This window comes from Bubalus bubalis, chromosome 8 (assembly GCF_019923935.1).
Source record: "Bubalus bubalis isolate 160015118507 breed Murrah chromosome 8, NDDB_SH_1, whole genome shotgun sequence".
Lineage (NCBI taxonomy): Eukaryota > Metazoa > Chordata > Mammalia > Artiodactyla > Bovidae > Bubalus > Bubalus bubalis.
Genome location: NC_059164.1, coordinates 61,430,382 through 61,491,329, shown reverse-complemented (window position 1 = coordinate 61,491,329; position 60,948 = coordinate 61,430,382). Strand labels below are relative to the sequence as shown.

The window sequence follows — 60,948 nt, the reverse complement described above, 5'->3', positions numbered from 1 at the left end:
TGAGCTATGTTTGAAAGCAAACTACCTGTGAATACTATAGCATAATGTGCAGGAAGTTAGAAACAAGCTTACAGTGTCTGCCATGGGACTTTGAGATGTTCAGTTAATGCAGCTTCATAAATAAACCTTGGGATACAGTGGAGAAAGGCAGTTGCAAGATCCAACAATAGCATCAGTTAGACAGGCTGTGCCAATTATACCTTGTTTCATAGGCTGGAAATGCCCAGGAAAGGCATTTGATATAGAAAAGCCTAACATTAAAACAACCAAAGAAAACCCCACTTGAGTGTGATATGATAAATATATTAATTTTACTTTGAAATACACCTCTACTCTCAGCAGCAAGATTTCCCATCTCTTTGAACAGATTCAATACTTTCATAGTTAGAACAAAGTAGAATGGATATTACATTAAAAAAAAGAGTATTGGGGAGCTTTGTGAAGAAGACAGGTTAAATCTTGTATCTAGAGTGCATTATATCTACAGCTGAAGGACCACAAACTTCATTAAACCTTTGTTATTAGGGAAATGAACTGTTGCAAAATGCCAAATATACTGCCCTGATTGTAAATGCCTACATATATATAGCTCAAAAATAATACAAGCATAACTATGATATAGTTAAACTATTATAAATATCAAAATAAGCCTTAAGAAGATAGCAAGAGTTGAAAATAAAGTGGATAAATTCTTTAGATTTACTTATAAGCACTTTTAACGTTTCAGTCAGGGAATCATTGTGTTAAGATGCAATTTCATATTATGGACCTAGAAGAATGATTGAGTCACTGAATGTAACACAGTGAGAAAAAAGAACCAATCAGATATATGAACATATAACTATTCATGACTGTAGGTTAAGTGGTTAAGTAGTGGCTATATGGGCATTGAGAATGGTCATTCATAAGCCTTGTCAGTCAGTGGCAGTGGCTGATCAAACAACAAAGCAGATTTATTGAAAATAAGAATTTGATCTGGTGCATTTTAACATCCATAAGGTTTTCCAAGGGGCTTCCCTGGTGGCTCAGGGAAAAGAATCTGCCTGCAATGCAGGAGATGCGGGTTTGATCCCTGGGTTGGGAAGATGCCCTGGAGAAGGAAATGACAACCCACTCCAGTATTCTTGCCTGCAAAATCCCATGGACAGAGGAGCCTGGTAGGGTACAGCCTATGGGGGTCACAAAAGAGTCAGATACAACTTAGTGATTAAACAACAACAAACGAAGTTCTCTCAAAGCTGAAGTAAAAATGAAAGGGACTTTGGTACTCACGGCAGAAAAATTCCTTTCAGAATAGGGCAACCATCTTTTTATTATAGCTGTTAAGTGAAAAAAAGTCTCACATGTCAAGGTGTAGAGACTTTGAGTGTCCCTCAGTAAATAAGTAAGCAGTGTATTTACAATGCAGCCTAGAAAAAGAAAACCTCAGTTTTACAATGTAACAAACAGAGCCTCTTATTTCACAATTGAATATGGAAAATTTTTCCTACATAAATGGCAAATAATTGCAAGAAACAGAATTAGGAAGAAAGAAGACAAGACTGTGAAAAAGAACTTGTCAGGTACTGGCCCTTCAATATTACAGAAAGAACTTTGTGAAGTCATTACCACCTACTCATCCACAAAATAGGATGCATTAGCATTATCTCAGCTCCTTCCCCAGCAAACTAACACAAAGGAAAACTAAACATGCTTGAGCTACAGCACTATAAATATTTCTCTATTGGCTCTCGTTTCCACAGACAGAATTGACTTAAGTTAGTCATTATGCATTATGGTCAGTACGTTATACAGTATTGCCCCTTTGAAGATTCTTTTAACCTGTGGAAACTGGAAAGAAAACCTATACATGTTGACTTTATACATTACTGCATTGACACAGCATTTTTAACCACTAGGAATAATGCACCTTAAGATTCATCTGCTTTGTATTATTAAACTTTCTGGGTAAATTGATATCCTTTCAGTTCCAGGACTTAGGCAAGCTAAGAACTTTACACTGATTCTCTCTCAAACTCAAAAGCTGTCCCCCAGCTACAGATGAAGCCTGGTCCATGGTGCTTTCCCTCAGTGGTAGGTTTTATTGTTGAGTCCAGCTCTCCTCTTTCATAGGTCCCATGTCTCCTGGAGAGCCCCTGCTCCAACACCCCACATCCCACCCACCAACCCTGTCCTATATTTCCATACCCATCTGCACATTCTGGATCTGGACTCTCCTTTTAGAAGAGTCATACAAATGGCGTCATCACAGCAGAGGAATGGCGCAGTCCTTGGATAGCAGCATAGGGACCCTGCTGAAAGTAGTGATGATACCGCGGCATGTGGAATGAGGGGAATGTCGGGCCACTCCCCTGCATGGAGCTGGCAATGGCTGATGGGGTCAGAGGCATCCCAAGTCGGCTATATGGTGGCAGCGAGCCCTGTATGGGGTGAGGAATGGGTGTTGCTATGGATGCCGTGCTGGTGCCGAGAGCAGTCAGGGACTGTGGGTGCTGAAATGCAGGAAAACTGGATGAAGACGATACCCAGGAGCTAAGAGACAAATTATCAGATGTTGTAAAGGCTGATCCTGAAAGGGAAAAAAAAAAAAATCTCATTAGACAAAAACTGTACTTTAACATGCAAATCAAGAATTACATTATCTGTAAGCATCAATTAAAAAAATATATAGATAGATATAGATCTACACTTTTAAAAGTGAGACAGTTCAATCAGGAGGCATCTCTACCTTTCCACACAAGAGGATATCATTTATACCATATATGGAAGAGAGAACTTGATGAATAGAAAAAGACTTACTCATTAGATTGCCTGCATGCTCTGAGAGTGGCTACAGTGCTAGCACCCTGCCTTAAGATAATGACCCGATTCCCTTTAAAGAAGGTCAGATGGCTCATCACTGTCTTAACCGCCAGCATCCCCAAAAGTAAGGCTGGATGGACAAGCTTCAACAAAGCTACCTGGCTGCCAAAGCCATTGTGAAAACCCACAAGAGTGCTTTTCTTTTCTTCTTCTTTTTTTTTAGCTTCTATAACCCTTTTATTTTTGAAATAATGAGAACATTTACTATGTTGATTATATTCAAGACAGATACACAAAAATCAAACATATTTTAATGTGCTAGCTATACCCAGAAGTTGAAATATGGGAGTAATAAACACCAAAAATAAACAAAAAATACTTAGAAATTACTCTAAAAAAATGCATACTTACTAGAAGTTTTTCACACAACTATTGAAAGATGGAAGTAAAGGTTTTAATAATTCGAGACACATACCATATTCTGGGATGAAAAATAAAATGCCTTTTTAAAATTCATTTATTCCCAAATTAATGTATTGGTTTAGTATAAAGCCAATGAATGGCTTCCCTGGTGGCTCAGATGGTCAAGAATCTGTCTGCAATGCAGGTGACCTGAGTTCAATCCCTGGGTTGGGAAGATCCCCTGGAGAAGGAAATGGCAACCCATTCCAGTATTCTTGCCTGGAGAATTCCATGGACAGAGGAGCCTGGTAGGTTACATACAGTCCATAGGGTCACAAAGAGTCAAATACAACTGTGTGACTAACACCTTAACTTTAAAAACCAATAAGTTGCCAAACTTTTTTCCACATTCAATTTGCAAAATTATCAGGACAAATAATGTTTAGAATATTAAAATATTTTTAATTATAACAAGCATAGATTTTCCCTACCAGATATAAAAACATGTTATCATGTTTTAAAAACAAAATACTGTGTTTATGAAAACAGCACAGTACTGACCAAGATTAGAAGCCACATCAATAGAAAATAACAAATTATCACAATATAAAATATACGTGCATATTGTATTATCATATACTTAGTATGTAGTAGGGGGGCTTCCAGGTGATGCAGTGATAAAGAATCTGTCTGCCAGTGTAGGAGATACAAGAAATGTGGGTTTGATCCCTGGGTAGGGAAGATGCCCTGGAGCAGGAAATGGCAACCCACTCCAGTATTCTTGCCTGGAAAATCCCATGGACAGAGGAGCCTGATGGGCTATATGTAATCCATGGGGTCACAAAGAGTTGGACATGACTGAGGGACTAACAAACATTCAAAGCCTGAGCACACATGCACATCATTACAGACTATGAGGAATAACAGCTTAGTTTCCATAATTTTTTATTAGCTAATTAACAAGTTGCAAGAGTAGGTTTTTCTTATATCACAATATCCAGAAGTTTAAACAAAGGTTGACAGTGAATTTTCCAACTTCATAATTACTAGTAGTTCATTTGGATTTATTTACAAGAGATGTCATATGTTTTGTCTGTTTATGCTATTACTTATCATGAACATAAAAATATGTCCATATAAGACTCTCCCTATACAAACATCCCTGTGCCCAGGCACCCTGTAGTCTCTTTTGTCTGAACTCCCAGATGCAAAGAGCTCCTCGCTTAACATCTGCAACAGAGGAACTTTTTTAATACTCCCGGACTCTCACCACCCAGGACACCACCTCTACACAATATGCTCCACTAGGAGAATCTTCATTTTTCAAATATTTTCCATTCTAATTATTGTTCCTAATAAGATATTCCTGATATAAGTAAAACAGATATATTCCCTGATTTTCAGATTGTAAAACAGATTCAGAAAGACTAAGGAACTACCCCTCATATCCACTAGTTCTTTGGTAGTAGATAACAGAGAAATAACTCCTAAGCCCTGACTCAGAGGCTCAGTGTCCTTTTACTGGAAAACAAGCCACAGGAAAGCTTCAGGCAGCATAATCACTTAAGAGGTAAAGACAAAACAATGATCAGCCTCAGGCTGTCCCTTCCTGAAGAGGCTCCTGAAATACTTTGGGGCCATCTCTCCTCTGAGGACTAGAAGTCTCATCACCTCCCTGTCTTTGTTCTCCATTGGGCACTCTTGCTCCTAGCAGTTGTATAGCCTGGAAGCAGTCTTACCTCGATTTTGTGTTGTCTGAACCTCATCCCCCAGCACATCCTCTTCTCCTCCATAGGTACGGATGGGTGAGCGGGCATAGGAATGCTTTTGAATCAGGCTTTCCACACTTTCCCTAGGTTAGAGAATGACACATGGTGAGTAAACCAAAAAGTTAAGTAATCAGAGGAGAGGAGTCTTAAAAATGATTTTGGTGTGATCACTGACCTAGAGCCAGACATCCTGGAATGTGAAGTCAAGTGGGCCTTAGAAAGCATCACTATGAACAAAGCTAGTGGAGGTGATGAAATTCCAGTTGAGCTATTCCAAAGCCTGAAAGATGATGCTGTGAAAGTGCTGCACTCAATATGCCAGCAAATCTGGAAAACTCAGCAGTGGCCACAGGACTGGAAAAGGTCAGTTTTCATTCCAATCCCAAAGAAAGGCAATGCCAAAGAATGCTCAAACTACCGCACAATTGCACTCATCTCACACACTAGTAAAGTAACGCTCAAAATTCTCCAAGCCAGGCTTCAGCAATATGTGAACCATGAACTGCCTGATGTTCAAGCTGGTTTTAGAAAATGCAGAGGAACCAGAGATCAAATTGCCAACATCCGCTGGATCATGGAAAAAGCAAGAGAGTTCCAGAAAAGCATCTATTTCTGCTTTATTGACTATGCCAAGCCTTTGACTGTGTAGATCACAATAAACTGTGGAAAATTCTGAAAGAGATGGGAATACCAGACCACCTGATCTGCCTCTTGAGAAATTTGTATGCAGGTCAGGAAGCAACAGTTAGAATTGGACATGGAACAACAGACTGGTTCCAAATAGGAAAAGAAGTTCGTCAAGGCTGTATATTGTCACCCTGCTTATTTAACTTATATGCAGAGTACATCATGAGAAATGCTGGACTGGAAGAAACACAAGCTGGAATCAAGATGCCCGGAGAAATATCAATAACCTCAGATATGCAGATGACACCACCCTTATGGCAAAAAGTGAAGAGGAACTCAAAAGCCTCTTGATGAAAGTGAAAGTGGAGAGTGAGAAAGTTGGCTTAAAGCTCAACATTCAGAAAACGAAGATCATGGCATCCGGTCCCATCACTTCATGGGAAACAGATGGGGAAACAGTGGAAACAGTGTCAGACTTTATTTTTCTGGGCCCCCAAATCACTGCAGATGGTGACTGCAGCCATGAAATTAAAAGACACTTATTCCTTGGAAGGAAAGTTATGGCCAACCTAGATAACATATTCAAAAGCAGAGACATTACTTTGCCAACAAAGGTTCCTCTAGTCAAGGCTATGGTTTTTCCTGTGGTCATGTATGGATGTGAGAGTTGGACTGTGAAGAAGGCTGAGCGCCAAAGAATTGATGCTTTTGAACTGTGGTGTTGGAGAAGACTCTTGAGAGTCCCTTGGACTGCAAGGAGATCCAACCAGTCCATTCTGAAGGAGATCAGCCCTGGGATTTCTTTGGAAGGAATGATGCTAAAGCTGAAACTCCAGTACTTTGGCCACCTCATGTGAAGAGTTGACTCATTGGAAAAGACTCTGATGCTGGGAGGGATTGGGGGCAGGAGGAGAAGGGGATGACAGAGGATGAGATGGCTGGATGGCATCACTGACTCGATGGACGTGAGTCTGAGTGAACTCCGGGAGTTGGTGACGGACAGGGAGGCCTGGCATGCTGCGATTCATGGGGTCGCAAAGAGTCAGACACGACTGAGCGACTGATCTGATCTGATCTGAAAACCATTTTCTCAGTCAAAAAACCACCACTTCAGAGGCAGACAACATTCAAAGCATGCACATTTCATTGTAGATGGCTCAGAAACATGACCTCAAGCATACAAATATAAGAAACTTTGTATTTGTTTCTTATAAATACAAGGAAACAAATAGGACAGGATAGGGACAGTTCCCCAAAATTCTACAAAATTAGGGGCAAATGTGAATAAGGAGCTATAAAACATAACCATAGGAATATAGAGATTAAGGGCGTTAAAAAAAAAAAGAATGAATTTATCACAAGGAGCTGCAGTCATGTGACTTTATCAGCTAATGAACACAAAACACTCACCTGATATGAACGGCACTAACTGAACATCTGATGAAATACTGGCCCATAGTTCAAAATATCATTAGCCATACAAAGACTCTGTGTTTACTAATAAAACCAGTAAGTGCATAGAGTATATGACAATTGCTGAGTCATTTATTCAAGGTCTTAATTCACTATAATATTAGAGCATGACTGTCTTTCTGGGTAACTTGGGTCATTAAGAAAAAAGTCAATTAAGATGTGCAAACTTTAATAAAATGACAACTATAATATTCAAGCTGATTAATCTAATCTGATTAATTCAAGCTTTTAATCTAAGCCATGTGTCATACTGTTACTATTTAAAATGAACTTAGGAAAGAATTATTTTCACATGAGAAAAGAACTTGCTTCAGATACCCTGGAAGACATCTTCTCTCTGTAAAGTCATAAAGGCTTGACCATCAGTGGGCTGAAATCATGGATGATGTATTTCTAAGGTGTATTCCACTGCCCATCCTAGGCATTTAGACTGCTCTCTCTCAGCATTTAAGTTAAAAAACAGAGTGTAGTATCTGCCTCTCTAAAAATGCCCTAATATAAAATTATTTAAACCTTTTTCACATACATCCAAGAAAAATTGTTTAAATAACACAATAAATCATGGCTTTGTGAAATATTTTGCTTCTCTATAAGAAGTATATCATATTCATTTTTTCCTTGGAAAATCACTGGTATCATTACTTTTTCTCATCTCTAAGAGGGAGAAAAAAAAGGATTTTATTGAAGTGATTTATTTGTGTCAGGCCTGGAAGTGAACTGAAAGCAATGGCAGTTCTTATATAAAGGATGGCATAATTAAATTATTGCCTTTTAAGTGATTGAAAACAGTGGTGCAAATCAGGGCCATCTCTTCGAAGATGTTACAAAGAATAGACAGCCCATGTTGTTTACTTTATGTCTAATCCCTGTTTCCAGTAGGATGAAAAGTGCAAAGAATTTGTTTAGCCTGGAAGACTATTGTGAGCATTTCTAGACTACTGTGCTCTGAAAAATAAGGGATGACTCATTTAATGAGTTAAGTGATTTAGGTATTACAAGCTAGGACAGTGCCTTGTAATGCTCAGTTCTGTTATATCCCAAAGCAAGAGACAGTAGTTAGTTTGGATTTTAATAGATAAATAAAATGGGTAACATTATTGAAGGTTGAATTTTCAATATCTAACACTAACTGATTTTTCCAGGAAAAAAGAATACATCATTATCTTAGGTATCTTTAAGAGATCTCTTCTGACTAATATGTAAGCATCAATTCCAAGAATAATATACATGTGAGAGACACAATCATAGCCAGAAGGTAGGCAAGATAATAGGATGGCTTCAGTTATTATGTTGATTCTGCAAAAATGCTCCAGAAATACTGGAAGTCATCTGAACTATTTGTTCAAACTCCAGATAAGCAAAACCAACATACTGTCATCAGTATTGAGTTGACTGCCCTTCCTCTGTCTCTGAAACTTCAGTACAAATTTCTTAATGCTCAAAAAGCAAAATCTTCCTTTTCCTTCACACTCTTCTTTGCACCACTGCTATACCTAATATATTCCTCTTTAAATGCATTTACTAGATGGATGGCAATTATGTGTTTGCATGATCATCTCCACCACTACACTGTTGGCCTCTGATTGAGGGAGAGAACAATGCTTTATCTAGGCCGCTGCTGCTAAGTCGCTTCAGTCGTGTCCGACTCTGTGCGGCCGCAGAGACGGCAGCCCACCAGGCTCCCCTGTCCCTGGGATTCTCCAGGCAAGAACACTGGAGTGGGTTGCCATTTCCTTCTCCAATGCATGAAAGTGAAAAGTGAAAGTGAAGTCGCTCAGTCGTGTCGGACCCTCAGTGACCCCATGGACTGCAACCCACCAGGCTCCTCCGTCCATGGGAGTTTCCAGGCAAGAGTACTGGAGCAGGGTGCCATTGCCTTCTCAGTAGTGGTTCTCAAACTTTAGTGTCTTATGAACTGTTTATGTCCCCCAAATTCTTGTTGAAATCTTAATCCCCATGGTGATGATTTTAGGATGTGCATTCTTTAGTAGACAATTATGTCTTAAGGGTGAAGCCCTCATGATGGGATTAGTACCCTTATAAGAAGAGAAAGAAGAGTTTGCTTTAGCTTTCTTTTCCTCAGCCATGTGAGGACACAGTGAGAAGATAGCTGTCTATGAACCAGAAAGCAGGTCCTCATGAAAAAGTGAAATCTGCCAGCTCATTGATCTTAGACTCCCCAGCTTCCAGAACTGTGAGAAATAAATGTCTGTTGTTTAAATCTCTCACAGTCTATGGCATTTTTGTTATAGTAGCCCAACCAGACTAAGACAGTGTTCATCAAAATTACCCAGAGGGCTGGCCAAAACACAGATTTATGGACCCCACCCTCGAGTTTTTGATTTAGTAAGTCCAAAGTATGGCCTGAGAATATGACTTCCAGTGTGTTTTCAGGTAACACTGATGCTGCTGACATGGAGGTCACACTTGGAGAACCACCACCCTAGTGTAGTGGGTACTGGAACCTGCTTAGCTCAGATCCCAGTCCTGCCACTTGTTTTGTGTGCCTTTGGGCAAATCACTTCACTTCTCTGTGCCTCAGTTTTCTCATCTGCAGCATGAGGATATTAGGTTTTACTAATTATTATTATTAATAATTATTATTAATTCTAATGGGAGGGAGGTCTAGGAGGGAGGGGACATGGGTGTGCCTATGGCTGATTCTTATTGATGTATGACAGAAAACCACAAAATTCTGTAAAGCAATTATCCTTCAATTAAAAAATATTTTAAATCTCACTAGGATTATGTGATACAGGCTTTAGACATTAGTCATCCTTGTTACTCATTTCACTTTTGTTAAGTAGTGCAGGTAATTCATTTTCTATTCACTGGAAACTTCTTGCCAATTATCTTTTACATGTGTTGGTTGTAGCAGAGATGTGAAGGACTTGGTATATATAATTAAGTCAATACTAGACTGAACTCAAAGAATAAACAAAATAATATAACTTAAAAAAAAGATTGAATGAATTAAACACACAGAGTTTATATTGGCATTTGGCATATAATAAGTGCTCACTAAATGTTTATAAGTAACAAAATTAAGTTACTATTAAGTATCAAAATCATATTTATAAAGCTGGCTACATAATCATAATCATTTTAAATTAAATTGAGACTTCTAGTCGCTATAACATGCTATGCTTCATTTAAACCGTCCTATAATATATATGTCACAGAGAAAATTAAGTAAAAATTAAATGTTATTTCAATTTACATTCTAACTTTCTCTTTTTCTAAATATAAACTGGAAAAAAGCTGCATTCAGGGATAAAATGTCAGATTCATTAAAATCAAATCTAATTTATAGGAAACAAAATATTTAAAGTTATCCTTGATCATCAGTTTTCTCATGTTTATATCATGTCTTACTGAGCCTTTATAAATAACTGCTTGTCACAATATTTTTCTGAAGATTTATGCAGATAATGTTATAAATTACCATTAGATAATATATCAATATTTGTTGCTTCCACAAAGTACTTAATAAATGAAAACTTTAGATAATATAATTGAAGATGTATTATAAATCATTAATTTTAATTTGAGAACAGAAATACACAATATATTTTGGAAAAACAAAGTAATTTTAATCTTTTTAAAAGCTCTTTCAGATTTTAGTTTATTTTTATTTATTTGACTTAATCTTACTAATTTTTCTTTTCAATAGTAATCTGCATTTCTGGTTTTATATCATTATTAGCAACTTAAGTAAACTGTACCACTGTGGGGGAAAAAATAGTTTCCTAAGTCTAACCTTTGTGACTAGAACAAAGGTCCCAAGCAAAGTACAGATTATGCAGCCTCTAAAAATAAACTTTAGTAAATTGTGAGGCAGGGAACAAATATCCTTGTACAGATAGAAAGATACAAGCAAAAGAAAAGGAGGATAAATTATGACCATGAATCAACTGTGAATAACTTTGGTACTCTATCACATTCACTGGTTTGTTTGACACTGTTTTGTAATATAAATGTTTCCTCTTAGAAGCTGTGAATAAATGAGTAACATTTTAAATGCAGGAACATAGCTTTCTAGTTAAAAGAGTTTTGTTGTAACTTCTTATCATTCCGTTAAAAGTCATCCCTTCCTTTCTGTGGTTATTGTCATCAGACTATTTCAATTTACTACATTAATAGATTTTATTTAAAAGCAGGCTTTAACCTGGTTACCAAACAAAATAACTTTCATTTTATACATACAGTCTCTTACACTAACTCTGTCTTCATTGGAGATGATGAAAAAGAAGTTTCTTTAATAAGAAGCCGTGTAATCAGACTCCTTATCTGCATCTGGTCTCTGCCTTCTCCCATTAAATGAAGGCATAGCAGGGAAATGGTGGGCTGGATAGATGATCTCTAAGATCTATTATGGCTCTAACAATTTATGAACCTACAAATATATAAATAGAAGTAAAAATTTTAAAGGGTCATTTTGAAAAAGTCCAGTACTAGTTGCAAAGAACCCTGAGTTCTAACCCCAAATCTTGTACTGACAAATTCTGTGATCTGGCAGATCACTCTCTAGGTCCCACTTTAAAAATAGTTAAAAATCTTTTTGTGGTTCTTTTTGTCTTTAGTGTAGATGCTACTAGAGTGTTTTTGTTTTGGTAGTCATACCACCAACCTAATGATACACATTTAAGTTCATGTTTTATTGTATTTTTTATTTTGGGGATTTAAAAAAGCATAATTTTATTATATGGTTATTTAAGAAATGATTTACATCTAGAGCACATGGCATATTCAAAGGCAAAAAAAAAAAAAAAAAAGAAAAAAAAAAACCCAAATACACTCTAGTAGAATCTACACTAAGGACAAAAATAGCCATAAAAAGATTTTTAACTATTTTTAGTTGTCACATTGTTGGAGATATCTAGACATATATGTTCGGAGATTGCTATACTTCTATATGCTATGGGATAAAGCAAAGGAGCAATGACAGAATATTCTGTCATAATTCCTGGTGTCACTGAGAACTAGAGGCTCAGCATGAATGAAAAGAGATATAGGTGTAAGGTCAGAGAGGTTCAGTAAAAACCTTATCATTCTGAATAGAAGTGGAAAGGATTAGTATGAACTCAAGTAGGATTTTACCTTTAAGGTACATGTAGGTATACACACACACGTACCCTTCAAATGAGAACAGAGTCTGTCTGGGGAGAGGAGGATTCTGAGAGGTGGAGACTCACATTTGACTTATTTAACGTTTGAGCACTGGATTTTTACACATTTAAAATATCATTATTTTTCTATTTTATAATGCAAGTTTGGGAAACATTGGGAAAAGTATTTTCTACTTCCTTAATAATAAACTCGATTGTGTCTTGGAAGCTTTTCTAACATTTACTTTCCCAAATGCCTTTTATACTGTTTTCTAAAGGCCCTGCAACTTTCTAGTACTCTGAAAGAGAAAAAAAAATTACAACCTATGTTTCAATTATTCATAATTTCTGAGGCACAAGACAGAAGATATATAAAAGCGGCACAGATATTAAAATGTATAGACACTTTTAAAGTATGCGTCTCCAGGTTGTCACTTTGTCATCCTGCTCTGCTGTCTGTCTTCTGGCTTGAACCACAGGTGCTAAAATGACCCCAAGAACATGTCTCAAAAACTGCCACTGTAAAGACAGGAAGGAGAAAGTACTGGCAGAGATCACCTCTCACCAGCTGTGTCAACTAGCATCACCACGTGGGCCTCGAAATGAAATTCTGAGTCTCTTCATTTTAAATATCATCCTAAGAAGGTAAAATTTCTGGGTAGGAGTTTTCCTTGCTGCCATCATTTCCATAGGCCCTTACAGCTCTAAGCCTGGGATCAGCAAATTTTCTCTGTAAAGGCCAGATGGGAAATATGTTAAGCTCTGTAGGCCTTATGATCTCTGTCATATATACACAGCTCTGTCATTGTAGCCCGAAAGCAACCACATATACATAAATTAAAATACATAAATTGAAAAACGTGATTGTCCTTTAATAAAAATTTATAGACAATGAATTTTAATTTTATATTATTACATGTCACAGAATGTTATTTTTATAACTTTTTCAACCATTTAAAATGTAAAGACCATTCTTATCTTGAGGGCTATACCAAACAGGTGGTAGACAATAGGGTTTTCCAACCCCTGCTCTAAGCCATTTACCATATTAGAGATGGGCCCCACTTACCCCACACAGCTCTTATGAAAACTTTACTGCCTCAGAAACTCCACAAGCCAGCTTAGAGCTATGTTAGAACCAACACTACTTTCTTTCTGGTACCAGAAGTCCTTATTTCCTGTGAACCTCTTTAGCAGATCTGCCAAAAAATAATTGATGCTCCATTGCCTGATATAGATAAAACTATAAATTTTCAGAATATCAAATTTGCAACCTTGTTTCCAGAAGTTTTCTTCTTTGGCTAAACTAACAGAGAGTATTTGAGCTCTGAGCAAAAGGACCTGATTCCCATTGGGCTTGTGTCCAAATTTCATGTGTTTGCAAGTTTTGTTCAATGCCAGGGAGTTTTAAACATATTTTATAGAGACTCTCAATATGAATCCTGAACCACTAAGGTGAGATAAGCCCATGTATTTAATTCTCTGCCCCCCTGACATGACTGAGAAACCACGGTGGCGTGCCAGCTGCAAACTGACATGTCAGTCACGGGAAAGGACGTGAAGAGAGCATCAAACAGCCTGGGTTCGTTGCTCTATACGGAGGAAGGGTACCTGGGGGCAGTGAGGGTGCGTGCAGTGGGGAAGAGATGAAAAGCCCTCTGTCACAGCTTAACCTAAACCCCACCTTGGAGCAGCAGAGATCAATGATAGAGGCAGGTCTTTGAGCAGCTGATGAGAAGCAGATTCTCACACTGCTGGAGGCTTTGAGGAAGGAATCCCACAACAGCACGTTCTCAGCTGCACACCGTGGCTTTGGCACACTGAAAGGTGTGGGGCCAGTGACCACCACGGGCTCTGGAAAAGGGCCATGAGGTTGCTTTGTTGGGCATGGAGAGGGAGCTGCTGATTTCTAGCTACTGAGGCAGACAGGGTAATTTGATCAAAGTTAATGTAAAGTTAAAACTCCCTTTTCCAAGGCTATCTCCTATCTGCAACAACTTCCTAACCCGAACAGAATAATTATATTTCCACATGGGCATACTCACAATAAATTTATAAATTATTACCCCTTTTTCAGTCTGCACCTGAAAGATTTCATAGATTCACATGGTTTTATTCACAGTTAATCTCAGCTCCTAACACTAAACAGACACTCCATTCTATACATGAGCTAGAGAAAGATAAGTGGACATTACAAAAATACTCTGCAATCCAAAAGAAGAAAACTAATTTTAAAAAACGTAACAAGCAATCTCTTTTGAAACTGCCTTGTTCCAAGAAACAGGGAGAAGTATTTTAAGTCTCTAACTGTACTTTCAAGTTTTTAGTGAGATTTAAGAACACCCTGTATTGATAAAGCAGGACTAGCAGACATGAAAAGGAAACAGTTCGGAAATGTAAAAGTATACTTGAAAAATGACAATATAGTAACTACCACATTTTAGAAGAACTCAATAAGGAGAGCAAACAAAATACCTGATGCCATGGAAAACAGACTCAACATATTAGAAGATTCATATAAGAAATCCTTCCAGTATCAGAGTAAACAGTTAAAAAGATAAAAATTATTAAACAATAGATAAGAGAAGTAGGGGATTGATGTAACATATATACAATAGGAATTTTAGTATGTCTGAATAGAGCAGACAGATTAGAAGCCAGAAGAGGAGAAAAAAAATTTTCTTGAGATGAGAAACAACTTGATTTTTCAAATTGAAGGGCTCAATTATATTGTAAATACTAATGAAAAAAATTTACAGTTAAATACTGGTACAATTTCTGAATTTCAAAGAAAACTTTCTAAAAGCATATTTTATCAGACAGAAAAAAAAGGCAACTTTCCCACAATGGAAAGTTTCCCGCAGTGGGTTTAGCATCAGCTTTTACCCTATCTACAGTATTTAAAAACTAGACAACAAAGAAAGGTTGAAAGAGTTCTGAGGAGAAAAGCTGTGACCCTAGTCAGGTTTATGATAATGGCAACAGATCCTCTCAGATATATAGGAACTAATAAAGAGAATAACCCATATCTCCTTCCTCAACCAATTACTCAACATTTATCAACAGCTGAGAATAGCCTGAACACAATTTCAGTAATGAGTACAACAGAAGTGAACATTAAACAGTGAAATGAATAGGACTAGAAGTAAATTGAAATGATTGCAGTTGATGGATTTCTGATCCTTACATTAAGAAAAAGAATTTAAAGAGAAGATGAAGAAGATACATGAATAAGAAGCTGGACTTTAAGTCCCAGATTATTTAAAACAAAACTATAGGTTGAGGGAGGGGCACTGCAAGGAAATAATCACATAATAAATATCTCCAGTATTCTGGCCTGGAGAATTCCATGGGTTGTACAGTCCATGGGGTCACCAAGAGTCGGACATGACTTTCACTTTCACTTCAGTTTCAAATATCTCCTATTTTACAAGAAAAGAAAATATATAGTTTCATTCCTAACAATAACATAGAAATATCAATTTTACAATTAAGTCTTTCAGAATTTAAAAGCATATTTAAAAGAAATATAATGAATAAGAGAAAGGACTTTGGTTTCAGACAAACCAACCTGGGTGTGAGGCTCAGCTGTCACAAATTACACTATGTGAATTTGCATAAAGTATTAATCTCTTTAAGCTCCAGCTGAATAGGAATGATAATCATTCTTTATTATAGAATTATTTTGAAGTATAACTGAAATAAAATGTGTCAACTATATAGCCCACTGCCTGTAACATGTGGTGGCTATGGAATGTTAACCATAATAAAGAGGAGGAAGACTGGATAAATTCAACAAAAGACAGGAAGAGAAAATAAAAGGTAAAGCGAATAGCTGAACTTAACAAACAGCAGAAACAGAAAGAAACAAAACAAAACATATCAGCAGGAATACATGTAATACTTGTAATACTTGGAGACAGACAAAATTTTTCTATTAAAACACAAAGACCTTCAGACAAGTTTTTAAAAATACACATACTCTATATGACATTTTACAAAAATACATATCATTATTTACTCAACAAATATTTGAGTGTTTACTATGTACCAGGCACTATTCCAGGTTCTGGGGATATACTAGGAAACAAAAGGCAAAGCACTGGACCAATCAGCTATAGGGGCTGCATATGTGAGTATAAAGGCCCTAACTGGGGCTGAGATGGACCTGGCTATGTAAAAAAAAACAAAAACAAAAAACAAGCAAGACAAAGGTAGATGAGTTCAGAATGATAACTGGGAGGGTCCGGATCAGACTCCATGGAACCTTCCAGGCCTTGTCTGGACTTTGGGTTTTACAGTGAACGGGAAGATGAGCCACTGGAGAGTTCTGAGCAAGACTGATGTGATCTGACTTTTTTTCTTAAAAGATCATTCTGATTGGTGAACTGAAAGCTGACTTAAGAGCAGTAAGAATGGACATAGAAAAATCAACAGAAAAACAGATGGTAGAGTCCTAGATAAGAGTGGTAGCAGCAGGAATGGTAAGAAGTAGTTGGACTTCTCTGGATATAGTTTGAAAAATTAGTCAACTGTAATTAAAAGACACTTACTCCTTGGAAGGAAAGTTATGTCCAACCTAGACAACATATTCAAAAGCAGAGACATTACTTTGCCAACAAAGGTCCATCTAGTCAAGGCTATGGTTTTTCCTGTGGTCATGTATGGATGTGAGAGTTGGACTGTGAAGAAGGCTGAGTGCCGAAGAACTGATGCTTTTGAACTGTGGTGTTGGAGAAGACTCTTGAGAGTCCCTTGGACTGCAAGGAGACCCAACCAGTCCATTCTGAAGAAGATCAGCCCTGGGATTTCTTTGGGAGGAATGATACTAAAGCTGAAACTCCAGTACTTTGGCCACCTCATGTGAAGAGTTGACTCACTGGAAAAGACTCTGATGCTGGGAGGGATTGGGGGCAGAAGAAGGGGACGACAGAGGATGAGATGGCTGGATGGCATCACTGACTCAATGGACGTGAGTCTGAGTGAACTCCAGGAGTTGGTGATGGACAGGGAGGCCTGGCGTGCTGTGATTCATGGGGTCACAGAGTCGGACACGACTGAGCGACTGAACTGAACTGAACTGATGTAGAAGTGAAAGTCGCTCAGTCGTGTCTGACTCTTTGCGACCCCATGGATTATATAATCCATGGAATTCTCCAGACCAGAATACTGCAGTGGGTAACCTTTCCTTTCTCCAGGGGGTCTTCCCAACCCAGGTATAAAACCCAGGCCTCCCACATTGCAGGCAGATTCTTTACCAGCTGAGCCACAAGGGAAAGTGAGAGATCAAGACAAGCCAGGAAGGGTGACTCCCAGTCTTTTGGCTGAGCAATGGGAAGGATGCAGCTGAGAAGGGAACTGTAAGAGAAGCACAGATGTAGAAGAGTGTGATTGGGCATCCTGTCATAGCTGTGTGAGATTTAAGGTACCCTTAAGGGAGAGGGAAAAAGAAGAGAGACAGCCAGAGCTTTGACTCTAGAGAAACCAGAACCAGAGGTGTAAATTTGACAGAAGTCAGCATATAAAGGCATTTAAAGGCAGGAAACTAACTGCTCATATCACTCAGGAAGGGGATGTGGACTGAGAAGAGAAGAAGTCCAAGGATTAAGGCCTGGACCATATTACTATCTTACAGATAGAGGACAAGGGGAAGAACCAAGAAGTGGATGGAGAAAGAATGGCCAGTGGAGTAGAATAAAAACCACAAATTATGAGAGGTCTTGGAAGCAAAGAGGAAAAAGGGAGAGAATAAATGACAATGTCAAACGCCAGTAATAGGTGAAATAGGACTGAGAAGTGACCATTGAGCTTAGCAGTGGGGAGTTTACTGGTGACCTGGACATGGGTGGACTGGTGGAGTAGTAAATGAAACTCTAAAAGACAGGGTAGAAGAGACAAAGGGAAGAGAAGAACTGAGAAGAAAATGCACAGAACTCTTTTTAAGGAGCTTCACTATAAGAAGGAGGAGAAAACTGGGAGAATCAGTAACTCAAGAGACACATGGCATCAAGAGGAGGCTGTTTTTCACTTGACAAAAGAAATGTCAAGATATTTGTTTAATGATGCAAGAGAAGAGGGGTCTCTTGCTGTTAGAACAAAGATTTTTAAAAATTAAAAGGCAAATAAAACCAACAAATGTTAAGGTATAGCAATATAAGGTTAGACAAAGCAGAACTCAAGACAGGCATTAAATGGGATAGAAGTAAATGCATATCTGACTGATAAACTATGGAACAAACCAAAAAAGTAGTTAAAGGTAGTTAATTCACCCCAAGAATTCCCCAGATGAGTTTATGCACAAGATTGTAAAGGATCACTTCTTTGGATTTAAACTGATCAAGCAATAAAAAGCAGGAAGATATTTCAGTTCATTCAGACTAGCAGAAACCTGATACTAAAAGCTGACAAAGAAGGAAGAAGAAACAAAATGTATCTCTATTTATGAAGACTGATACTAAAAGTCTTAAGTGTTAATAAAATATGGGTAAATTAAATTCAGCAATGCATTACAAGAAAAACAGAATCCAGATAGGATGTATTCCAGAAATACAAGGATGGAAGGATAGCTCACCATAGACAATATGACTAGAATTAATCCTATTGTTATGTACAGTAGAAAAATAATTCAAATTGTCTCCATGCATGTTAAAAGAGCATTTAAATTCAGTAACATTCAGAATAGCAAAAAGTTCTTTAGGCATGGAAAGGTATTACTTCAGTATGATAAAGAGTATCAATCCAAAACCAAAAGCCAATGAAAACCATATATAGTGATAAAATACTAGAGGCATTACTAAATAAGTCAAGAACAAGAGAAAAATGCTAACTATCACAATTACATTTTAATAGTGTTCTGGAAATTTTAATCAATGTAATATAACAAAAAGACATTGTAAAAAGCATGAATATTAGAAGGAAAAAGATAAAATTGTCATTTTTGCAGTTGATAGGGAGATCTAAGTGGAAAACTCAAGAGACTAAAAAGAAAAATTATTAAAACTAATGTTTTCTAAGTTCAGTAAAATGGCAGGATGCCAATGACATATAGGAATCAATAACTTTTTATAAACTAGAAAATTCTATTTTCAAAAATAAGCCACCCCTAAAATAACCTTCTAGTACATGCAAGACAAAAGAAAGCTATCATGAGCCATATATGTAATTTTAAAGAGTCTAGCTGTCAAAGTTTTAAAAAGCAGATGAGATTAATTTTAGTAATTTATTTAACCCAATATATCTGCAAAATATTATTTCAGCATGTTATCAGTATCCTAAAACTACTGTTGAGATATTTTCCATCTTTTTCACACTAAATCCTGAAAATCAGTGTCTGTTTTTTGTTTTTGTTTTTTGTTTTTTTTGGTACTTATAGTACTTCTCAATATGGAATAGCCACATTTCTCCACTAACCATCTGTGGCCATTGGCTATTAAACTGGACAATGTAATTCTAATAAACCTAGCTATGTGCTTGAAAAACATGTGTAGGACTTACAGACTTGAAAATACCCTAACTTCTAAAGAACATAAGTTTCGTAAAAAGACAAACATATGATGTATTCCTAGAAGTCTCAGTACTGTAAAGACATCATTTTTCTCCCCCAAATCATTATACAAGTTCAACACAAGCCCAATCAAAATTCCAACGACTTTTTTTTTTTTTTTTAGAAGACTGGACAAAATAATTCCAAACACTGGAAGTATAAATGTCAAACAGTATCAAGAAAATTTGAAAATGACAAGTAAAAAGATTTGGAGTTTGTCGTATCAGATACCTGACTCCTCTTTTCTCCTGTTGCCTGGTAATGTCTATTCTACCTTCTCTGTCAGTATTCAGCACTATATGTTTTCTAACATACTCCTTTCCCACTTACTCTATTTGTACAAAACAAAAACAAAAAACCTAACAGAAGAAACTTAATTTTGAACATACAAATATCTTCATAGTCATCTCTCCTTTCTCAGAAGTAATACCATGCGTTCACTTACTATCTTTCTTTCACTTAGAAAGTGTCCCTTCACTCCCCCAAAAAGAAAAAGAAAACACCAACTGACAGACTGTCTGTAAGCTATATTTACTATATGGCACTAGCAGATAATTCTCTCCCTGAACTAAATAGCTATAAATCAGATTATACTGAGAAACCCTTTTGGACTTTTGATTTACTTCTTAGCTGTCCATTGTAGGTATATGTACAAAACATCTAATGAAAATACCTTCTACTTTTGTTAATGACACTAGTTTTCTTTCACAAATAAGGGTGATGTTGTCCCTGGGAGTAAGGCTACATGTGAAGAATGTGACACATTCAGGTATCTCAACAGAACTTCATAAAATGGGAGTGAGAAAACCAGAATGGCTTTTAGAGTATCTACAAAGCTTGTGCAGATGTAGAAGGAATATTACTGTGAGTTTAGAGGTATAAGGCATACAGATCCAGTCCTAAAGGCATTTTTGTTTGGGTATCTCATACAGTAGCTGTAAATCTGGGAAAGGAAACTTGAAATCATTAAGGTCACATATTTATAACACCATATTCAATTAGGTTAGAAAAGTGCAATTTCTGTCATCATGTCATAAAAAGATGTGTTTTTCTCTCAGATCTCTTATTTTACAAAAGCTCTCTATATTGTTACAAATAGGGCTGTTTTCAATCAGTTACAAGGGGCAATTCAATTACTAGATGGTTTAGTGCAGTAACTGACTCCAGACTAATTTAATTTCTTTAGGTCTCCAAAGATCAATTGATCTGATTTGTTCCATCCCCAAAGGCTGTTTAGGAAAAATTCAGACTTAAATACCTGGAAATGAAATCCAAAACCTTGGCCAATTTCACACTACTTAGGTCATCTTGCAAACTTGCAGCTAGTCTCATAAGATGCTCTTTTACCCCTCAGACCACTGAAAGCTTCTAAGTTTCATGTACATGTGAGTTCCCGACATCAGGATGTTTATTCAGTTAAGTGGAAAATGTGGCTGCATGCATTATCAAGTCCGTCACCCTAAATGGCAGTCAGTCTGGGTACTTGTCTCTCATAAACATAAGTAAAACTTAAGGGGCTATTTTTATTCTAGAAGTATTTTATTAAGATCATTGAAAGTAACTTAGATGGAGTAAAACTATGCTCATCTCAGTTCAGTTCAGTTCAGTCGCTCAGTTGTGTCCGATTCTTTGTAACGTCATGGACTGCAGTATGCCAGGCTTACCTGTACATCACCAACTCCCGGAATTTACTCAAACTCATGTCCATTGAGTTGGTGATGCCATCCAACCATCTCACCCTCTGCCATCCCCTTCTCCTCCCAAATTCATCATTCCAGGCATCAGGGTCTTTTCAAATGAGTCAATTCTTCACATCAGGTGGCCAAAGTTTTAAGAGTTTCAGCTTCAGCATCAGTCCTTCCAATGAATATTCAGGACTGATTTCCTTTAGGATGGACTGGTTGGATCTCCTTGCAGTCCAAGGGACTCTCAAGAGTCTTCTCCAACACCACAGTTCAAAAGCATCAATTCTTCAGGGCTCAGCTTTCTTTATAGTCCAACTCTCACATCCATACATGACTACTGGAAAAGCCATAGCTTTGACTAGATGGACCTTTGTTGGCAAAGTAATGTCTCTACTTTTTAATATGCTTTCTAGGTTGGTCATAACTTTTCTTCCAAGGAGCAAGCGTCTTTTAATTTCCTGGCTGCAGTCACCATCTGCAGTGATTTTGAAGCCCCCCAGAAAATAAAGTCTTGTCACTGTTTCCATTGTTTCCCCATCTATTTGCCATGAAGGGATGGAACCAGATGCCATGATCTTTGTTTTCTGAATGTTGAGTTTTAAGCCAGCTTTTTCACTCTCCTCTTTCACTTTCATCAAGAGGCTCTTTAGTTCTTTTTTGCTTTCTGCCATAAGGGTGGTGTCATCTGCACATCTGAGGTTATTGATATTTCCCCCGGCAATCTTGATTCCAGTTTATGCTTCATCCAGTCCAGCATTTCTCATGATGTACACTGCATACAAGTTAAATAAGCAGAGTGACAATATACAGCCTTGATGTACTTCTTTCCCAATTTGTAATCAGTCTGTTGTCGCATGTCCAGTTCTAACAGTTGCTTCTTAACCTACATACAGATTTTTCAGGAGGCAGGTCAAGTGGTCTGGTATTCCAGTCTCTTTCTGAATTTTCCACAGTTTGTTGCGATCCACACAGTCAAACGCTTTGGCATAGTTAATAAAGCAGAAGTATATGTTTTTCTGGAACTCGCTTGCTTTTTTGATGATCCAACAGATGTTGGCCATTTAAGCTCTGGTTCCTCTGCCTTCTCTAAATCCAGCTTGAACATCTGGAATTTTATGGTTCACATACTGTTGAAGCCTGGCTTGGAGAATTTTAAGCATTACTTTCCTAGCATGTAAGATGAGTGCAATGGTGTGGTAGTTTGAGCATTCTTTGGCATTGCCTTTCTTTGGGATTGGAATGAAAACTGACCTTTTCCAGTGCTGTGGCCACTGCTGAGTTTTCCAAATTTGCTGGCATATTGAGTGCAGCACTTTTACAGCATTATCTTTTAGGATCTGAAATAGCTCAACTGGAATCCCATCACCTCCACTAGCTTTACTCATGGTGATGCTTCCTAAGGCCCACTTGACTTTGCATTCCAGGATGTCGGCCTGTAGGTGAGTAATCATACCATTGATTATCTGGGTCATGAAGATCTTTTTTGTGTAGTCTTCTGTGTATTCTTGCCACCTCTTCTTATATCTTCTGCTTCTGTTAGGTTCATACCATTTCTGTCCTTTATTGTGCCCATTTTGCATGAAATATTCCATTGGTGTCTCTAATTTTCTTGAAGAGATTTCTAGTCTTTCCCATTCTATTGTTTTCCTCTATTTCTTTGCACTGATGACTGAGGAAGGCTTTCTTATCTCTCCTTGCTATTCTTTGGAACTCTGCATTCAAATGGGTATATCTTTCCTTTTCTTCTTTGCGCTTTGCTTCTCTTCTTTTCACAGGTATTTGTAAGGCCTCCTCAGACAATCATTTTGTCTTTTTGCATTTCTTTTTCTTGGGGATGGTCTTGATCACTGCTTCCTGTACAGTGTCACAAACCTCTGTCCATAATTCTTCAGGCACTCTATAAGAGCCAATCTATTTCTCACTTCCACTGTATAATCATAAGGGATTTGATTTAGGTCATACCTGAATGGCCTAGTGGTTTTCCCTACTTTCTTCAATTTAAGTCTGAATTTGGCAATAAGGTGTTCATGATCTGAGTCAAAGTCAGCTCCCAGTCTTGTTTTTGCTGACTGTATAGAGCTTCTCCATCTTTGCCTGCAAAGAATATAATCAGTCTGATTTTGGTATTGATGATCTGGTCATTTCCATGTGTAGAGTCATCTCTTGTGTTGTTGGAGAGGGTTTTGCTATGACCAGTGCGTTCTCTTGGCAAAATTCTATTAGCCTTTGCCCTGCTTCATTCTGTACTTCAAGGCCAAATTTGCCTGTTGTTCCAGGTATTTCTTGGCTCCCTACTTTTGCATTCCAGTCCCCTACAGTGAAAAGGACACCTTTTTTTGGGTGTTAGTTCTTGAAGGTCTTGTAGGTCTCCATAGACCCATTCAACTTCTTCAGCATTACTAGTCGGGGTATAGACTTGGATTCCTCTGATATTGAATGATTTGCCTTTGAAATGAACAGAGACCATCCTGTTGTTTTTGAGATTGCATCTAAGTACTGCATTTTGGACTCTTTTGTTGTCTATTATGGCTACTCCATTTCTTCTAAGGGATTCTTGCCCACAGTAGTAGATATAATGGTCATCTGAGTTAAATTCACCCATTCCAGTCCATTTTAGTTTGCTGATTCCTAAAATGTCAATGTTCACTCTTGCCATCTCCTGTTTGACCACTTCCAATTTGCCTTGATTCATGGACCTAACATTCCAGGTTCCTATGCAATATTGCTCTTTATAGCATTGGACTTTACTTCCATCAGCAGTCACATCCACAACTGGGTGTTGTTTTTGCTTTGGCTCCATCTCTTCATTCTTTCTAGAGTATTTCTCTACTGATCTCCAGTAGTGTATTGGGCACCTACTGACCTGGGGAGTTTATCTTTCAGTGTCCTATCGTTTTGCCTTTTCATACTGTTCGTGGGGTTCTCAAGGCAAGAATACTGAACTGGTTTGCCTTTCCCTTCTCCCGTGGACCACATTTTGTCAGACTCTTCACCATGACCCGTCCACCTTGGGTGACGCTACATGGCATGGCTCATAGTTTTGTTGAGTTAGACAAGGCTGTGGTCCATGTGATCAGATTGGTTAGTTTTCTGTGACTGTGGTTTTCAGTCTGTCTGCCCTCTGATGGAGAAGGATTAGAGGTTTATGGAAGCTTCCTGATGGGAGAGAGGGACTGAGGGGGAAACTGGGTCTTGTTCTGATAGGCAGGGCCAGGCACAGTAAACCTTTAATCCGATTTTCTCTTGATGGGCGGGGCTGTGTTCCCTCCCTGTTATTTGACCTGAGGCCAAACTATGGTGGAGGTAATGAAGATAATGGTGACCTCCTTTAAAAGTTCCCATGCACACACTGCTACAGGCAGTGCCCCCAACCCTGCAGCAGGCCACTGCCGACCCACGCCTCCGCCAGATGCTCATCTAGTAAAATATAATTATTTTACGTGTTCAGATTTTGAAAGTGCTTTCATAAATGTCATCTTACATGGTCCTCATAATAAAGTGAGCAGTGTTATGTTCTCCATTTTCTACATGAGGAAACAGACTCAGGGTAACTTCTGAGGATCACTTAGAAGTGATCTTCCTTAACTTACTTACTTAAGATCTTACTTAAGTGATCTACTTAACTTAGGTAACTTCTCTAGGATCACTCAGCCAGGGAAAGGCAGAGCAGGGACTCTAACCCATGGCTTTGTCTTCATATACCATGCTCAACCCCTGACCTGAAACAGAAGACATGAGGCACACTATAAAAACACATCACTACTGCCCCACTGAGCCACTGTCTTCATTTTTGCCTGATACCTGATTAGAAAGCAGAAAAAATTCACCTATTATAATCCCACCTGCATAAATCCAGTGTGAATCAGTGCCTTTGGCACACTAGAAACAGGAGATGAGAAAGATCACACCTAAATGGAAGTAGCCTTTTTAAAACACCTCCTGGTGGCTCAGATGGTAAAGTATCTGCCTACAATGTGGGAGACCCAGGTTTGATCCCTGGGTTGGGAAGATTCCCCTGGAGAAGGAAATGGCAACCCACTCCAGTATTCTTGTCTGGATAATCCCATGGACGGAGGAGCCTGATAGGCTACAGTCCGTGGGGTCACAAAAAGTCTTTGTAAATGTGGATTCTTTTGTCACCCATACTGCTGATACCACTTTCTCACTGATTTGGATCTTATGGCCTATTTGCATGCCTATGTTCTACTTAATCGAAGAGTTACCTCCTTGCCATCCATTTTGCAAGGGATTTTCAACCACAAGCTCAAGTTCCTTTCCCTGATCTCACCCTCAATCACTTGTCAGGCTCTTCAACTAACTAATCTTTTCTACTCAAATGCCTGCCCAGTTTTCAGTCTCTCCTGGTGGATTCTATGCCTCCTCACTGAGCTTCTATATCTTTCCCCCCAAAATCAAAACCACACCTTTATGCTCTGGCATTGGGAAGGATGATGGAAGGATCAGACAAATGTTGCTAAAACTTATAATAATCCTTTAATTTGAGTTGCCAGGACAGGAAAGAGAAGTGCTGAGGTCAGGACATATAACCATGTGGTAGGTAACAAAGAGTGTGACAGAACCATGTAGCAGTTGGTGGGGGAAATCACCTAAAGATCTGGAGATAAAATAAATCAGAGGGCTGGTAGTTAAGGTACTCCACCTGTCTGTAAAGATTCCAGGACATATAAGAGATTAAATACAGAGGATGAATAAATCTTATGATTTAATTATAAAATGGTGACTGTTTTATAATTTAAATTTGCAAAGACAGTAGAATTTAAATGTGTTCACAAAAACAAAACAAAACAGAGTAAGTACAGAAAGTTGCATAGTACACTTACGGGTACAAATAATCAGTTAGGTTGAAAAACATCTTTTCTTTGAAAAAAACTTGTTTTTACATTCACATTGGGCAAATATGCATCTCAATATAGTCATTACTCATCACATAAACAGTCTCACACTGTGTGAACCATTTCAGTTAAAAATTAGGGTAAATTACAGGCACATGATTGTCACTTGCCTTAAAGGTCCTGATATCCAATAGCCTTCCTATTAAATACAAGCATTCTACACTGTAGATAAAATATGCACCTTGATTTAAACTGCCTCTTTTTGCTTCAGAATTCCAAGCTACCTTTATAGTCTTTATGTTAGCAAATATATCCACTTTAGAAGGCAAAGGCTATTAAGATTCTATTTTCTCTGTGGATTGCCACTTAAGACACGAAGCTTAATATCATCAAGAGGACTGAGTCTTTGATAACAAGCAAGCCCTGTTTTTTGCCGTTGAATTAATGTCCTGTTCAAAGAAACCACTTCACTCAGAAATGGAGCATAGAATAGATCCAACTGCAGCAACTGTCAGAACTTCAGCAGTTGCATATCTGTAGGGTTTATAACTGGAAGTGAAGGTGGGGCAGAGAACAGGAGACTGTACAGAGTACTGGAGACTATATACAGTAAAGTTATGTCTCTTTGGTGTTGCAAGGAGTGTGCTCTTACAAACTAGTACTTTTATCTTATCTGAGCAAAAAAGTAAACAGAAAATTCTCATTACCTCTCAATGTCCGTGAGCCTGGAGGAGTCCCGGAATCCTTTGGCAAAAGGGTTACTATCTATTTTCAGCTTGGTTATCTGGAAAGGGAAGATGAGTAACAAAACAGTGTCATGTCTGTAGTCAAGGAAACAAAATCAGAAATAAAAAATTTGTTTGTTTTCCATCATAGCACCCCAAGAATGTCTAAGAATATCTTAATGTCACTTAGTATTGTGATAAAGATTGAAACTGCTAAAGAAATTCACAAATTTGGTGAATTGGTCAGAGAAGGCATAAAGGAAAAGGAAGTATTTGAGGACAGAGTATCTGTTCCTAAAACAGGCTGGAAGTCAATAAATAGAGACAGTTAGAAATGGGGGCCTTTTACGAACAGTGTGCCTGATGTGAGAAATATTTAAGAGTAGTGAAAGGCTAGAGCTGGACTAGGGAATGAGGAAACTGTCCAGAACTGGACAATACCCACCAGTATTGGTGGGTAATGGGGAATAAAAACAAGAATGTTGCCTCATGCCAACTTGACAGCCTCATTTGCTAATACCATGGGCACCTATATATACCACAATAGATACCCCAATAATAGCTTCATGTTCAAAACTGCACTGAAAAATATGACATAAATACATGATATAAAGTTTTCAGCATATAAATTTACCCCATTCCCCTTTCCATCTGACCAAATTAGAATCAAATTAATGGGTCTCCTGTTACCCTCCCATAAAATGTTACTTACAGATCTACGCTTATATGGAAAAAATTATTTCAAAAAATATTCTTATTTCCTAATAAGAATCATAGTCTGAAGTATTAAGTGTCTATGCTGTGCTAGCCATAATTCCCACAGAACACAATATTAATGTAGAAAGATCCATTAAAACATATGCACTTCATGTTTCAGAAAAAATATATTAGGTACAAAGAAAATAAGTAAATAAAGGAAACACTAATTAAAAGATACTTGACTTGCAAAATTCCTGAGTATTAGAGCTAAAAGGCATGGAGGAGAATGTAGGACACAAGTAGTTAGTATCTGAGGTAGAACCACAGACACCTTTAAAGAGAGTCATAGCTCATTTGTGTCCAAATGAGAGCCCGCATTCATCTTTGGAGAGAGAGAGAAACACACACTCAATAGTCTTAACCTGAAAAAAAGTTAGAGGTTGAGGGAGGCATGCCTTCCTCTTTCAAAGTAAATAGTAAACACAATTAAAAACAGAACAACAATCAACAACAGTTTGAAATACTGTTTTGCCAATACTTTTCCTTTGATCAGAATGTATCTACTGTTCACTTTAAACCATTAACACCTGAAGAATTGCTGTATTCATTACAAAAGAAAATCATTGTTTTTCTTTCTCAAGTTTTCTCAGTATGTGCTAATCAATGTGCAAACTACAAAAAGCTATATACCTCACTCAGAATAGAACCTCCCACACTGCCCTGGCCAGAGAGATGCTACTTCTCTATCATTAATATTGGCAAGTTGTAAGATTGATTCTTTGATATTAGTCTTTTTTCTTATACAAGTTATTTATTTCGATTTTCTAACATATTTTATTTATTTATTTAAATTTTATTTTTAAGGACACTTGGCAGTACCTCAGAAATTCTTATTTTTAGCCTATGACATTTACTCTAGAGCAGCCAAAAATAAAATTGCCAATTTCCTTTTTAGCTTAGTTAATGGAAAATGGTAAACAGTGAAGAAAATAACCTAGATAAGTAAGAAACCTGTTCTTACTGGACTGCAACAGGACTTTAAGTGTGCATAGAAAGAAATATACAGGAACTTCTGAGGCTGTCCCTAATGTATGGCCATCAATAGTTTGTAGAGAACCTCTCTCACACTCAGCCACCTCTTTAATTAAGGGCATGGATTTCTAAAGGGTGACTATTTAACTATTTTAACTATTCTTTTCAGACTAGGATTTAGTACTGAAGGTCAATTTTCAGGGCAAAGGCAAAAAATTTTGTTTGAAATAAATTATAAACATCTTATAAAGCCCAAGCAATTAATATATTCTAGGATTATAAATTATCAACAAGATTTTTGAATTCTCAAAGACAGGATTTTTTTCATCTCTTTCTACTGAATAATTATAAATGAAAATGTTTCAGATTTCTAAATTGCTTTATAGTTCATGAAAACACTTTCACAATAATTCATCAACAAAACTGAGAACATGCAGTTCCTAAAATTCCACGGAGCAGGCCAAGGGATACACAGCCGACCAGAACTGGAAGTCATTTAAGTGTTACTAAAGAGGGTGGCACCACATCCACCGCAGGTAGTGACGTTAGGGGCGAACCAAACCCAGAAATTTTCAAACTGAAACTGTGAGGTACATGAATAAAGTTAAGGCTCCTTTCAAGTTTAGTTCCTACAAGCTCATTTATAAGATTAAGAAGTGAATGGATTTGCCAGTGGATAAAATTTTCTGAAGACAAAAGCAAATAATATCTGATGGAGAAACAATTTTGAACAAAGTCCTTTTGCAACCATCCCTCTAAAATGTGAACCAGCTCAGGAATTCCCTGGCAGTCCAGTGGGTAGGATTCAGTGCTTTCACTGCCAGGTCCTGGGTTCAATCCGTGGTCAGGGAACTAAGATCCTGCAAGCCATGCAGCGCAGCAATAAATAAATGAAATACAATTTTAAAAAATGTGAACCACATCAAGCTTTCTTGAACCCAGGTCTCCCGCATTGTAGACAGACGCTTTACCGTCTGAACCACCAGGGAAGTCCTTCCTAAACTAAAAGAATATAAAGTATTATCTATATAATAACTAAAGACCTTCTATCCACTTTGTCCCTGAAAAGGATTTTGAGAATTGTATTTGTTGTTATTTGTATTTCCAAAAGGTAAAGACTATTAGCTTAGAATGTGATGATTGTGGAGTTACTGTAGAGAGGAAATATTTTCAGTGTGTGTTGTCAGCTAATGTGTCACCGTATCTAGTATTACCACCATAACTTTGAATGAGAACTAAATCCAATTCAGCACAGGTTTTCAGATTTTTTTGGAATTTTCTTTCATTTATTAGAATTTTTCTCTTTCTAGTATCTTTATAGTCTTTCTATCATCATCCCCAAGAGCATCAATGGTAACTTTTTTACTTTATAGTTTGATATAATTTCAAACTGTAGCTTCAAGAATAGTATATACAGCTAGATTTACCAATTGGTTCAGCAGTGATTTAAACTTTAGTGTGCTAGTTAGAGAAGCATCTCAGGACATTAACCCAATATTTACTTTCTCTATGGGCCATGTTACCTAATTCCTGTTATCTAATAATTACTTTTGAAAGTTAGAGGATAAAAGCTGAATAGATCTCTTACTACCATTGTTTGGGGGCCCTGAACTAACCACTACAGTCTTGAACAGGCTTTATGAAGTACTGATTAACAACAGAAGAACTGTGGGTTAAACTTTTTAATCAGCTCACTGTGGTATCACTAGACTCAATCTATCAGGGTGCCAACAATAAGTTCCCCAGAAATGTTTGTTGAACTTTGCTTCAAAAACAAGCAGTCAGAAATATGATTTCATGTTTACCAGTTATAGACTAAGTGAAATTCTTTTTAAGTTTATATAAAAAGCATTTCATTTTGTTTTGTATTTTCAGAAAAAGAAAATTTTAAATAGCAAAGTTTTAACATTCTAGTTAATCATACATTTTTAAAAGTTTAGGCACAGATTTTATCCCATAGATACTTAAATAAAAACCAGTAGTTAACAGAAATTCATTTTTGCAGATATAGTTTTACATCCCTTTATGAAATTTGGGAGAACTGAAAAAGTTATACATTTGAGAACTGACGAAAGAAAGGATCTGAGTTATATATAGTGATTTCAGTTGGACATCATTTTTGTAATATAAAATGCCTGCAGCTTGTAATGCCATTAAACAACATCACCCATGTCAAAGGTAAAACTAAAAGAAGGATCCCAAAATTGTCAATTACTGAACATAATATGTATAGAACCCACGTGAAACTACCGAAATGTCTTTATGATTCAACAACAAATTTTAAAAATGCAGTGTTTTTCATTTTGTGAGGAAAAACAATTAGCATGTAAGAACAGTAGTATGTGCTTAAGAAATCCTGCGGTTTCAAGTGTAGCTGCTGCTGCTAAGTCACTTCAGTCGTGTCCGACTCTGTGTGACCCCACAGACAGCAGCCCACCAGGCTCCCCCGTCCCTGGGGTTCTCCAGGCAAAAACACTGGGGTGGGTTGCCATTTCCTTCTCCGATGCAGGAAAGTGAAAAGTGTAGCTACATACATGCAAATCACGGACTGAAAGTGAAAAATGAAAGTGTCAGTCACTCAGTGTATCTGACTCTTTGTGACCCCATGGACTGTAACCCCCTAGGCTCCTCTGTCCATAGAGTTTTCCAGGCAAGAATACTGGAGTGTAAAACAAATAAACAAAAAAAGAATACTGGAGTGGGTTGCCATTCCCTTCTCCAGGGGATCTTCCAGACCCAGGGATCGAACCTGGGCCTCCTGCATTTCAGGCAGATACTTGACCACTTGAGCCACCAATGAAGCCCATTCCAGCAAAAATACACCCGTTTTGTTTTTTTTTTTTTCTTTCATGTATTATCTTGAAAATATGGATCATAATGCATTTCCTAACCACAAAATTCACTTTTTCAACATCTCCTTTATCTATAGATAAGTGTATGCATAAATAGAGGGCAGATTTTTACACTGCCAGCTGCACCAAAGAGAAAGGGACTTTTTCCAATAGTTATTATTCCATGTGATATCACTGGACTCTGAGTAGAGCTGGGGTTCCCAACCACAAGGTGAAATTGGCCCTCAGAGACCATTTCTCCAATTGTCAGGAAAAGATCTGTCCAAAGGCATTTAAAAATGAAACCTGACCTATACTTCAACTCTACAGCAATGGCTTGCCTGCTCAAAAACAATGTATGACCTTTAAATCTTAAATTATAAAATAGTTTGTTGAGAGTGTAATGTATTTAGCTTTAAACTAATAATGTAAAGAAATTCAATCATTTCCTCACAAAAACCAGAGGAAAAAAATAGCAAAAAATAGGGGAAAAAGTACCTTTTTCACTTCTTACAAATAAAACTACAAGACACCATAAATGAGAAGCTTTTTCACAAATTCTATTGGAAACTTTGATTTGGCTTTTAATATATATGAAAGTAATGTCTATCCAAAGTTTAAAAGATATAAATATGATCTTAAGTGTGAAATTTTAAATCTTTTCTTTATTTTCTGTTATTTAGCCATGAAAAAAATTATTTTATACTGTACTTAGAAGGCAATGGCACCCCACTCCAGTCCTCTTGCCTGGGAAATCCCATGGGTGGAGGAGCCTGGTAGGCTGCTGTCCATGGGGTCGCGAAGAGTCGGACATGAGTGAGCGACTTCACTTTCACTTTTCACTTTCATGCATTGGAGAAGGAAATGGCAACCCACTCCAGTGTTCTTGCCTGGAGAATCCCAGGGACGGGGAGCCTGGTGGGCTGCCGTCTTTGGGGTCACACACAGTCGGACACGACTGAAGCGACTTAGCAGCAGCAGCAGCACATATTTAATTTAATTCCTATATATTTATTTTATGTTTATTATAGGTAAATCAGTAGACAAGCATGATATAGCAATGTTTATTTCTATGCTTCTACCTTTAAAGCCATAACCCCTAGCACAATGCCAGTGTGTGTGGGCGGGGTGGGGTGGGGGCGGCAGGATGTACATATACATACACACACACACACACACACACACACATGTGCACGCATGCGGCATTGTGCTAGGTAGGGATTATGGCTTTAAAGGTAGAAGCATAGAAATAAACTCAGACCTGGCAGGATCTATTGAGAAAATCACTTCTGATTTTAGTCATTTTTATTGTGGGTTATTTAGCAATGAAATGATATACTAATCATATCACTCACTACACTTAATGATGCAGTGAAAGCTAGATAGGCACTGGTAAGTGGATTTTTGAGCCCACTTATAATCTTAACTAGAAATAAACATTTCTCAAGAGGAGTAACTGGTTTTGGGATATGTGGTTATTAGAATCTTAACCTATTTTAACTAAGTATTTTCAAATTCAGTTTCCCAGCCCTTACACTGTCAGTGGTCACTTTCTTAATCCTGCATTCTAGCATGATGCTTTCAAAAAGTAGGAATTAACACCCAAAAGGAATTATCCCACTTACCAGATTTGGGCTAGTGTATTAGCCCATTAGCCCATTAGCCCATTCTGAACCTCAGTTTCTTCATCCACAAAATGGATCTCATAGGGCCTTATTCAGGGGATTAGTATCCGAATTAAGTGATACATTACTAAAAATATAGAGAGGTTTTTTTTTTCTAAGTTAAAAGTAACATCCAAACCATGAACCTTTGGTGGATACTAGTTTAGGGGAAGGGGGTAGGAGTTATAAAGACATTTGTTGGTCTAACCTGAAATTTTTAATACGAACTCAGTTTTAAATGTGTTAAAAATATTGTGGTTACAGAATAATCTTATTGTCAGTCTGGACTTGTAGGAGTACTTACAAGTAAAGTATCATGATGCATACAACTTAGTTTCAAATGATTGAGAGAAGGGGGAAAGTAGATACCTAAACAGAGGTTGAGAAATGGAGCAGGGAAGGTAAAGCACACTGGAAAAATGTTAATTGTTGAATCTGAGTAGAGAGCACATGTGCTTCATTTTACTATTTGTTTAACTTTTGGATTTTGAAAATCTTCCAAATAAATGTTGATCGGGAGCAAAAGAATTCAATGAGATAATGTCACTAAAGCATACAGCTCCTATTAGAAACAGCTAATGCCAGCGGATATTCTGTCAATTTAGAATGATGACCATCTTGTTACCCTGACTGCTGTCAGTGTGAGGGGCTCCCTGCACATAGCAGGTAAGCAGTGAGCACATGCTGAAAAGAAAAGAAATTAACAGAAAGAACTAAAAACCTTTAAAAAGAATGTCTTGAATCCATCAGGGTCACAAGCTGAGAGGAGGTGAGGTTCTGCTTTCTTGGGGACACCAAGTACCTAAGCTTAGAGGTTAAGAACACTGACATTTAACACCTAACCACCTGGATTTAAATCTATGATGGAAGCAGCAAGGTCTCATTGGATAAGTTATTTAACTCCATGCCTCAATTCTTTTGGCTATGAAATGTAACATAAAAATACTGTTGTTACTATCTCAAGATATCATTGTGAGGATTAAATAAGACAATGTATGTTAAATGGTGCTTTGCACATGGTAAGTACCCAAATATTAGCTATTATTATAATCATGTAGATAATAGCCTCCTGTTCCATTTTCTGTGATATGAGAGGTCCTGCCAATATTTATTCAGGATTGCACTTTTGCCAGTTAGACCAAATCTCAGATGTTATACTTAAAATTCCCTTAATTTTGTTTTGTCCATAATTTTCACAGATAATTTTCATAAAAGCAAGGAAGTTTTCACATGACAAATTTTTGTTTCATTCTCAAACATCAACAGGATCTCTTGTATTTCCCTAATAGCTCAGATGGTAAAGCATCCACCAGCAATGCAAGAATCCTGCGTTTGATCCTTGGGTTGGGAAGATACCTTGGAGAAGGAAATGGCAACCCACTCCAGTATTCTTGCCTGGAGAATTCCATGGACAGAGGAGCCTGGTGGGCTACAGTCCATGCAGTTGCAAAGAGCTGGACACAACTGAGCAACTAACACACACACACACACACACACACACACACAATGTTATATGAGTCTTTCCCTGGCAGCTCAGCAGGTAAAGAATGTGCCTTCAGTGCAGGAGATGTGGGCTCAATCCCTGCATTGGGAAGCTCCTGTGGAGAAGGAAACGGCAAACCACTCCAGTATCCTTGCCTGGAAAATCCTTTGGACAGAGGAGCCTGGTGGGTTGCAGTCCATGGGGTTGCAAAGAGTTGGACACAACTGAGTGACTAATACTTTATTTTTTCAATGTTTATAGTATAAAAAGCTACTAATTCAGTTAGTGTAAGTTGAATGAATGTTTCAGGAATCTTTTCTGAACCTGTGATATCTATATTACATGGGTTCTCAAATAAATTGAAAATGGGATTGTTGATGTCAGTGTTCTAGATTCTAAGAAAAGTAGCATTAGTGTTTTAGGCCTCTGTGGGCTTCAGTCTATACCCAAATTTTTAGCTTGGGCATTCTCTGGAAGTTGCCACTCTTGGGTTATTTTAGGGATAATAAAAATGTTATAGTACTTTGCTTTCATTTAAAGATAAACAGTATGATAACATTCATACATTGATTTCATTATTTATACATTATTTCATTTTTTTAAATGCCATTAACTTTTAAAAATCCATATGGTGACAAATCCTCTTTGGACATTCCAGAGACAGTCTAATAGTCACAACATGCCTTTTTTTGATAGAGTGCCTTAGAGTTTCCAAAGGCATATTTATGCACAGCATCCCATTTGACCTTTACAGGAATTCCCTAAGATGGTCCAGTTCTTAGTCTCAGTTTACAGGCAAAGAAAATGGCAGCCACAGTGATGAACTGAAGTCAACTCAAAGTCATATAGAAAGCCTTCAAATTTATGCTGACTATGAAAGAAAAATAAATAGGGAAGAATCTTAATAGCATCCAATCCTTAGCAACATTTTGATAATTATTTACCAACTTAGTCTAAGCCTTAGAAATGCATAAATTTTAAATATGATTTACAACAGAGTAGAAAATACAAAACTCAATATTATAAATTAGATATCTTGATGTTTACATAATATAGTTTATTATCTAAAGAGGTATTTAAAATCATTCTACTATAATTATCTTAGCCTAATTTCAGCTGAATAAGTCTCACAAAATATCTAACAAATCAATAGTTTGGGTAGTTGGCTAGACTGTGTGTGCTAATTTAGCAGAAAAACTGAACTTTAAAATTTTATGAAGTCGTGGGTATATGGTTATGTACATCATGAGGCCCTACCAAGAGGAGGTAAAGGAAACTGGTAAGAAGTCAGTTGGGGATAGGTTTTGGCAGGAGAATGGGCAGTAAACAGCTTGACTGGGAAAGTAAAGGTTCTAGGAAACACAGACCTTTAAAACACTGAGCTGCAGTCACTCAACATACTTGGAGGTCCCGGGGCTGATTCTCCATAGCTTTCTTCAAAGTAAACTTCTGTTTTGAGTACTGGGATGGCCCTTCTCTCCAAGCAGATAAAAGCATCTCCTAAAACCTCATCTTTTTTGGCAAAAAAAATTGTGAAGGGTACACTCACCAGTTGATTCTGGTAGGCAGTGACCGCTGTAAAAACTGTTTCTGGAAAGATGAATGTTCTGAATTCTTCAGACTTCAGATTGAGTAATGAGGCTGTGTGGTCTTTCTTCTTAATGATGTGCACCCGTGGCTGGTACTTATGCATTGAGTTCAAAATTATCTACAACAAAGAATGGAAAGTACAGTACTGAATTTTAGGTTTTTATATTGCTCAACAGGCCCAATTACAATGAGGCAAAGAAAGAATCATAAAATCTACAGTTTCAAATGTAGTTTTAAGATTAAAATCTACCCTCTCCATTCTCCAGGCAAGTAATTTGTACAGAATACTGCAGAGTCATCATTGTGAATCACATTTTACCAAAACAACTGCAAATAACACAGGTTGTTTCAAGTGTTCTTTCTAAAATTATAGAGGACAAAGTCATCTGGAGGATAGGTTTGTTTTGAAAAAAATAGTTTTTGTTTTTCAGTCTGGTTAGATCAAAAGCAGTATGTCTCTAAATTTTCTAAAGTAAGAAATTACATATTCAAGGAAGCCAGATTGTTACTTGGGACAGGGCGTTTGGGGGTTGGGGTGGGTGGCGGATGGTAGGGAAATAAAACTTAAAAGGCAGTGAGGTGTGAGATAGACTTTGGTTGGAAAACTGACTCGATACTTTCTCGCTCTTTTAATCTTGGGCCAAGTGATCTTACCTTTCTCACCCCATTTTCTTAAATCCAAAAGCATTTAAGTTTTAAACTCACAGGAGTTGTGGTGAGAATCAGATGATGTAACTCTTGTAAATCACATAGCAAATAGGAAGTGCTCAGTAAATATAACTGTATCATCATCATCATCATCATGTCTGATAGCTTCACTGATTCCAACTTCCAGTTACAAACTAAATAGAAATGATAATGACACTGTCTTCCATTCTATAGCTAATAAAAGTTGCCCGATACTTAGAAACATACCCTTGTTTACAAAGGAACTATTTTTCATGTATCATTGAAATAAAATACAATTGCCATTATGAAATTTGAGCAACAAATTTACTTTCAGATATTAAAGATTTTCTACATCTCCCCCAACGCCACACCTAGACAGCTACCTAAGTATACAAAATTGAGTATGTTTTTCTTGGGATAACAGGGCTTACATTGTACGCCCTTCACCCCAGGAGCCTAGCAGAGAGCATGGCTCTCAGAGGAGGTGTTTGATACATGCTGTGGCAGGACCAGGGCCAACAGCATGCAGTATTGTCGCTCTCTTGTTTCCTTGGCTAACTTGGGTGTGTGGGTGAATGTTAATGCTGGTTGACTTTAGGGGAGTTAAATACTAGTCACTGTGAGATAACTGATACAGAATCAATCTGTTTCTGTCCTGAGATATACACCATCAAAGTTACAGGGCATTGACTGGCATTAAATTCTGAACATGCCATCTTTTTATGATCCCAAATTTGAATAGGAATTACTAAAGCAAACAAGAGCTTAAAATGAATCAAAATAAACTTTAAAAACTTATCTGGATTCCAGGGGCTGGCAAACCAATCAAAACAGCATCAGTGAGTTTAGTGGGCCCCTTGTTTCTGCTCTCTCTCAATATTGAGGCTGATAGGGTTGGGACAGAGAAGAGGCCCCTTCAGGATCCCCACCACTCTCCACTGCACCCCAGGTTCCAGAATTCACGTACATCCCCCTATGGGACCCCTCCTGGTAGACACAGGTCCGCTTCACTGATGGATGATTAAATATTGGTTATTGACTAGTTTTCTGATTTGAGTTCTAACTGAACAAAGTTATAAAATTTCATAAACCAGCAAAAAAAAAAAAAAAAAAAAAACTTATCTCTTTGTATAATGCATTTATTCCAAGGAATTGAAGATATCTGTGCTCAGTCCTAAAATTGGAATAAACTTGAAGTGACAAAGCCAAACATTTGCCTCCTGAAACTGGTATAAGAAAAACCTGAGCATTCAGTACATGTTCTACTAAGAAGACAAGAGTTTTCAAATCACATACGCACACACATATATACACACTGGAAAAAGCCCTAAGCTTTAAATAAGGTCCCCTCTTCCTTATTTATGCCAGCCCTAGGTTAATTTCCTTTAGGAAAGGGTATTGACTCTGACAGACTCAGGTATCTGACAGACTCAGACCCGAGACTGAGTCTCAGACCCCAGGGCTTCTTGAACCTCTGCTCAGGCTTTCGTGGATTTAAGAAACATTGATAGAAATGTAGACTTTATTTCATTGGAGAAATAAATTCCTGGAAATAAGAAATTTTCATATTATAAAACCAAAAATGTATCTGTAAAGGGGGGTTTCTTCAGGGCTGATTCAGAGAACTTGTCTAAACAACACAAGATCTAAAAAATTTCCTTGTAGTTTTCAGAACATACTGTTTCTGCTGAAAAAGAGTTATATTAAATAATAAAATTTTAAAGCTAAAATGGATATTAGCAATCATCTAAGATCTAGGCAAACAATTTGTCACGGTCTGATCTTGGCATAATCAGACCAGAACCCAGAGCTCCTGAAGTATGGCTTAGTGCTATTCCTCTCCATGAAACTGATGCTGAAAGGAAAACACACCAATTCTGGACAACTGAGTTGTAGGTTAACCTAGTTACTCTGACTTGGTCAGGATAAACAAGGTCTCCTGTGGGCATATGGATGGTGGCAGTGCCTGAAGTGATTTACTTGGTTTTACGTTCAATCCAATTTTTTGAAACCATGTCTAGAGCTCTCTAATTTATTATCTATGTATATGTAACCATTTTTTTTGAAAAGTTTTGAGACTCTTCTTCTAAATTGCATGGATCCAATAAAAATTAAAACCTTAAGTAACAAGAGCCTTAATAAAAGGGATAAGAGAGAGAATAATTATATCAGAATATCTAAGCCAAGGAGAGAAATTATGAAAATACCAACTTGCTTTCTGGCAAACAGGGCAAAGAAAAAAAAAGAAACAGTATTCTCTTCATCAAAAAGAAGCATGCATGTCTGTCTGAAGTTTCCTTAGCATAAAATCTAAAACACTTTTTAAAATGTGAATCTTTACTTAAGTGCATGAAATAACATCACAGATAGTTCCTTAAAAAGCATTCTTAGCAATTGTGTAAAAGTCTGTGTCAATGGCTGTTCTATTAAATGTTGATAGGCGCTCAGAATTCCAGTTTCTCTTTTCTCCACATTTGATGAATTCCTTATTGATACATAAAATCAAATTGTTTTGTTTTTAACTGCAAGACTTATCTGTGTTCTAATACTCATAAGATTCACTACAGAAGAGATATGTAATAAGTGAACAGCACTTTTCCAAATTTATTTGTACGTAAAACCCTTTGGTCCCATTGTATCTCACAAGAATGTATTCTGCAGAACACACTTTGGGAAACGGCCATAGGAGGTCTCAGCCGCATTCCCTTTATGCTGTGTTATCTATCACTGATAGAAATTAAATATTTAATCCAAGAATGGGCTGTAGTAACCTCCAAAATGCACATTCCCTTTGTTTAGTTGGCACAGGTGGTAAAGCATTTGCAGAAGTGGGATTCTACAGTGCCAAAGGTCCCTGACCCTCTTACATAGAAATGGCATACAGCATCTCTGTATGTATCAGGGTTCCCCAAAGAACACAAGAATGTTCTCACAGAATGACTCAGAGCTGGAAGGTTGGAGGGGAAAAGGGAGAAAAGGAAGAGACTTCAACAGAGAAATTTTCACGTGGCTTCTCCATGCTACCCCAGGGAATCCGCGTAGTCCCAGCACTACTTACATGGCCATGTTGATCCAGTTCATTGTTTGTGAGTTTCACCTTTTCAAAAGACACCATCTGTTTGAGTAGCTGCTCGCCAGTAAAAGGAGAGTCTGGATGTACATACAACCTAAGAAAATTATGACAGAATTTTATTGAGACGTTTTAAAAAAATCTCACTGTGGGTTTTAAAATATCCTGATTCTAAAGGAACACAAAAATCTCATATAAATGGTGAATTTTTATTTGCCTCATTTAATCTCTAATAATACAGCAATGCCAAAATGATGCTAAAACATACAAATGTGTTTCTTTGTGTACCAATGATTTTAAAGGGGTAATACTTAATACATTTTCTATTATTGATTTTCAAGGGATAATACTTAATACATTTTGTATTATTTACTGAGCAAGTTGTTTTTTTAAAGGTGGGTTTTTTTTCCATCTAATTAATCAACTACTGGTCTGCTTCTGTCAAATATAAAATTCAATTGTAGATATTTTCAAAGGAAAGTCTAGGTTATAGTAATTGCATAATGAGCTCCTAGTATAAACATTGCTAAAAAGCAGTGAAGACAAATAATTTAAAAGAGGAAACAATTCTAGAGAATCTATCCATTTAAACTCGAAGGTGGCTCAGTTTAAAGTTTGTTTTCTTTATAAGCATGACAGTGCTTAATGCAGTGACCCGGGGAACTTTTAATAGATCACATAGTCTATTTGCTTCTCCTGGTACCTTAATATTACTTCTTTCATCATTACCTAGTTAAGTGCTCGCTAATGAGAGTGAAAACAAGCTGGGTAAGCTTCAAATTATTTAGTGTATTTATCTGTAAATAGCCTAAGCACTCCCCCCTCCCCCCCAAAAAGCTTTGATGGGGGAAAAATGTACTTATCAGGTATTTGTCATTTATTGATCAGCTGCTATGTTTTTGGCTAGCTTTTACCTACTGACAGTTAAATGCAAGTCATTTGCTTTACCTGCAAAGCTTTAAACTAAGTACGACTCTTTGTAAATCACAATCCTAATATCCACTTAACATAAGCTTTTCTGAAGTCATGGGAGATTATAGAACTAATAACAGGGGAAGGAAATGTCCTTGATTTAATGGGATAAATTCCTTTATCCATGCCACAGGTTATTTATATTTATATTTTGTATAGAATCTTTGTAACTACCATTAAACATACATATTACGGAGGGAACAAAGGAAAGGAAAAAAGTTAAAAAAAAAAAAAAAACCCTTTCCTAACAATATTCGTGTAAAGAATAAGAAGTCTATGCCATGGTTTGTCACACAGAGGACTAACAATAGAAGAATTGGAATCACAGGCTTCATCACAAAGCCCACCAGAATCTAAGCACAAAACAGGCCAACAGTACTAAAGATTCTTACCAAACCCATACAAGAACTTTAAAGGTTTTAGGTATTTGTCTGCCTGAATAATTTTTTAAAGGAGTGCTCAGAATTGCCTTTCAGTTGAAGTATTCTTCAATGACACAACCATAATATTAAATAGCTTTTCAAATATCACCCTTCCAAGGCTATTACTCTATATATACAGAAGGCAGGAGGAGAAGGAGACGACAGAGGACGAGATGGTTGGATGGCATCACCGACTCAATGGACATGAGTTTGAGCAAGCTCTAGAAGATGATGAAGGACAGGGAAGCCTGGTGTGCTGCAGTCCATAGGGTCACAAAGAGCCAGACAGGACTGAGGGCCTGAGCAACAACAACCACATCCTACCCACTCCTCCAAAAAGGACTAAAAGTATTTAGTCCTAAAAGTTGGTGAGATGGTCCCTTTTTATGTATCAATTTAACACATATAAGATTAATAAATATTAATTTATTTAAATATCAACTTTTTTAAAAAAGGAAATGCCCTATGAAATTTATTTCATAAATTTATTTATGAAAATAAAACATTTAGGTTATATACAATGTCTTGCCCATTACTATGATCAAATGATACTGTCAAGCATCATTTCTTCTGATTAGAAACAACTGACTGATGAATTTTAGGCTAAAATAAAGTCTTTCAAAGAGCTAGAATTGCAAGGAATTTCTACCATAAGTACAAAAATGATCACCTCCCAAATTCTTTACCTTTCCCATATGTAGCTAGAAATCATAGCACTGTCTTTTAATAGCAATAAAAAATAGTTGCTTGTATAATCTAGAATATTTCTATCCTATAAGGCACAAACATTTTAATCTAATATCAATATAAATAAACTGAACTAGGATGAACGAAAAAGCATACAGGAAGCCCCGCTTCTCTCAAGTCTCATGGGACTTAAAATTCCAGCAATAGCTTAAACATGCTTCAGTTAAGATAGTGTATTGGTACATGCTTTCTTTTTCCAGCCAGAACAGATTAGTAACATAAACAAGGCATGTCATATTCCCAACTGGCCTAAACCAGTTCCCCATACCTTTAGATAGGAGGAAAATGTATGCTAAATAAGAGTGATTAACTTCTTAGAGGAAAGACTTAGAGAAAAAAAAGAAAAGGGGTGGGAGAGGCTGCTTGTAAAAATGGTTAGGAATCTGCTAAATTACTCAGCTCTCTGTCTCCTTTCTTCCTCTCTCTCTTTCCCCTTTAAAAAAAAAATTGTAAATATTGGAAAGAAGCTCTAGATTAGTGTGAACTGGCTAGTTAATAGGAAATAGTAGAGAACACTAGTTATATTTATTTAAATATCTATTGTAAATTTGTCATTTACAGTCACTCAAAATGAGTGTCATTAAAAATTTTTTTAGTCCCGATTGTTATTTAATATATCGATTTGGAAAGGCTGGGATCCTTCCTAGTCTCTTGTGGGAATGGAAAACTCAGAGAGGCTCCTTTTAATCTCATCTCTAGTGTATTTAACAGACTGTAAGCTTAATAATGTGATCGACTACTAAGTAAGCTTAATATTCCATTTGAACTGTATGTGTAAATTATCTGTGTTGATTCTGTGCCTTGACTGAAGACTCCAAACTATATACTTAGAAAGAACCATACTTTGAACCATAACATCAAAGTCCCTAAACCCGTACATTTAAATAAATTCTTAGCCTTGATATGAACTGCCTATCAATTATAAAAATTACATAGTCATAAAACAACTTTAAAGCTGTAAGTTTTGGTTTTAGAGCCCTAAATGTATAATCAGCTATGTAAATGTGAAGTGTAAAATGTAAAGATTCATTGTTTGTATTAAAGAGTGCCTGTTAGATTTCTGTTCTTCAGCTAGTCATAGTCACATAAAGTAAAAGTACCATTTTCTTCCCTTCAGAATGCTCATTTGGGCAAAGCAGCAGCAATAAAGGTTTGCATGTGATTTGTTAAACAGGGTTCTGCTGGAAAAATATCACCAATGACTAGCACAAAAATGGACATGTTTTGTTTGGGTCATTACCTAACATATTAATTGAATAATTTTTCAGTAAAAGTATATTAACCTGATGTTGAATTACATTTATCCACTAATTATGGAGAGGGGGGAAAAAGAGTTTGTTTTTCATACTTAAACATCTCTGAGCCTTTTACTAGTCAAAAAAACCCCACATTTACCAAAATGATGTTTACTATGTGAAGTTATAACCACACTATAACAAATACCTACTAAAAGCTACGAATGTACTAAAATGCACACTTTTAAAAAGAAGTTTAGGGCAGTCACTTCATCAGTAGGTTTATTCTGTTGGGTGTTAGCCAAATAGAAATGAGGGGTGTTATATGAAATGGGTCTAGATTTCTAACAAATATTCCAATTGAAATTTAAGAAAAACTTTGAAATGAATTATGAAGAAAGATAAAAATTAAAAGCAGTGTTCTGAGTACAAACTCTGCCTTTCTCAGAGACTAATCCATATTTTGTATAGTTAATCCTGGAGTGCCTGGGCTTGGAACGCTTTCTTACCAGAACTCACGGCTTTAAAAACAGACCTGCTGAAAATTCAAACAGCAGGGGCAGGAGACATTTTGCTTGGCTGAAAATCTGGAGACACAAACCTGGCTGGCAGTGGAGGGTCCGCTTTGCCAGCCACCAGCCAGGAGGACCGGTGGTAGGCATAGCGGTACCTCTTGTTGTCCACAGGGACGATGTCCATCAGGACTATGTACTTGGCCTCAGAATCCACACCGGAAAAGGACACACGGATGGTAGGAAACATCCTCCTGACACAGTGAGACAAAGAGAATCACCAGAATTAGAGAGGAAGAGAGGTCCCTTCCCTCTCTACCCAGCCCCCAAACTCTTTGTTTCCTGCAAAGCCACAGAGATGCGAATACAGAGACTGACCTTCTCCCAAGCCTAGATAATCTTAAGTGTCATCTCTACAGGAGTCCTCATTAATACCTAAAGGTCTGCAATTAGGGAAAATCCTGTGCTATATCATCAAGCCCATTAGGCTCTGAAGCGAAGTCTCCAGACCAGAGAGAGTCCTGTAACCTCCTTATGTTGCAGGGAGAAAACTCACCCCTGTCTTAGTAGAAAGCCAGGGCGGAGTTCTCAGGTTGGTTTTCTTTTTGGGAGACTCTGAGAGGGTGCATCCCAGAGACCTGAGAGCTGGAGCAGTTGGGCGCCAAGGGGCCACCGATCCCTAACCCTTAGCCCCTGTCCCAGGAACTGCCTTCCTGCCTTCCCTGAATCAGCCCCGACTTCGACTTCGGCGTCTAGGGGCCCCGCACCAGAGCTCCTTCCTACCAGGAGTGTGGTCATTTCAAATTTCATTCCATCTCCCTGATTTTAATATTAGTTTTTAATGGGAGCTTCTGCAAATAAAAGGAAGATAAAAAGGTGACAAAAAGGAAGCCACCTGCCTCCCTCACAACATGGAGCAGCCCACCTTGCACCGCAGCAGGCACAAGTCGAGAGTTCCTGCTTCCCTCCAGATGCAAACTCAGTACCCAAAAGACACAACAGGCTGCAGGGAGGAAGAGAGCCCAGTCTCTTGCCCTTAGGGTGGGGGTAGGGCTTCCTATAGCCAGATCCCAAGAAAGCAAATGCCTGGACATCTGTCTCAGTAGGTCTTACCAAAAGCAAGTCAATGGAAGGAAACCCTCTTTGAGCAAAGCTTCCTCTTCAAGCTCAGTACTGGCAGTTTCACCCAGCTCCTGGAGACTCCCTATGCCATACAGGGCACCGTTCCCTCCTCCCCACTCCTCCAACCACAAGGCCCTCCTGCTACCTGCCAGACTTGGTGATGATCATCTCCGTGCCTAACTCATGGAATTTGTCCCAGAGCTCCTTGGTCTCCAGACTGCAGGCAATTTTGGCCATTTCCTCGCTGGGGATGATGGGGGTGGTGGGGATCAGTGGCTCAGTGCACAGAGAGGAGGAGGAGGGGCTGCTGCTGCCCGCACCGCTGCCACCGAACTCCCCGTGAGCATCTAGGCTGGTCAGCTCTCCCAGGGGCTGAGCGCAGGAAGACTTCTCAACAAATTGTTCTGCAGGCAAAAAGAATTGAGAATGACAGCTAATCCTGTCAATCAGAGATATAAGAAGGACAGCAGCACAACTAAAATAGGTACCTAGATTTGACTTTGGAAAGTTATGCTCAGGATCTCCAGGAGGGCAGTGAAGACCATTCACTATACAAACCAAGCCTGAGAGTCCTGTGGAGTGGCATGGCTCCTGCTTGCTTGCTTGCTGAACCAAATGAATGAGTTCTAGGACCAGTTCTTGTTACCATTATTTGAAACCCACTTTGGAGAAGAAAAAATGTGAGGAGTGGATAATGGGGACGACAATGATCATAAAGAATTAAAAACAAATATTCCTGTTGTTATCCCTCCACATTCTTCTCAGTTTGTGGGTCCTGGTACCAGTTCTTCCTCTCTGACAAAGAGGAGACACTTTTTCCACGGAGATCAAAGCAGCAAAAATATCAGCTCCTTCCTCACTTTGAGAGGAACCTCCCTTCCCTCCTGAAGCCCTTTCCCCATAAGAGAAAATGAAAAGGGGGTGTGGTTTGCTGTGGTGTTGGGAATGTGTTTTTTAAAAAAAATTAAGTCACTTCACTTCTTTGCCCAGTTCCCAGTTTCCCAGACTTTCAAATGTTAGATTGGAACATTTTTATAATTTCCCTCCCAGTCTGAGAGATCTTATGAAAGACTAATATATTGCTTGTTAAATCACGGGAGTACGCTCTCCGATTTTTTGGACTTGGCTTGAAACAATTACTTGAGGGACAATGTGTGTATTTTCTCTCTCTCAAAAAATGTTCTGTGAGGAAAAGAACCCCAAACCCAGACTAGCGGAGTGTTAAAGTAGGAAGAACAGTTTTCCATCAACCATCAGGCTGGAATACCACTGCCTATGAACCAAACATTCTCCTCCACAGCTGATAAGGGCCTAGGACTACACCAGTCACTTTGATGGAATACAGGAGGAGTTTTGTAATTGGCCCAATTATCTTGCGTCCCTTAAAAAAGAAACTACTTGAATCGACAATGTGAAACTGAACTCCAAAACAACTCTGTTCTAAGTGCCTTCAAGGAATTGAAACAAGTTCTAAGTACACACACACACACACACACACATATAATGTTTTATTTCTCTTTGACTTGGGGCAGGCAAGCAAGAGGTAGAGAATTTTAACCTTCTCTTACAATAATAATCCAACTCACGGAAAAAATTTTAAATAGGAATAATCAAATTAATGATCATATCCTTGTTTTCAAATTCAAAGAGAACCATGCGATCACAAAATTATATTTTCTACTAATATTTTCAGAAACACATTCACATAACATCTTTATAGAGAATTAATAAGTAGCCTTAAAATTTTTCTGACAATTGAAAAAGGCAAATTCCCTAAGCTCCAAACTAACCAGTGTGTCAGGGTTGGGAAATGGAAGAAAAAAAAAATACAGAAATGTTCTAACACAATATTTTATGTCAGTTATATCTCAATTTTAAAAAATTTAATGACTTAGTTGTCTGAGGCGGTTCTTTTGAATAGACCTAATGTGTTTGAATGAGCAGTCATGAGACACCTCTGACTCTCACCCTACAGTTTCTTTAGCATCTGGCTGGTGTTGCATTCTCTCTTAACAGGTATTTCACGTGCTGGAGTCCTTGGATTATAGTCAGTTAATAGTGCTCTGTTGAACTGGCCCTTGAAAGGGACTAAGATGCCTTCAGGTTCTTTCAGAACCTGTCTCAAAAGCCCCAGGGCAGGAAGGATGCTCATTTTACAGACTGGAATGAAGTGGGGGTGCTTTGAACTGTGAATGGTTTTATAGTTTAGAATTCAGAGGAAGGTGTTTTTTTTTTTCCCCTCAGGAAAGTAGAGAAGGAAGCAATGTTGAAATGACAGGAGAGCTGAGGCTAACATGTTTCCCAGTCTACTGTACATCTGTCAGGAATTTTAACCTGAAATTCTCTTTTCCTGCTAGCTACCAAACAGTAATGGGGGCATTTATTTATAAAGAATTTGGAGGCCTCCTAAATAGGAGTGGATAATGTTGGGAAGGGCCACAAAGTTAACTTTGAAATTGGTGGTGAATTTTTTTCTACACAGTTGGAATTTATCTGATTGGTTATTTCCATTTCTTTGGCAGGTTTACATTTACACAGGAGGTTAGATGGGAAGAACCAGCGAAAGGGAGTGAAAACCATGGAGGAGAGACTTTGACATGTTTTCTGCAGATCTTCCCATTTCCTTTGCCTTGGTTCTAAGTTTCTGCAGGGATTGTAGCTCTCTCTTCTCTCTGCTGAGGCCCCTTATTTTTCTTCTCTAACATTTCATCTTCCATATTACTGCTGTGTTTCAAGGTGTGAGATGTTAAAATGTTGAGAAAGGACAGGGAGAAGAAAAAAAATTGAATTTAAAAAGTTAAAAAAAATTAGCCTAAGTTTACTTGATGCTTTTCACTGTTTTAGGGCAACCAGATGATCAGGATGTGAACTAATTATTACCCAGGGACCCAGAAGGTGATGATGAGAACACTTCTTTCTCCCAGTTGTGAAGGGACTTGAAACACATCTCCAGCAGTTTCTTTCTCACACTATTCACTCGTGCTAAAGGGAGTATAGTCACTTTTCTCCCTTTTCTCTGAGCATAGTGTCTTCTATAAATGGTAAAGGTTGTTAAATAAACAGTATAGCTAAAAGTTGAAGAATCTGGGAAATGGCTACTGGCTAATGTTTTTGCCAACCTCCACTGAAAGTGACAGCAGCTATGAAATGTCTTACTGATCTATCTGGAGCTTCTCTGAAGAAAAGGCTTCGTTCCGGTAGAAGTGGCTTATTCTACAGCACCTGACAGGGGTCTTAAGGAGCTGACTTTGTGTAATCTATTCAAGTCAGGGGAAAACAAACGTGTTTCTTGTGAAGTGACAGTCTCCTTGGTTGCAAATGCACAAGCAGGTGTTAGATGCATCATAAATTCTGTCGAGTCTTAAAAAGGGGCTTTTATCATTATTCATCTCTAAATCTTTTATCTCAAAAATGTTACAGACACACACCCCGGATGTTCGACTTGACAAAAGGATTCTAGACAAATCGTAAGGAAAGCGACATATGAGGTATGAAACTGGTTGCATATAACAACACTGTGAAGCCCCCAAAGAATCTGTGTCTTAAAAGGAAAAAAAAAAATTTCCCACCCGCAACGTACAGTCTATGGTCAGAGCTGCCGCGCGAGCCGGAAAAGGTGGCCACCCTCAAGAGCGTCATGCAGCTAGGGGACAGAAGGACAAACAAATGTGCAGCTCCCCCCGCCATGCCTGCCCATCCCCGACAGTCTAGCAGCCCGACTTACCCAGTGGTTTGATGGTGTTCTCCGTAGCTTCCTTCTCTTTGGAGCCGCCGCTAGACATCAGCGCGGCGATGGAGAAGGCGTTGGCCCTGGAAGAAAGCTGGGGCTTGGGCGATGCCGTGAACTCCATGGCCCCCAGTGTGCGGTCCTGGCCAGGGACCGGGCCTGCCGAACTGCTGTCCAGCTTCCCCCAAAGAGACAAAGACCGAAACACAGCGCAAAGTTTCCAAGTGCAGCCAGAGGGGAGCCAGGGACTCTAGATGAGTCAGCCCCAACCTCCCAAGAGCTCCACACCGGTGTCTCCTTTCCCCCACCGCAAGAGTCTTTAGCCGCTGAGACTTCCAACTAGCCAGAGAGTACCAACTGCGGGCTCAACCGGGTGTGCAAGTACCGGGACGCTCCGCAGGGGCACAAGCTGCGCCGCCGGAAGCTGGAGACTAGCATGAGCTGCGCAAAGCCCAGAGGTCCTGCAGCACCCGCTCCACGTCTTTCGTCCCTCCCCACTCTGGGGACAGTCGGAGCGGCTCAGAGTCGCTGAAAGGGGGCGGATGCCTGGGAGCCTGAGCGTAACCGTGCGAGCGCGGCGGGGCGCGGAGGACACTGCGCCCTGGAACTAGAAGTCCTGCGCCTTAATTTGCTGGCAGCGGCGATCCCGGCGGCCCGCAGCCAGTCAGCGCTGCCACACGTCACCGCTTCCTGATTCCGCCGCCAGGGGCGGGGCCGCGGGCCGGGTGGGGAGGGTGCGCCCGGGGCGCGGTGCCCGTGTGGCCTCACTCACAGCCCGGTGGAACCTGGCATCCGTTCGGGGAATGGGGTGCCACCACCAGGCTAGTGCAGCGACCGCGGATGCAGCCCGTCAGGTCTCGCAGTTCCGGAGTGGGAGGGAGGTGCTCGCTCTCGGGAGGGAGCATTTTTGTCTCGCCTTAAGACCTGGGATCCTAGGAGTAGCCCACTGCAGGAATCTAGACCAGAGGAAGCCTCGAGGAGTTCTTGATTCTCCCATTCTTTTTCTTACTGGTAATCAAAGTTCCAAAAGAAAGTTGGAAAGTGCTAGAAGTAGGACAGAAACTGGCGCCGCAGAGTCGGCGCCAACGGGATAGATCCCATTTGCCGGGCAGCGTGAAGGGCTGGATCCCAGAACCCGATGGGCTTCAGAATCTGACTGCTAGACTGCTAGACTAAGTCTGGAGAGAAGCAGCGTTGAGAACGATGCGCTAAGAGTGGGCTGTAAGCATTTGGCAAAGGATGCTCTCAGAACCATGGCTGCTTCTGCACACTGGTGCGCCTCTCATTCGGGGTTCCTATTCCTGAAAGGGACTCGAAAATCGGGCCTTGACGGAAGGGAAGGTGAGGGGCGGTCGACGTGCTGGTGGCGCGGCACCCTGCGGGGACCCTGCGACGCGCAGTGGGAGAGTGCGAGCCCCGCAGCGCCCGGGCTTGGCGGACGCCGAGCCGTCTTCACAAACTCGGACTTCCCACGGCCTTGTGGGGGTCGTCTTGTTGGCCTTGGTAAGCTTGAATAACTCAAATTCTCCAAATTCGCGGGGTAATCCGCTTCACTCGGAGCCGTGTAAACTCAGGCTGACACACACACTCAAGCTGTACATGTAAATATTTGCGCTCCTTTCCAGTCGGTCTGGCGATTAGGAGCCTCTTGGTAGGTCTTTAAATAAAGAAAAAGAAGAAAGAGAAGACGGTAAACAGCCCCCCATTTCTCACCCCCACATTTTCCTCTCTCTCCATGGCACAGACATTCTCCACCCCTTGAAATAAACTTATGAGGGAAAAAAGCTGAAACTCAAAAGTTGAAATCAGCCATGTAAGTAACATGATGACAGGTGGAGGACTTGTGAGTTAAGCCTGTCTTGTCACCATATGTCAATAGTTTCTAACAACACACTGCATAACAGTGACTAAGGAACAATTTTGAAATATCTCTGTGTACAGAGAATGTATGTGTAAATTTGGGGGGAATTCGTAAAACTATAGATTTTTGTGCTGGAAACGATTTATACTGTCTAGCCCCTGTCCATTTGCTTTTGACAGTGAGAAATCGAGTCTGGCTAGCAGGGTGATGCATCTCCCCTAAAATCGACCCAGCCAGCTAGAGGCACAGGACCTGCACTCCAGGCAGAGATCTTGATCACACCCCAGCCCTGCAGCTGTGCCTGGTTTCTTCATATGGGAGATCCATAGTAAAGTAACGCTGGTTGAGAATGCTTTCAGCTTAAACCTTAGTAAGAATAGAGGCAGCAACACTTCATGTGCCTGAAGATTCGTTTTCTATTCTTGAGTCTCTGGTCCTTTGCTGTTTTTGGACAACCCAGACCCTTGGATTAATAAATCTTGCCCCTAGCAGGCAAACACAATCCACCTCAATCAATGCAACTGTGACATTTCCCTTGTTTAAACGTAAGGCACACAAGCTTGTTCCTGTCCTGTCTCAAATGCTTAGGGTTTGGCCAGGAAGGAAGATTTCTGTCAAGAGCAGTTCTCTTTTTTTCTGCGGGGGGGGGGGGGGGGGGGGGGAAGGGTTGGTGTGTGGGGGGTGTGGCATTGTTTGTTGGGATGAGCCATGGCTTAGTTAGTCTAGAATTTTATGCTTCAATTGAGCATTGAAAATCTTATTTGCTGGTTTTAGTTTTCCAAAACCTTATTGTGAAATTATACCTCTATTAAAAAAAAGACAGTGCATTTCTACACAAAGTAAGCATCATATCTTTTCTTAATTATCTTAATGGTTGAGGCTGGAATTTGAATAATTTCATGACAGGGACAGTTTTAGAAAACTTGGCAGAGCAAGGGGGAAAATGCTATGCCCCCAGTCAGCTTTCACTTTTCCAATTGCTCGCGCACTCTTAGTCCGGTTCTGGGTCTTCAGTGGGCAGCGAACTTGGACTGTTCATCCTTCTAAAGACAAAATAGGAAGCTAAGCTACTAAGCTAGTGCGAGGAGGGAGGCGACAAATAAGAGGAACTGAAAAGTCCACTTTAAACAAACTCGGGGCTCGAGAGGTGAGCCTTTTGGGGATCCCTAAAAAGCAATGCATCTTGTTGGTGTTGAAACCACAGCAATAAAATGTATACTGCAACATAATTATCTGGGGCGCACTGTCCCTGCTCTTAGATTTATTGCCTTTGCAAATCAATACTGTGCTGTAAAAGCCGGGAACCGGTACTTGGCAGGGAGGTGCCATCACAGAGTGATTAAAAGCCCACCCGAAGAGAAGATCGCCCGGTTCTGAGGTCCCTTCGTGTTAGCGCGGGTTAATAGGTAAAGCCACCGAGGGAGTTGGAACTAAGTAATCACATTAACACTTCTCAGAAAGTCCTTCTTAGGCTGACGTCGGGGGTGGGTGGGTGGGGGTAGGGATGAATCTGGGGAGAGAGGGGTCCGGAAAGTCCATTGCACTTGGAGAAGACTTTGAATCTTGACTTGAACCGGCTTTAGCCCTCCCTGAGACTCGGTATAAGTTACCTCAATTTCTTAAAGCCTTAGTTTCATCATCTTAAATTAATTAATTTATTCCTACCTAGAATATCGCTGTAGATTAAACGAGATAAAGTGCATAAAGCGCCTGAACAGTTACCCCAGTATAAATGAACTATAAATACAGAATTTTATTGTCTTTAATTTTTGAACTGCAATTTTGCGATCTCAGAAATGTTTCTTTCGCGTGCTCACATGCAGATATCTGTGCAGACAGTTTTGGGAGTGTATGGATTGGGATCTCATGGTGATAATGGACGATTATTTACAACTTGCTAAACTTTGGGACTCAGGAATTAAAATTTGAGGTTATACGCCTGAAATTGGTTATACGGAGTTTGATTATATGGGGGACCGGAAGATGTCTCCTTATACACAGCGCCGCTTCAAATTTTCCTCTGTAACCTCCGAAACTCAAAAGTTGGTCGACTTCAGAACTGTGCAGGAAGAAACGGTTTCACGATTTCGGCCAATGGCTTCTCGCTTAAATGAATGTTGAAGCTAATGCAGAACCCTCCGCTGACAGCGGTAGGAACCCTCCACCGGCATAGGAGATGAGAGCTGTGCCGGAGCTGGAGGACCCGGTGCCCGACCGATAGCTCCGCCGGGTACCCGAAGGCGAGAAAGGAGACCGGTTTCTCAACACCCGGGCAGCTCTACTCTCGAGATCCCGTCCCCATCCTGTCCTCCGCTCTTTATGGCAAACGCCTTAAAAGCAAAAGAAATGGGCTTCGATGCCTTTGGATTCCTAAATTCGGTTTACCGCACAGGAAACCCACCCGAAGTAGTGTGGGGAGCGCGGCCGCAACCCCTTGAAAGCAGCTGCTACACGTCCCGGGGGCGCGCCTAGAGTAGCGCGCGTCGTCGTCGTACAGCGTAGGGAGCGCGCAGTGCGGCCTCGGATTTCATTGTGCGAGGAATGGAGTGGTCCAAACATTTCCTCAGAGGAACCGCGGAGTTCCTCTGGAGTTACATGTGCACATCCTGATGGAGATAAGTTTTCTTTAATCCAAGTGTCTGCGAGAAGCTCCCCATCCAGCTTTGGCTGCAAGAACGGGCCGGTCCGCTGGAGCTCCGGTCCACCCCGGAGGCCCCAGGACCGGGCGAAGCAAGGCACCCCACCCAATTCCGTTTCTAAGGGCGAGGCAAAGATCAGTTCTTCAAGAGGCGCGGCCAGAGTGTGTTATCTGACTGTCCCTGTGTGGGGATGGGTGGATAGGTGGGTGGGTGGGTGTTCCCACGCGCGCTCACATGCGGTCGGGACTTCACTCTGGCGCCCGGCTGTGGAACCGAGGAAAGGGATGTCGTATGGGCCTAAGGCAGGTCGCACGCATCTGCAGGGCCTACGCCCTCAGACAGTGAAGGGAAAAATTCTTCGAAGGCCAGAACCCCGCGCACTCCTCAGGCTCAAGGAGGCCTTCGACTGTAGGTGCGCGCCACCACCAGGCTACTGGAACTTGCACTCCCGGGGCCTTCTCGTGTTCCCATCGCGTGGCGCCGCCGAGCCTAAACGCGGAGATCAGGTGCGGAGTCCCAGAGCCTCCTCACAGACTGTTCCCTCAGGGCTGCTACCCTCCAGCTCCTTCCCTTGACCACTCGCATGCTTGTACATCCCCCAGGAGCTCGAGGCTGCAGGACCTAAGCACCGCAGGCCTCCTCCTGACCAGAGAAGAACTTGTGCGCTAGAATTGGGTACACAACTCGCAGCGTGATCCCAAGAAAAGCAAAGATCTCTTCTGATCTTCTGAGCTAGGAATCCAGATCTGTTCTCTTTCACCCCTTCTCCACCCTCCCTCCTCTTCCTCCACACTTGCTCCCGCCCGCCTTTCTAATCCTCCTTTTGGGACATCTTCACCTTCTGTCTCTCAAGGCCTGGCTGCTGACCAGTGTGTTTAACACTTAGATATTTCGTACATCATGAATTTTTGCGTGAATTTTGATTCTTTAAATTACTGCATTAAAATATTATTTTTTTGTTAGCCTTAAATTTTAGGCTTCATCATAATCTCAGCCGGCTTAGGGAGGTTAAGAATTTGATCGAAATTATACTGATAATAAACAGTAGAGCGGAGGTTCCCACGCAAATCTCTAGTTTCGAAAGCATCCCCTCCCCCGTCTCTATTATCACGCACATGGGACTGACTCAATGGGAACTCCCGCTAGGAGGAGGAAAGCGGGCAGAGGATGGTCCCCTGCTTCAGGATGAAGGTCTTGGCCAGGTGCCCTGGTCCGGCAGTGTGGAGGCATGAGGCTTGCGTGGATAGGGAAGGCAGTAGCCAGACAGGACGACTGAGCCTGCTTCCTGAGCTGTGGTTTCTTAGGTGTTTAAAAACAAACTCAAATGTAAATGAGGCAACTTCCACAGAAGAGCAACCACAACTCTCTTGCGAGCACCTCTCCTCCGGCAAAGCAGCGTCAGTTTTGCAGATATCAGATATCACCTAATGAAACTTACAGCGGTTACGGCATTTTGGAAGGTGAGCCAGCCTTTCAGCAACTAAGTGATTGCTGGAGGAGGTTCTGCCTTTGCTTTTCAGGAGCTGGAACCTGCTGTTTGGTGACAACTTGTCCAGGTCCTTAACAAGAGGTTTGGGAGCTCAAGGCAGGGAAGACCCAGGCAGGAAGTAGTCCTGCAGTGTCTCTGCAGCCTGCTCCCATTGCAAGTCTACCCAGAAGCAATTTGATTGAAGCTCATCTTAGTCTCCTCCCTGTGGAGGGCAAAATACACTCAGTAACGACTTGGGTGCCTGTTCTCAAATGTCAGCATGTTCTAGACGACTTGAAGCATGTATTAATGTAAGGGAACAAAGATGTATGTATCTTACAAAAGATAAAGAGTGCAGAGTATTTGTTCATTTATCTGATATTACCTGGTACTTACCCTGGGCTGGGTACTGTGCTTAGTTGGATGAATAAACCACTGATCAGAACCCTAATATTTCTGCCTCGTGCAACTCACAGTCTGGTGGGAGACAACAATAATAAGCACATAAAACCACACACAACACACACACACACACAATAGAGCTTGTGATAAAGACTTGAGGAAACAGGGAGCAGCGATCATTGCCGATTAAACCTATTTTTGGTTATGGACATTCCTTCCTTCTGGATAAGGCACTGGCTCATGGAGGGGTGGGGATGGTGTTGGATAATTTGCATATGATTCCTGCCTATCAAGGATTCAAAGCCCAGCTGGAGATTATAAAAGAGCATCAATGTGAAAAGTATACATTACAGTCTTCTCAACATTGAACTGAAAGATGTAGGGGCATAAAGGCAGACTAAACAACTTTAATTTAAAAAGCTTGCAGAAGAAGGTATAGGGCCTGGCATTAGAAGCACCAGTTTGGAGAAAATGCCTCCATTTTCATATTTGTAAAAAACAAACTACATTAAGTGTGTTGTGAAGATTAATGTCTTTGTGAGGGTAAAGGACTTCACAGATATTAGTATTAGCCAACTCCTGAACTTGGGTGAGGCCCCTTTTCAGTTTAATACATATTTACACATTTGTAGTGGATACAGATTAGATCTGATGGAGAACTGTGTTCAAGAGCCCCAGTTTCCACATTGGAATTGTAAGGAGTGTAAGAAACAGCTTTCTCTCTGGGGTCAGTGAAAATGTCTGGGTCTCATTCAATTTCTGTGGTGTAAGAGAAACCCATAGGTTGCCACTAGGAAGGGGCCAGGTCCCTGGGGATGCTCAGACACTTGGCCTCTCTGTCGTGAATGCCCTCCTTGGAAAGGCTTGGAGGTCCACAGTTGGCCTCTGGACTCTATTTCCTTCCATTAACTCACGTGATTGGAAGGCGTTCTATGTACATTTCAAGCCTGGATGCTAGTTTTTCAATGCATTACAAAGAGCTATTGCCTACTATTATGTGTTAGTCTCTGCAGTAGGCTTTCCAAGAAATAGGTAATGTTGATAATATCAGTCGCGTAGCATTATCGTGTGCATTTTAAAGTTGCAGAAAATGAGGCTCCGAACGCTGAACGCAAAGTAACTCACTTGATCTGGGCACACGAATAGGTAGTTTCACGGGGAAGAGCAGCTGATCTTGGACTGTGTGAGACGCGTTTTTCGGCTCCACAATCTTAACCTCTAACCCACATCGAATGCTGTCGCTAACCTGGCTAGTTTCCAGTTCTGGAAACAGAGGCAGTTCGGAGGAAAGGGCTGAATTTTCTCCATCTGTTTGTAAATAGCAGTCCCAGAAACCCGTAAACATCTGCCTGTTTTGTTGTTGGTCCATCTGCTCGAGAACGTTGATCCTCCAAATGTGGGCAGATATAACTCTCTTGTCCATGGTCCCCTTTCCCCGCGCGCAAAGCATAAGGAGGGCCAAGTAAAGGTCTTTCGTTGTCGCACGTAGACCGCGAGTCCAGGCGCTTTCTCACTATTTTCTTTTTTTTCTGGGATTAATTACCGATTAATCTACAGGTTTCGAGGAGGCGGCGAGGGGGATGGAGGCGGGGCGGCCTTGGAGATCGTGCACAGCTTGACTGGACTCTGCGTACCCCGCAAGTATGGGAGGAAGACTTGCAAGCGTTGGAGATTCGAAGCCAGCTTTGTCCTTGGCTAGTCAAATGACCCTGGGCTATCTGGACTGCTCTAAGCCTTAGTTTCCCTAGCGCGAAGCGAGAGGCTCGCACAGTGCCCGGCGCCGGCTGAGTACACTGGGAGCCGCGGCCCCAGTAATGCAGATGCTATGGCAGAAAGCCGGCACTCCGCAACCAAGAGGCGCAGACTCACCGAGCCCTCGGGCTTGCAAGGCTCACTGTCGCCTCGCGGATCTGCTGGTTCTCTCCCTCCAACCTACCCTCTCCTTTGCGGCTGTCATAGGGTCAGACCTCCACGTTGGAGAGACCACGACAGACCAGAGTGAAGGAGATAACCGCACTGTACGCCCGACTCCACCAAGTTTCATCACTTGGTGACGCTAGAGGTGGATTCAGATTCCTAAAGATGCTTCCTAAAACGACGCCGTAGGGGTCCCTGCGAACGACCGAACGGTGGAGAAGCAGACCCTAACCCACTTCTCTGCTAGCGGTCCTCGGGCCACCCTTCCGCACACGCGGCTCCAACCCAGGACCCGAGGCCCAAAACAGTACCCTCAGCTCCAACCGCCGCAGTCCCTGCGGCCGGGACGCAGACATGAAAGTTAGAGCCCCCGCCACTGCCAGTCCCTGCCTAGTCGGCGCGGTGACGGTGGCGCTGGCGGCGGCGGGGGCCTTCCCTTGGCTGCCCCGCCATTTAATCAGGGCTATTATCAGACTGGGCTTGCAGGATGGCGCCGGCCGAGCTTTACCCCCATTAGCGTAGGGCAGGGTGGGGGCTGGGTCCCCAGACCGCCGTCTGTCCCAACGCAGCTGCAGCGCTTCTGGGGCGCTTTGAGAAAGGCCGAGCCGCGGGGTCTGGTGGCGGCTAGCGCTGTCTCAAACCAGTTCTTCTCAAGCTGACAGTTTATTAGACTTTTATTTCCTACCTCCCAACTCGACCTTTACTAGCTCTTTGGCGTTCGAGCAAACCACTGAACTTTTTTGAGACTCAGTTTTTCATCTGTAAAATGGATCTGTTTAGATACTTAACTCAAGGTCCTCTTGAAGATAAACTCAGATGATGCATCTAAGATGAACTAAGAAGGTTCAGACCACAAATGTTGTTAATACTATTATTACACTAGAATTATATCTGTTTTTTTAAAAAAGCATTCCCCACCCCACCCCCGCCGTTTAATTAAAAACAAAAACAAAAACGTGTAGAGGGACCAAAGAAGTCCAAAGATTACTTAAAGACCTGCTGGATTTATTCATGACTTGCTGGGTTCTAATTTCTCCTCTGCCACTTGCTCTCTGTGTGACTTTGGGGACTTCACGTCTCTTAGTGCCTCTTTGCCTTAGCTGTAAAATGGATGGAATACTACCACCTTCGTTATTAGACTGTTGGGCACGTTAAATAAGATGATGCATGGAGCTTCCCTGATGGTGCAGATGGTAAAGAATCCACCTGCAATGCAGGAGACCCAGATTTGATCCCTGGGTGGGAAAGATCCTCTGGAGATGGGAATGGCTACTCACTCTAGTATTCTCACCTGGAGAATCCCATGGACAGAGGAGCCTGGCTGGCTACAGTCCATGGGGTTGCAAAAAGTTGGACACAACTGACTAACTCATGCACGTGTAGAATGCTGAGCACAGAGTAGGGTCTCCTTAAGCATAGGTTATTAGTTATTAGCAAAGTGTTTTTACAAACCACATTCTTTAGGTTTGTTTTTAATCTTCCTACAAGGAAGCAACTGTCTCCTGATGTTAAGGAATATTCATGTTGGGGTTGGGGTGTCAGGTTTAGGGCTGAATGTCAGGTCTGGAAATGCCAGGAAAGAGAATCATACAACTGTGTCTTCTAGCCTCAGAAGTTTCCTCTTTGCATTCCAACATAATGCCCTATTGACATGGTCCATTTAAAGGTAAAAGTCCCAACAGCACAATCAGTCACCGTTATTTTCAGATGGCTGCTAAAAAACTAGCACTCTCAGCAACCCCAGTATTCTCGGCAGTAGTTTCTAATCAGTAAAATACAATTAACAAAGCAAGACTAATTATTAAAGTGACCTTCTAAGTAGTGAATGCTTGTGAATATTCTTAAGTGGGATGTGCTGGGCACAGAGCCCAATACTTAAGGACTGTGCTCAGCTTCAGTCAGCACTGGTCTCACCTCATCAGTCTCCCCAAAATCCTAGAGGTGCTTTTGAATTGACTTTCTTTATCTGACATGAAGTAAACGGCCCATATAATGGTTATTTCAAGAGCTTATATGTGCTTGGCAATATCCTAAGCACTTTACCTGTATTATCTCATTTTCCCCACTTTACAGATGAGGAGACGGTAGAATTTCATGGACGAAGGCACAGAGAAGTTATTTAACTTACTATAAATCACACAGCTAATGTTGGTGGAGTATAGGTTTAAATTCTTATTTTCCTTTCTCTCATGCCCCCATCTCCCAGCACTTATAGCCCCTTCTCTTTTGCAACTTCAAAAACACTTTAAAACCAATGTATCTGGGAGAAATCAAGCAAACAAAATACCTCAGAAAGTTCTGTGCTTCTAAGGAGGCACCTAGGGATAGAAGCTACCATTCGTGGCAGGATTCTGAAGGCCTTTACTAGTCAGGATGACTTCTTGTCAGTCCCTTGTCCTTTGTGCCACAGTACATTCTTCTGGAAGATGATTGAATGCTTCCTATATAACTGCTAGTTATAGTGTGTAAGTAACATTTGTGTGTGTGTGAAAGTCTCTCAGTTGTGTCCCACTCTTTGTGATCCCCATGGACTGTAGCTTGCCAGGCTCCTTTGTCCATGGAATTCTCCAGGCCAGAATACTGGAGTGGGTAACTGTTCCCTTCTCCAGGGGATCTTCCCAACCCAGGGATCGAACCCAGGTATCCCAAATTGCAAGGCGGATTCTTTACTGTCTGAGTCACCAGGAAAGCCCTAACTAACATTAAAAGTCTGTGGTAAGTGCTTTTATATACATCATTTCATTGTAAAAAACATTTCATAGATTTTATTTGATAGGAAATATTTTCTACATCATAGGGCTTTTGTGATGACCCAATGGATCACATAATTAGGAAGTATTAAAAAAAATGACGTTATTATAAATAGCTATTCTTGAAAAATTCTTAAAAAAATACTTTTTTGGGACAGTGATCTTTCACTGTGTGGCTCAAAGTCTACCTGAATCCAAAGCACCTAAGAATTTTGTGTATTTCTTTCTTCTACTCAGAGTGACTAGACTCAGGTCCCCTGGTGCCTAATAGAGCACCCCAAGAGACTCCTGAATTCCAGTCTTTTTCATGGCATTACAGTCTTCCTATTGACCACATTTAGCTTTGTATTTGACCAGAGCCACTGAGAAACAAGAAATTCCCAGCACTTCTGAGAAGCCATCTGTGATTAATCAAGATGTCCCACACTGAAACTTACAACTTTCATAATTTCCCACCACACCTTTAACAGGAAAGTGTGGCTTCTTGTTCTGATATGTCTGTTGTTTCTGTCAAGGGTAAATACTAGAAAATGCATGACTGACTCTGCGCAAGTTGAAAAAAAAAGAACCACCAGCAATTACTCCCCATCCCAGCCCACCCCACACCACACACAAACATGTTACTTGGAGGGCTGTGAGGTCCTTAGCTTGGATTACTATATAGCAGGGACCAGGACATTGTGGAATGTTTGAAAAGGCCAACAGGGTCAATAAAATTCAGCCTCTCCCATCTTGTGGATGAGGAAATGGAAAATTGAAGCCTAAATCATAAAGTGACACACCCAAAGTCACTGCTGCTGGTCATATCCTTGAACCAGGTTGCTTGACTTCAAATTAATGTTGATTCTCTGACAGGGACTCTGCTTAGGGGCAAGAAAGCCTTCTCATTATCTATCATTGTTTCCTAATTTATGTAGCTACACTCTTTCAGTCAAGACTCACACATATTAGGTTTTGGTGATACTCATCAAGTCCAAAGGACCCAATCTGAATTCTGCAGCAAGGCTTCATCTGGGCATTAGCACAGAAGAAAACTCAGAGTCCTGCCCTTGGCATCAGGGTTTGACTTCTAGAGCAGTTCCTTGTCATCTGGATTGCATTGTACAGCAGTCATCTTTGGATTTAAGTTTGCCAGGCCTACAGGATTGA

General features: G+C 40.0%; 1 protein-coding gene across 1 annotated transcript; it reads right to left on the bottom strand.

Annotated features, from left to right (window-relative positions):
• Nucleotides 1–1,131: 1,131 nt before the first annotated feature.
• TBX20 (T-box transcription factor 20) lies at nucleotides 1,132–49,380 on the bottom strand. Its single transcript, XM_006071043.4, has 8 exons — nucleotides 48,760–49,380; nucleotides 45,181–45,439; nucleotides 44,003–44,167; nucleotides 40,014–40,122; nucleotides 36,246–36,404; nucleotides 26,970–27,046; nucleotides 4,944–5,056; nucleotides 1,132–2,569 (listed from the first exon to the last, which is right to left on the bottom strand). Exons 1-8 carry the CDS (start codon nucleotides 48,884–48,886, stop codon nucleotides 2,229–2,231), a joined length of 1,350 nt encoding a protein of 449 aa, XP_006071105.1. The 5' UTR covers nucleotides 48,887–49,380; the 3' UTR covers nucleotides 1,132–2,228.
• Between the last annotated feature and the right edge of the window lie 11,568 nt (nucleotides 49,381–60,948).

Coding starts and splice junctions, on each gene's coding strand:
- TBX20 (XM_006071043.4), bottom strand. CDS start 48,886: ATGGAGTTCACGGCATCGCCCAAGCCCCAGCTTTCTTCCAGGGCCAAC. Junction 45,440..48,759: donor GAACACCATCAAACCACTGG/GTAAGTCGGGCT, acceptor TTTTGCCTGCAG/AACAATTTGTTGAGAAGTCT. Junction 40,123..44,002: donor GACCCTCCACTGCCAGCCAG/GTTTGTGTCTCC, acceptor TAATTTTCTTAG/GTTGTATGTACATCCAGACT.